At 38.5% G+C, this 69,690-nt stretch overlaps 1 protein-coding gene across 3 annotated transcripts; it reads right to left on the bottom strand.

Moving 5' to 3' along the window:
- Positions 1-22,243: 22,243 nt before the first annotated feature.
- tbx20 (T-box transcription factor 20) lies at positions 22,244-56,141 on the bottom strand. Of its 3 annotated transcripts, none has more exons than XM_039736844.1 (8): positions 55,855-56,141; positions 53,777-54,029; positions 51,196-51,360; positions 48,851-48,959; positions 45,627-45,785; positions 41,652-41,728; positions 31,290-31,408; positions 22,244-25,928 (listed from the first exon to the last, which is right to left on the bottom strand). In XM_039736844.1, exons 1-8 carry the CDS (start codon positions 55,979-55,981, stop codon positions 25,591-25,593), a joined length of 1,347 nt encoding a protein of 448 aa, XP_039592778.1. In that variant the 5' UTR covers positions 55,982-56,141; the 3' UTR covers positions 22,244-25,590. The 3 variants fall into 3 exon arrangements, with proteins under 3 accessions (XP_039592778.1, XP_039592779.1, XP_039592780.1); XM_039736845.1 differs by having other exon boundaries at positions 31,290-31,405; XM_039736846.1 differs by having other exon boundaries at positions 31,290-31,402.
- Positions 56,142-69,690: the final 13,549 nt, after the last annotated feature.

Genomic DNA, 69,690 nt, shown 5'->3' with positions numbered 1-69,690 from the left:
ACCCAGGACTCTGGAGCTGTGATGCGAACCTTCTGCACCACAGTTATTTCCATAAATGCAATACATTGGCAGAACTTTACAGTTGATTACACATTTGAGAAAAATGAGCGTGGCTGTTATCCAGTTCCTGGAGTGATGTCTTAAAATCTGTGATGTCTAAACTGTCTTTTATCAAGATTCTGACCCCCCAAAAAAACAAACTTTTTTTTATCTATCTGCCTGTGTCTTCCAACTCTTGAACCAGACAGCCTAGCTCTTATGCAGAGCTGAGTATATTTTGAGCACTTCCAGTTACTTCCTTTTGGTAGCTGACATATAGACCAACAGTGCAAATTAAGTAGAACTTGAACCTTGATGATGCCCCTGAAAAACAAAAAACAGACCAATCCATGTTTTTAGTTTTACATTTATGGTGCATATACTCAGACGCAGTAAAAATGTTTACAGTCCACATGGCATGAACTATAATTGGTTATAAGTTCAATTGTGACAGTAACGGTAGAAGTAAAGTTTTAGCAGATTTAAAGTGAACACTGCCAAGCAGACTTGTTTGAATGTGTTTAAACAAAATACAGTCTTAACATTTCTAAAATAGAGTATGATTTATTACACTATACCTGATGTATCCATGCATTTTCATGCACATTGAGTACAGAGCTTTATTATAAAAATTAACAAGCTGAAAACATGCTTTCTATATGCAGTGATCCAGTTGATTACTTGAATTGTATATGAAGGATGCATATGATTTATGCATTGCTGCCTTAAAGTGAGTTTAAGGTCAAAAATAAGTTCCTACGCATCATGTTGCAGAAACCTGACAAAATGAAGAAGATCCATTCAATATATTTGTTATTTACAAAGGAATTAATGAGTTACACGCATGTTCATGATTACCAGCATCGCTTTGTGGAACTGCCAGGTAGAATCTGGGGTAGTGAAGTGTTTATCCATTCTCTACAGAATCCCCATGTGTATTGGGTGTAAAGCAGGAACCAACTCTACCAATCCCGAAGGTCCACTATATTTAGTGTAATCATGCTATATAAAATAAAGACTGATTGGTAAAGTTAAGCATTGTTATTTGCTACTAAATGACTGGCAGTTTTTCTCATAACAGCTTTATTTTATTTTAAAAGCAACATTGTGTTGTCTACTGGCCAGTTTCCATCCATAACACATTTTAAATATAAAAATAAGATGTGCTGTCTATAGCCATTGTGTGGTCTACATCAGCATAGTGTGGTTCATCTCTCCCATTGCCCTTCTTGCCACAGTTTTAAATCCTATAACACTCATATGTGTCAGCTTCCTGGGAAGTATGTCTCTGTGTGTTTTAATTTTGTTATTTTTGTGTTCAGGATATGTGTTGAGAGGAATATAAATTGAATTTATAATAGTTCATGTAGAGTACTGACTCTTTTCAAACCTTTTATTTTTCTCATCTGTATGCAAGATCCCCCCTTTTTTTTTTTTTTTTCTTCTTCATGATGCCAATCCTTCTGCCTTGCATGTCTGAGCAATAATTTACATATGGTTAAAAACGGAGTGAAAAAAGTTTTAGAACATTTGCATAAATGTAACTGCATTGCTTTCTGCTCCAAGCAACACTGTGTATAGAACAATTGGAAAGATGCTGTTTGATACTGACTTAAATAGGAATGAAGTGTTGCCTGAGTTGGTTTGTGAGTTTGTGAAGCCTTCATACATCAAATTTAGAATGGACAGTTTGGCTATTTTTTAAAGGAAATCCTATACTTTCGGAAAACAAAATTCTTAACCCAAGAGATGTTTTGATCTGTTACCTGCAATACACTGTGACTATCCTCTCTGGATTCTCCAACTTCAGCGCTGTCATGCAAAGAGGTTTAATAGAATAACTGAAAGTTCAAAGCAAAAGAATTACTTCCTAGTGATACAGCACAACTTCTATTCATGAGGTGTGTTTTGATTTTATTTTTTTTTTCTTCCTATTTTCTTGCTTTAGGTCAGACTGGAAATGCTTTGCTCAGATTAGATGTGTGTGTATATAGAGTGTGTGTGTGTGTGTGTATGTAACCACCTAATAATCAGATTGCGATTCAGACTAAAAAAAGAATGTAATACTCTGATCTTCACCCTGCCAAATAAGTGAACCAGCCACCATGGCTCAGCATCAGAGGCTTCGCTTCAGGTGTTGGCGTCCAAGGTTTGGTTTCTGAAAGGGCGAAACAAATGTCATGTACTCTTTGTATTATTTTGGCACTGTGTCACATGCCTATGATCTGCCTCTCACAACTGATAGAACATGGCAGATGTTCGCCAAGTGGCAGACCAACCTGGTAGGTAACCACCTAATAATCAGATTGCCTTTCAGGCTTAAAAAGTGTGTGTTTTAGAATAGCTCAGTTTTTTTCTATTTTTTTTCTTTCAATTTACTGTAATGAATGAGGTTTAAATTTAAAGTTTAGGTTATCAAAATCTGGCAAAAAGGAAATATCAGAATGTTACAAATAGGTCATCTTCAGGGAACGACTAAGAAGTTACAACCTACTGATGTTCTGCAGTAATTAAAGTAACTTGAGCCTTGCCAGTTGAAGTAAACAATCTGTTGATTACGATAGGCAGAGAGGTTTTAAATAAAGATGAGTTGGAACAAACTGTTACTACACCCTCTGAAGTACTACTTAAGATAATATTTCAGTGATAATGGCAAGGAAACGGCACTTGAAAAATGAAATAAGACAGCATTATTATCATTGGAGTTCTAGTCCTTTCATTTAGAAACTGCAAAAAATAAATCTGTGTCTGTGAGTATGATGGCCTTCATAATTAAAAACAATTGGAAACTGAAAGAAACTGATGGGAAGAAATCTGGCTGACCCAAAGTCACAACCCAATAAGATGACAAGTTCCTGAGGGTCACTAGCTTCTGTGATAGGCACTAACAGCTTAACATCTGTGGGCTGGAGTCTCTTTCTACTGTGAAGAGAAGACTTTGTTCAGTTTGCATTAGTCCACAGCTGGTGTTTCAAAGCCCTATTTTGTCCTGTAAAGTTCACGCGCCCTGTCAAACCTGCAACACAGTGTCCTCATGGTATAAAATTAACACAGCCCGTGACTCAAACACCATACCTACTGTAAAATATGATGATGGCAGCATCATGCTATGGGAATGATTTCTATGTCCTGGGCCTGAGAATCTTGTCAGAGTTGAAGGAACAGTTGATGGACATAAATAACCACACAGTATTGTAGGAGAACTTGTTCCAGTCTTTTGTGAACCTACAGCCCGAGAGGCGATTCATCTGTCAACATGACAATGCCCTTAAGCATAAGGACAAAGACACTGGAATGGTTCAAAAACAGAAAGGTGAATGTTTTGGAATGGCCAAGTCAAAGTTGATCTTAACTCTATTGAGACTCTGTGGCACTATTTGAAGACTGCTACCTAGAGGATCTCTAAATGCTATCAGGAAGAATAGCTCAAACTGGTAAATACCCAAATGAATTAAGGTCATTTTTGCAGCAAAAGTGTTCTTGACAAAATACTAATGTTTAGAGCTTGAATATTCAAACACTTGAGTTTTTTCTTCTTCAGTAAAATATCTACAGCAAATGGTTTATTTTTACTTTGGAAATGTACTGTTACAGCATAGGAGTTCACATTAAAATACTTTATTAAATAAATACACAAATTCTTTGTTATTCAGAAAATTATGATGACTTTCAAGGGGATTGAATACTTTTGCATGCCTATGTATAAAAACACAATATGAAAATGGCATGTTACAAACTTATGTAAATGATGGCACCTCACTGAAAGATGTTTTTACTTCAAACCCATTGCTTTGTTTACCACTCTGTCGCATCCGATCTGAAGAATTTTTGATCATTCTTTTCTTACAGAATGGCATTAGCAGTTTTCTTCACGTGATGCAGCAACATTTCTGCAGATTTCCAATGACTTGCTCAAATCAAATTGTGATACTTCTGCCCTAGTATTCTTAATTTGTTTCAATGTAAGTGACATGACCCACTTTGCAGCTGAGCTTCAGCAGAGCAGGTTCTTGAGGAGTAGTGAGTACCTGAATTGTAGAGGACTGAGTGACGCAATGTGTTTAATATGCTGCTTCTATTAATAAACTTTAATACTGTTAGCTCTTTCTCAACTTCTGATTTTTTCCATTTTTTGGAAGGGTTGTAACAGCTGCCATTGAAGTAAAAAGTTTTCTGAAAGTTCACACTTCAGGATGCAGGTAGGACTTTCTGTAGCTGTTTTTGGAATACACACTAATACAGGTGCTGGTCAAAAAATTAGAATATCATGACAAAGTTGATTTATTTCAGTAATTCCATTCAAAAAGTGAAACTTGTATATTAGATTCATTCATTACTCACAGACTGATTGTATTTCAAATGTTTATTTCTTTTAATTTTGATGATTATAACTGACAACTAATGAAAGTCCCAAATTCAGTATCTCAGAAAACTAGAATATAAATTAAGATCAATGCAAAAAAAGGATTTTTAGAAATGTTGGCCAACTGAAAGGTATGAACATGAAAAGTATGAGCATGTACAGCACTCAATATTTAGTTGGGGCTCTTTTGGCCTGGATTACTGCAGCAATACGGCGTGGCATGGAGTCCATCAGTCTGTGGCACTGCTCAGGTGTTACGAGAGCCCATGTTGCTCTGATAGTGGCCTTCAGCTCTTCTGAATTGTTGGGACTGGCGTATTGCATCTTCCTCTTCACAATACCCCATAGATTTTCTATGGGGTTAAGGTCAGGTGAGTTTGCTGGCCAATCAAGAACAGGGATACCATGGTCCTTAAACCAGGTACTGGTAGCTTTGGCACTGTGTGCAGGTGCCAGGTCCTGTTGGAAAATGAAATCTGCATCTCCATAAAGTTCAGCAGTAGCCGGAAGCATGGAGTGCTCTAAAACTTCTTGGTAGACGGCTGCGTTGACCTTGGACCTCAGAAAACACAATGGACCAACACCAGCAGATGACATGGCACCCCAAACCATCACTGACTGTGGAAACTTTACACTGGACCTCAAGCAGCGTGGATTCTGTGTCTCTCCTCTCTTCCTCCAGACTCTGGGACCTTGATTTCCAAAGGAAATGCAAAATTTACTTTCATCAGTGAACATAACTTTGGACCACTCAGCAGCAGTCCAGTCCTTTTTGTCTTTAGCCCAGGCGAGACGCTTCTGACGCTGTCTCTTGTTCAAGAGTGGCTTGACACAAGGAATGCGACAGCTGAAACCCATGTCTTGCATACGTCTGTGCATGGTGGTTCTTGAAGCACTGACTCCAGCTGCAGTCCACTCTTTGTGAATCTCCCCCACAGTTTTGAATGGGTTTTGTTTCACAATCCTCTCCAGGGTGCGGTTATCCCTATTGCTTGTACACTTTTTTCTACCACATCTTGTCCTTCCCTTCGCCTCTCTATTAATGTGCTTGGACACAGAGCTCTGTGAACAGCCAGCCTCTTTAGCAATAACCTTTTGTGTCTTGCCCTCCTTCTGCAAGGTGTCAGTGGTCATCTTTTGGACAACTATCAAGTCAGTAGTCTTCCCATGATTGTGTAGCCTACAGAACTAGACTGAGAGACCATTTAAAGGCTTTTGCAGGTGTTTGGAGTTAATTAGCTGATTAGATTGTGGCACCAGGTGTCTTCAATATTGAACCTTTTCACAATATTCTAATTTTCCGAGATACTGAATTTGGGACTTTCATTAGTAATTAGTTATAATCATCAAAATTAAAAGAAATAAATATTTGAAATACATCAGTCTGTCTGTAATGAATGAATCTAATATACAAGTTTCACTTTTTGAATGGAATTACTGAAATAAATCAACTTTGTCATGATATTCTAATTTTATGACCGGCACCTGTAAGGGGGTCTTCAGTACTGATAATCAACAGCTGCAGAAATGAGAAATGCCTTGAAATTCATCAAAGGTATATTTTGTCAACAATTTCAGTTTTCAACAGAAAATCAATAGTTAAATTTTTTCTGATGTGGCAGAATAAGAGAGTTAAGCCATCGAATGATATAATGTTTGATTAACAGCAGGAGTTTGCTTCCCTTTTTAAGAAATTTGCTGGAGTGACAATGGTGGCCCTTCCAAGAGAAAGCAGCTTATTAAGTTCCATTATCGGCAGTAATTGGTTCCTTATTGAGAAAGTGGCTAAAATGGAAATCCTGCAGCCAGTGTAGCTGTTCAGAATTTCATTTTAAAATATCAAGTGTATATTATACTGAGGGAATTCTCTTTCCATTCTTTTTTCCCTCAGATCTGTTTAAGTTCATGATTTGCTTAAGGAGCTGGGGTCTCCCCAAACAGAAATGAAAGCAAGGCAGGGGCAGTTCCACCAGCAATGAAATAATTAAGCCTTACAGTGCTATTGTGATTATCAAAAGAAGAGACAAAACCTCGCTGGTCTTTTTACAGTTTTCTTCATCTTTTCATTTTTCTTCTTGTTCTGAGAGGCAAAAAGTACATGGCAGCCATCAGGTGGCAGCAAAGCTACAGGATTGTTTAAAACTCTACCATGTGAGTTGCTATGAAAATTGTGTTCCTAGTTATAGATCTGACTTCTTGACATACAGTATTTAACCTTTTAATACAAAGTATTCATCGTGTTAGATGAACGTGCGTAACCTAAAGTTAGTATGTAGGAGTTTTTTTTTGTTTTTTTTTTAAATTCTATTGGATTAAGCGAATTTGAGTTTGATTATTACCACAACCTCACTGGCAGTGAGTAACAATTTATTTCTGCAGCACATTTTCATCCACAGGATGTAGCTCAAACTGCTTTACAAGATGTCAAAGTAATAGCAATAAAAGAAATACAATTGAAGTAAGAAGAATAATGAATAAGTAATTTAAAAAGGTAGTACAAGCTTATACTGTATAACATATATATTAGTATTGTAATTCTTTAAAGATGAGCACCATAAGGTCAGACAGCTAGGAGGACTAATGAAAAAACTCCAGATAAACTGGACATGCAGACATTTTATGTGAGGTAGAATGCCCAGAGCGGACTGGGCGGTCTCGTGGCCTGGAACCCCTGCAGATTTTATTTTTTCTCCAGCCGTCTGGAGTTTTTTCTGTCCTCCCTGGCCATCGGACCTTACTCTTATTCTATGTTAATTAATGTTGACTTATTTTATTTTCTTACTGTGTCTTATTTTTCTATTCTTCATTATGTAAAGCACTTTGAGATACATTTTTTTGTATGAAAATGTGCTATATAAATAAATGTTGTTATTTGCAGGGTTCCAAGGCCAAAAGACCACCCAGCATCCACTGTGCCTTCTACATAACATACATGTTCTTTATTCATTCTTTGTTGTTTCTTGGCTTTGTCCCAAAGGATTCAATGCAGATGGTCTTTTGGACAGCTTGGGCACCTGCCTTTATTCAAGTGTAGGTGGCTGCACAGTGCTTTGATCTGGCGGTGGTTGTGGTTACATTAGAAACATCCTTCTTCTTTTGTGTTGGATATTCTTCCAAATTCTCTTTTTAAGAGTTCTTCACTTCATTGGCCCAAATTTGGTGGCCTTGATAAATTCTTCTCTCCTCTCTGGGTTTGTTCCAACTTAATGCGAGTGTGCTTATTGTGCAGCCTTTATTGAAAACGCCTAATCTTAATCCCTCTGATTTTAATAATCTGAGCCCTGTTTCTAAACTCTAAACTTCCTATCTTAACTTTTAGAAAAGGTAGTCGATTCACAGCTAGCTGCTTTTCTTAATAAGTATCACATTTTTGATCCAGCTCAATCTGGCTTTAGGAAACTTGAGGCACTTCTTAAGGTGACTAATGACCTTCTGATGGCTGCTGATGCGGGGGAGTGTTCTGTCCTTGTAGTTTTGGATCTTAGTGCAGCATTCGATACTGTAGACCATACACTGTCTAATAAATAAGACGATGCATTGTGTCTTAGCCTGATTCTTATGTAGCGTGAGTGAGTATGTGTCCGCACCAGCATCCTTTTGGAGTGCAACATTGATCTGTTCTTGGGCCAGTGTTCTCCTTGTTACAGTCTTTCTTTAGCTCAAATTTAAAAGAACTTAAAAGACATTTCCAATCACATTTAAACTGATAATATTCAGCTTCAATGCTCTTTTAAACCACAACGTCTCTGTTAGTTATCTGCCCTGTTCGAATGCCTGAGTGAAATAAATTAATGACTAGCTGTTAATTTTTTACAGCTCAGTTCTAAAAAAAAAAAAACCAGGTTAAATTTGAACACAGAGATCAGTCTCCGGTCATCCGCTGTTTGACTAAACTCTAAACCTTGTTTCCAGAAGCTGGGTGTTATGTTTGACAAGTCTTTAAACCTTGATGCTTATGTTAGGTCCTTATCTCACTTATGTTTTTATTATCTGAGGATTATATCAAAGCTAAGAAGAACAGTATCGAAGGCTCAAATGAAGATGTTGGTGCATGCTTTTATTTATTTCATGTCCTGAATATTCTTTATTTACATGTTTAAATAAGACATTGCTGCTACTAGATTCTTAACCAGCTCCAATAAGTGGTCTCACTTTACTCCGATTTTATCTTCGCTTTATTGTCTTCCAGTGGAATTTAGAATCCATTTTACATTTTTATTAATCCGCCACAGAGCTCTGCATGGTCAAACACCACAATATATTTCAGAATTTTGACAACATTATATGACCAATCGCCAACTTAGGTCATCTAACTTGGGCCTTCGTATTATTCCACATACTCGGCTAAAGACTCGTGGGGATCAGGCTTTTCGGACCATTGCACTGAAATGGTGGAATAGTCTTCCTTGTGCTTTATGAGCTGCTGATACAATTGATACTTTTCAACAACAGTTGAAGAGGCACCTTTTTAGGCTAGCATATGGGTAGCCCTGAAGAATGAGAATTCTATGCATGTACTGTATATAGTCTATTAGGAGTGTAAATAAAATGTAGCTACAAAGAAGCCAAATTTAAAGAGTGTGTTTTTATGAGGTTATTATTATTATTATAATAATCCACATTGGTAGCCTGGCATATGTCTGTTGGTAAGTATTCCAGAATTTTGGTGCGTTACTCAAAAGACTGCTTCTCCCCTACTTTTATATTAGCTCTGTATATCATTTGTAGCGTTTTTAAAATAAATACTAAGAGATATCAGCAACCAATGTAACAATGCTAAAGCTAGTGAGATATGCTCGGATTAACCTTTTCTGGTTAGGATTCTTGCAGCTGCATTCTGAACAAAAGCCTACCTTAGATAGTCCAGTTAAGAGTGCATTACATTGTTCTTAACTCAATTTTTCTTTTTGTAAAAACTTGATTGTTTTGTATGGATTGTAATAAAATTTAAAAAAAAAAAAAGTGCATTACATTAATCTAGTTGAGTAAAAACAAAAGTGTTGAATTAATTTCTCAGTGTATATGTAGCATGCATGTGTTTGTATATGTATGTATGGATGCATAATAAATATTCATATATATATTTTATATAGTGTATGTGTGTGTGTGTGTGTATATATATATATATATATATATATATATATAAATTTCATTTTTCATTAAAATTTAATTATTCATTAATGTATCTTTGTTGCCAATGATAAAATGTATGCTTGTGTGCTCCCAGTTCCACATCTGCTGGTTACTTCCAAGGATGTGTTTAATGATTGTTTACACAGATAGCAAAACTAGCAAGGCATCTTGAACATGGAGTTTCATTTACAAATACCATAGCTGCAGTTGTAATTAAAGTGCATAATGTTTAACTGATATGTAATTATAGATGTGCCAGATGATAGTAATGGAAATTTGCTTCTGGAAAAGTGACAGACGCATCTAAATTGTAACGCCATTTAAGACTCGTGATGATGTGGGTTCAGGCTCCACGCTCCCATTGCTGTTTGGGAACCCTTGAACCCAACACCGTCGATAACGTAACCGAGTGAGCTAGTCAGTGGAGGCAATAAACATCTGAGCAAGGGGATGGTTGAGAAAAGTGCATCAGTGCTTTTATTAAAACAGTCAAACAAAACAGTGTTCAAATAAATAGTGCAGTTCATTCAAAAGTTCATTAAATAAATAATCCATTAAAAGAACGTGGAGGTTAAAATAGAAAAAAAACAATCCTTTAAAACAAGAGGTTTAAAATGATCAGGAAGCAGTCTTAAAGCAACAGCAAATCTGGTGCTCTTCTATTTTAGCGTCTCACCTGCTTCTCCCAATTGGGCTTTGCAGCAGGCGAGACGCTCTCTGCAGCTGCCCTTATTTCACACAACCACGAGACTGGAGACCTCCCGATCCCTGGCTTCGGTCTGGCTCTCAACCCAGTCCCCAAGACTTGATGTCCACCACTGACCAGGACGCACACATTGGGGACTCCACCACCAAGCCTCCCGACTTCCGCTGCCTTTCCATGACCTCTCTGCGGCCAGTCGCCTTCCCTTGGTCACTCCCGCTACATAATCGCTCAGCGGGAGCGACATCCAACTCGCACGCCTGGGTGTAGGCCCAACACCCCAGGCCCTCGCAGCTGCCCATGAGTGCTCATTCGCTTGCTCGTCTGCTCTCTCTCTCTCTCTCCGACCTGCTTCCTCGATCGCTCCCAGTAACCTCTTTCCTTATCTCGTTCTTTTTTTTTCCTTCCTCCAAAACCGACTCGCGCTTCTTTTTAAAATGACGAGGGCCACAGCAGCTGCAGCATTAGCCACAGGAGCAATCACGGATGTGGGCAGTTCCTCACCTGTGCACTCGTTGAGAAACGCCCACATCGCCAACTGACCCGCAGCTTGCTACAACAACGCCCCCCTCATGAAGCCGCCTCGGGTGCGGTGATTATTTATTTAAAATGGCCTATGCTCAACGAGCTGTGGACCCATAACACCACACTCGTACATCTTCTTTTCACATTTTAATTTTACTTATTTTGCTCTTGCACTTTTTGTTTCTACTGTGTATTTTGTTGTGTCACACATCTTCTAATCTACAAAATGCTTTGTAAAATGGAGTGACTTACTGCTTATTAATACCTTGACTTTCTTTATGCGTGCTGAACATTTTTTTTTTTTAAATGGATATTTTCTGACAAGCACATGTAAGTACAATTGAATCCATGTTTGCTGCTTCACTACTGGCCATCTTGATAATTGGTTAAACAATTATAATATTGATGTAAAGTAAATAGTAAGCCAAGAGATAAAATGAGCGGCTACACTAATAGCTTTGACTGTGATAAAAGTCTTTATGATGTTCAGTGGAGTTAGATTTAGATTAGAATGGGACTGGATTTAGAAATTACTAAACTTATACATTTAGTTATTTCCAAGACTGCAGACAGTGGAGCCAAATTAAGACAACTAATAAATCAAAAGTTTCATTAAAGATAAAAATGTCTCCTAATTAAGAAATTAGATCGAGCAAAAATCTGCAGCCCCTGCGGCTTCACAGGAAGCAAGACTAAGATGATAGGCTAAGGCAAATCCTATTTAGAGATGTCTGCATTTGGCATGCGCCTTGACATTGGCTACCATTATTCTGTTAGTGTTATTTCATCTGAGTTAGCCAAAGCCCGCAGCACTGAGCACAAGGCTACAACAACAACAACATTTATTTATATAGCACATTTTCATACAAAGCAATGTAGCCCAAAGTGCTTTACATAATGAAGAATAGAAAAATAAGAGACACAGTAAGAAAATAAAGCAAGTCAACATTAATTAACATAGAATAAGAGTAACGTCCAATGGCCAGGGGGGACAGAAAAAACAAAAAAACTCCAGACGGCCGGAGAAAAAAAATAAAATCTGCAGGGATTCCAGGCCATGAGACCGCCCAGTCCCATCTGGGCAATCTACCTAACATAAATGAAACAGTCCTCTTTGTATTTATGGTTTTCACGGAAGGACTTGATGATGATCATCATCATCATCATGTGGACTTCTGGCTTTTAGTCCATCAATGCTGGGGCATCATGGTGCTTTGAGTAGGTTGGTGGTGGTGCAGGCCGCCACCACAGAGAAACCGGAAAAAGAAACAAGAGAGAGTAGGGGTCAGTACGGATTTTAGAGCCACCATGAATAGTTATTATAATGAATTTTAACATACAAAGTAGCAGGATTAAGATAAAGTGAAGTTATGAGAAGGCCATATTAAAGTAATGTGTTTTCAGCAGTGTTTTAAAGTGCTCCACTGTATTTGCCTGGCGAATTCCTATTGGCAGGCTATTCCAGATTTTAGGTGCATAGCAGCAGAAGGCCGCCTCACCACTTCTTTTAAGTTTAGCTTTTGGAATTGTAAGGCTAGTCCCAACCAAGGAGGGCACAATGTCAAGTCTGCAGCAAACCACCTGCACTTCAGAATAGGTAATCTATCTAAATGTGTTTGTTCCTGATGGAAGAAAAGACCATCTAGGAAAAGCTTGGTTTGCTGCTGGAAAAGCCATCGGTAAGGTCATCAAGGGTTGCTTACCCTATAATCTGTGTGTGGAACTCGATACCCCAGTGTAGGACAAGGACGGTGCTGTAAAAATGGTACAGTTGTTTGGATTAGACATAAAATTGGATGTCCTGACTGTCTGTGGTCATAAAAGATCCCTGGGCTTCCTTCAAAATGAGTAGGGTATATCCTCATGTCTTGGCTGATTTTGCCCATCATTGCCTCATCTGTCCTGGCCCTCTAATCATCCCCCATTGGTCACTATCACCCTTTCACCACCTAATAGCTAATGTGTAATGAGCGTACTGTTGTATAAATAACTGCCGTCACATCATCCAGATGGATGCTACAAATTGGTGGTGATTGAAGTGGCTCCCCACTGTCTATGTACAATGCGTTGAGTAGGTTAGCAATGTGCTCTGTAAATGTTATTATTAAATAAATATGTTTACTTACTTACAGGAAAACAAAGTGCTCAGAGAAAAGGCTTGATAGACATGAGATCGTGCAAACTCTACACACGGTAACTAGGCTGGGGTTAAACCCAGTCTCCTGGACCTGTGAAGGCAGCAGCATTAACCACCACCGCACCAACTCTAAAGCCTGTTTGCTGTTTTTCATTAAAACTCCTTTAACTTCTAGTGCTTTATTTGAGCAAGTGAGGACAAAAATCAAAATTATTTGCAGCAGCTCCTACGACTAGGTAATTTTTATTTATTTTTTTAAAATTATTTCATAATACTACTAGATACAGTGACATTATCATTTTTAAATCTTCCAATACTGATTTATACCAAATTCTTTTCCCCTTGAACTGATGGGCGGGATAGGTCTTATGACCCTGTCCTGAATTACTGTAAGTAGGTCTGATAGTGCATGGATAAATTCATTTGTTTCACCCATAGTTTTATTCAATTAATATTTTGGATTTTTTGTGTACATGTGGTCTTTATTTTTATTTTTTAAGTTGTAATTTTTGACTTTTTGTCCCACTGATTGATTCTACCTTTGTCTGCTCAAGGTCACTCTCTCATTCATTCTTCCACAGCTTCATTATAGATAAGCAAACATGGCTTTGCCAGTAAATGCTGAAAGCTGACTGTTTTTTTTTTTTTTTTCCCATGGTCACCCTTTTCTTCACAGAGGTGGCTTAATAAGGGCACTGACTTGTTCAGCTGAGCCAATAACAGGACAATTTCCAGTTTAGTCAGCTGGAAGAAAACAGATTTGGGTTGCTTGCTTATTGTTTTATTGCCAGGAAGTTTTTATATGAATATGTTCACTTTTCTTGTCTTTTTTGCCCTCTGAGGGAAGATAAGAATGATATCGGAAATGTTTGAGACGCAATGCACTTCAGAGTCTTCAGGAAACCTCTAATCTAATGACGATGGATTTTATTTAGTACATTGTTCACGTACAATTAATTATTCATGGCAGCAACATTATTAGGCTTTCATTTTGTTAAAGGGCCTCTAAGTAACTGGGAAAATTAGGTTAAGATGGTAGAAGAGGTTAGGAGACCTTATCAGAATTCAGATTTCTATCGACGTTTCAGTGTCTACATGACTTAGGGGGCATAATGAACTTAGCAGGACCCCTCTGCTTCAAGTCGGTGTGCACTGAAGTGCCAGTTCTAATTTAACATTGGACTAACATTTAGATTATTTCTTTAAAATGTGGCCATGAGAAGAATTTTAAACAAAATTTCTTGATAGTTTTATGCTTTTTTTCAGGACAGGTGCTCTTGAATCCCTAGACTTTGACCTGTGTGTCACTTCATACCATGAATCATTGGGTAGTGGAGCTGATGAGGTACTTCAATGGTGCAGATGAGGGTTAGAGGCTGAAGTTGCATTTAGCGACCTTGGTGAAGTGTGATGAATATTTCACACAAAACACTAGCAGTAAGGCTTGAAAAAGAAAAAACGCTGAAACTAGTTTACTGCTCTGGTAGTGATTGCCATAGTTGTGACTGCATTTTTTTATTTTTCCCATTCATTTCTTTGTTTCACAGACCTATTTATTTTAGTTCCTCACAAGACACTTCTTTGTAAATCACAAGTGATGGGAAATGGTCATTCAGTTTTCTATGCTCACATAGCATATTCAGCCTCCCTGGCAGAAAATCGGATAAAAGGGAAGAATCCTAAAGTTGAAATGGTGAGCTCATGCAAACTACACGCAAGCAGTACCTTAATCAAGATTTGATGGTAGGATTTGGAAGGTGGCATGCAGCTGCAGTAATCGCTATGACACTATGCCACCTTTGGAAGATTTTAGGGTGCAAAGTTTAACAATAAGTAGCAGTGAGTGTCACTAAGTAATGGTATACATTAATTTGAGCAAGTATAAGTATGTTGCATCAATGTAATAAGTTATTTTGTATGAATTGCTAGGGGGGTATTTCCATCATTTTTAGAAAGGGAGAGAGTTATATTTCTCCTGTGACTGATTATTAAATATATGTGGGGGTGCATGGGGTTTAATAGTGATGGCCTAGAGAAACAACTCCAGGTGATGATACAAATGCTTCATCTGAACTTCCACTATTTGTGGCTAATTTTAAATGGGAATTACAATAGCGCAAGTCCCCATTATGCAATATTATTATTATTATTATTATTATGGTACTTGGAACATGATAAAGAAATGGTTTATGTCTTTTGTATTTTGCAATACATATATTAGCTATTGTAATTCTGTAATATACTGGAAATTATTCAGTTTTTATTTGGCCTAACAAAGTTTCTGTCCCTATGCTTAAAAATGTTACACCTAATCAGAAAAATCAATGACTAAATTAGTCAATTTTTAGAAAAATGTTTATATAAAAAATTGTATTTATACTGATTGTTTACAAATATATATAATACAGTATATAAAATTATGGAAAGCTGTATAAATATCTTGATATTACCATTCTACTTCTATATTAAGTTATATGTTTAACTTTCAGTCCCAAAGAGAACATCCTTATAATTGTTAAGTTTCATAATCTTTTTTTTTTTCCTTTTGCAGCACAGACTTTCATGAAATGAACACAGATTTTGGCCAATCAAGCGACAGGGCCCATATGAACAATCCATTTGAAAGTGATAGGTGATTTCAGTTGATGTTTTTTCTAAGGCCTCATCCATACAACTACATTTTTGTTTAAGAAAGCAGACATTTGTCTCCATTTTTGCCTTTCATCCACACACAACCTCTGTGTTGTAATGTGGATGGGCAAAAATATAATCACCCTGTGGCTTCTTCATGCCAATTACTTGGTCCTTCCCTAATTGGATCCAGCTCATTGCAACGCCTAATTCCCTAATTGGTCACCCTTTTGTGGAAGAAAAACAGTACAACATACAAGACATAGAAGAGTTGATTTCCATAGTGCTTGTGTTGCTTACCGGTGTGCTTCTAAATTGCACTGTGTACAGTTTGAAAACTACATACATGTACAAAAGGCAAATAATTTACCAGTCACTTTAGTTTTGCCATAAATCCTGCTGCTTCTGGTGTGTGACTTCAACTAGGAATCCGCTTACTGTTTATATTTTACATTCAAAATAGTTGCTTGAACTTGTATGTTTTATTTGTTTTTCTCTTTTTCTCGTATGACATTCACTCGGATGCTCAGTGCTTGTGAGTTAAACACTAGGAAGAGCATATGTGCACAAACGGCACACACAGCAGCACACTTCTCCTGCACCTTTAGGTAAGTAAACAGAGTGCAAAAAAAGCCACTTCTCTGGCAATATATTGAAGGAGAAGGCCCTTATGTAAGAACATATTAAGGCTACATTGATTGAACAATTTCACCTCTAGATTATTATTGTAAAGAGCTGACATAATCGACCTGAAGTTAACTGGTGTTTTAACTAATTTAATGACATAAGGACATAAAAATGGAAAGTGATGTCAGGAGGTGGGAAGTATTAGTTGCTTAAGCCCCTGATCTCAGTCATTCAGCCACTGATCTTTCAGTGCCAAATATACACACAAACAGTTGTGGCAAGCCACTGGTCGTCTTGGCCGTCATGTACCATTCGTATTCCTGTTATACAACAAATCGGTACCTTTTGCAGTTTCTACTTTTTTTTATATAATTTTAATAATTACTGTGTTTTAACTTGTATTAATGGATAGCTGGAGAACATATTTTAGTTCCTCATCTCCTTTCATTGATTAATATTGATACTGATTTTGTCTAGTATTGGTCATTTTGTATTAATAGATATTTTTCAAGTACTTATTATTGGATACTACAGTACTTTTGGGTAAACTTTCAAAAATGTTTAAGAAAATTGAACAACAAACCTATATCACTAACACTCATCAATCAATGCCGTTTTCACATCGTTTGAATTGCAGGCTGCTGTGTATTGAGCCACCACAAGCCTGTTTGTGCTCAGTTTTTAACTCAATTATAAAGTGTTAAAACAATATATATATTAAATATAGTATTCTAAAATGTAATTGCATTCTGTTAATGCGGTTATTTTTGAATACAACCTCATTGTTACAAAAACCTTTAAAAATGTAATCAGAGACTTTTAGATGAAAAAAATGTGAAATGCTCCAACTTTCAAATCGGTTAAATAAACCATCAAGTGCACCTGAATGTTACACCATTAGTTCATGATTTCTTAATTGTGCTTCAATCTGTTTTAATTATTTATGAAATTATTTACTCATGAGCAAACTATTGTGTCAAGACACTGAAGTACATATAGCCCTTCAGCATTCAGGGTCATTTGGCCCCATATTTACTCCATTCACTGTTAATTATTATTAGGACTAGGGGACTTCGCCCCCTGCTCATTTCGCTCGCCAACCCGGCAGGCGCTATGTGCCGGCCACTTCGTGTCACTGCCACTCGCTCATGTGGATTTCACTTTCACCAAACAACAAATCTTAGAATTCACGTGGATACACCTCTTCATTGTGAAGAAACACTACTTTTCCCTGATGGCAACACGAATTAGGCGATCTACAAGTCTCCGACTTAAAGTTTAAATCTGAACAATAAATTCAATCTCTGTTCTGTTTGAATCCTTGTTTTGTTATATTGACTCACTGGTACAGCTAATGAATTTTACAGTCTTTTAGGTATGGATAAAGCCATATTCAGGGCACTCTGAACCTTTTCTCCATGCCATATCATTTAAGACTTGGACCTCCTTCTGTTACTCTTGCTTAGATTACAGTAGCACCCCGAGATCCTGCCTTTCGTTCTTTCCCTCTCCTTTTAAGAGAAGACCATGCATGTTTGCTACAATACAGAGATGAGAGACCTGTTTTAAACTGTTCTGCTTAGCTTCAGACCAACTTAGGGTAAAACGTAGTCATTTTAGAAGTTCCTTTGTAGCCCCGTTTGCAGTTCCCTTTCCTCAAGTTTACTCATGCCTCGTGTCCCGTTCTCTAATGCAGAAATGGTGTTCACCATAAGAACTGCACTTCCCATTCTTACCTGATGCAGGTAGTCTGTCTTTAGGTGCCTTGAAAGTGCAGCGAATGCTGGGCCTTATTAGAAGTTGTGCCTTGAAAATCATTTAGCTAATTTTGCAGAAACACTCAAGTGATCCGAAAGTCCACTACAGGTTGATGGTGTTCTCTCTTTGAATACAAGTTAAATTTATTATCTTCGGCAACACTGGAAGAAGTCCAGTTAAAGCTCTGTATGTAGTGAGGCTGCTTTTTTTAATATACTGATCTTTGTAAAAAGACTAGAATGACATTCTTTATTCCAGATGGTCAACTTGGTTATTTAGACTGAATATTGATTTGCTATGCTCCAGCATGCTTTGTTACACCATGACATTTCATTTGTTAAGGTGACCCTGATATTGGTTCACTGGGGCAACTGTCACCTGAGTGGAAATTAGCTACATCAAGGCATCAGTTATGCAGCCCCCCTATGCTTGTGTATCTGTAATTGAGCTATACAGGTCATCTGATTTTTCATTTTCCTCAGCATTGCCTGGCTATTCCTACCATCATGCTTCTTTTTAAAATATGAGCTTTGCAAATGGAATTGAGGGGGCTCTGGGCCCAGACCATCTTCTCAAGTTCTTTTTAGTTGGATCTAAGCTGCTATCATGCCAATCCTGGCCAAGAGGTGCATCTGTATTACTCAGATCCTGCATTGTTCTGCCTTTTAAAAGGTATAGGCCTGTTGCTGTATGAACTTGACTTGGTTCACAAGGGATATGCAATAATGTCCAAATATCTATCATTCTGCAATGTTCCCTGAAGTCGAATATAAAAAGAAAATTCAGAAAAAAGAACCTCTGAAATGAGTAACTGTCTCCAGAATTCCAATACAGGTCTGCACAGTTTACTTTGATCTCGCATTGGATGGCGTAATGGCAACAAGCAACTTTTACTTTGGGCCACAGATTAGGAAATGACTTGAAAACATGGTTGGGCAAGGTGTGGTGATACATGTTAGGGGTCCATAACAGTGTGCAAGTTTTATAATAAAAAGGTGAGAGTTTGGCTCTGTGGGTGCCACCGTGTCTGAGCAGGTGGGCTGAGGCTGGCTGTTCAATGTGGAGGCGAGTTGATTGCCTGAGTAGGTTTGGTGTTCCACATCAGCACTCTGCAACTGTAATTAGTTTGCCACATCCATAAGGGTATAAAGGAAGCCAGGAGAAATAGAGAGAGATCAGTGTGCAATATTGAAATAAGGGTAAGAGGGGAAAAAAAAGGAAAGTTTTATGAAGAAAAGATGAGAGTTAGAGCAAAATTGGTCAGGAGTCAGAGCAGAGAGAAACTGGTGAAGCGGTCAGAGAATCCCAGTGGTGAAGCTGTGGGAAAGGCTCCCTAGGGGTGTATTAAAACACTCCTGCTGCGCGATTGAGAGTAGGAGGGATTGGGGCACCTAGGGATCCCATCAATGCCGAGGTGATCAAGAATACTGAGCTGGGTTCAGCATGTCCCTGTAGACGCTGAGGGATGTTGGCCAGGTTGGGAGTTGAGGAGGGGCTCAAAGAGCCAGTGGATACCAAGGCAGAGGGAAGATGGAGCTGGGATTAGTGCATCCCAGTAGATGCTGAGGGATTATGGCTGGTATGGGAGTCAGGGAGAGGACCACTTTCTTCAGGGTCTCAGGCCTGTTGAGTATACCTGTGATAGATGAGTCAGAAGGGCCAAAGTGATAGAGTGACAGAGACCAAACTGGACAAGGGTTTCAAAGGTGATTCTGGCTTCTGATTTTTGTCATTCATTTATTGCTGATTTTGACTTCTTTTTACAGACCACCATTTTTGTCATAGTATATTTATTTATTTACGCAAGATCTGCACCACGCTGTCTTTTGTTGGACAATTGTTTGTTGAAAATAAAATTATTAAGCACATTTGCACCATCCTTTGCTGTGTGTGTGCATTTGCCCTCATTGCCCAGTTCATCTTGGTTTCTGGACTATTGATATCCCGGGTTCAAGGAAGTATGCCAGCTGCTGGCAATCTGGGCATCACACAAGGACTGACTGAGAATTTGGCAAATGAATATATAGTGGAACTCTACAGCTTCCTTTAAACTGCTTTTACTTTAAACTATTAATTTTTTTTATTAACTACATTTCCATTATTAGACTGCCACCATGCTGTAAATCTAGCCAATCAGTAAGTAACTTTTGTAGATGCTAATTTTGTTAACTTCTCATAATGCGGTTCTGGAAATCACCTTAATAGGGACATGTGTGTCGGGGTGAGGACATTCCTTGCACAAATTGCTGCTCTCTGCTTCATGAAGCCATTTGGACAATTTAGAGCTTTGCTCTGTGTGAAGAGAGCAGTGTGTCAGATTAACATTGACACTTTTAGAATTGGTTGTAATGTCACCTCTTTGTACAGCTGTTGTGTAAACTTTACATACTGTATCTTATAATATAATGGACAATTATCTTGGGGTGTTAGGCTTTCAATGATTTTACAACTGTTTTTTTCCTGTGGCAGATTAATTGCACAACATATCTTTACTATCTAAAAAAGAAATTTGGTGAGCAATTTTAATTTGTGGGATTTCTGAAACCATCATAGGGTTAAAATTATACATACAAGGTCACAAATGACATACAGCACACCTAATATATGTTTAGATGTCTCTTAGCACATTTCACCTCAATCGGATGTTTCTGGTAGCCATCACCAAGCTCCTGGCAGATTTATGGTTGGATTTTTGACCACTCTTCTTGGCAGAATTGGTAGGTTTTTAACCAAATGTGTTGCATTCCTGGAATGGACCTAACATTTAGCAACATCCACATCTCTGTTATCTATTCCAAAGCCAAGTTTAATGTATGCTTACAGTCCTTGTCCTGTTGGAACACCCCATTTTACCCAAGTTTCAACCTTCAAGCCAATGATGTGTGGTTATGCTGAAGTGTGGTCACTTTGTGCAATGCACCAGTTGTACTGGCAGCAAAACTGCCCAAGAGCAGGACTCTACCATGACCATGCTTAACAGCTGCCTTACCTTTTTTTCTTCTAAACATCCCCCTAGTCATTTGGGCTAATACCCTGATCTGTGTCTCTTTTCACCATAAAACTTTCTTCCAGTGGGCCTTTTTTTTTTGTCCATGTGATCAGCCGTAAACTTTAGTTGAGTATGATGGTGTCAATTTTGGAACTGGGAATTCTTTTTTTGAAATGCAGCTTCTCGGTCCATGATGATGTGACACTAATATTCCAACAGCTTTCCAGTTCTGGACCAATTTCCTTTTGACTGAGGGTAACAGTTTGGGTCTTCTACCAGACCTTGGCAGTTTGACTGCATCTCTAAATAACTTTGCACAATTGAACTGATTTTTTTTTTTTTTTAAATTTGAAGTTGTTTAGAAATGGCTTCGAGAGAAATTTCTAAGTTTGTGCAAATCTACAATCCTCTTTCTCATGTCAGCACTGAGCTTCTTGGACTTTCCTATTGTAATGTGTGTGTGTGATGGTCAATCCAATCAGTGCTTTCAAATGAGCCCCTTTATGGCAACATAGCGAAGGTGCCACTTAATCATGGTCACTTAACAGGCAGTTAAGACACCAAGTGAAAAGACATTTAGAAACTTTCAGCACCTCTTAATTAATAATCGAACTATCAAGTATGTATAATTTTGACCCTGTGATGGTCCCGGAAAACCCATAATAAATTGAAACTTGTACACTAGAGTCCTGTGTGTGTGTGTGTGTGTGTGTGTGTGTTTGTGTGTGTGTTTTGTTTTTTTTGGGGTGGGAGCAGTAATAAAGATGTCCAGTATGTTGTACAATCATTCTGCCACAGAAGAGAACAACAATAAAGCTGAAAGGTCAATATTGACTTGACATACATGTATGTTACATGGGTTTATGTGGTGTGCTTATGGAGTCTGAATGAAACCTGATTTGGACAAATCTTAAACTCGATGTTTCAAGTCTATCCGCTCATTTAGCCAACGAACATTCAATAGTGGAAGCAACTCTACACTGCACTTGTAATTTTCAAAGCAGGGGAAGCCAAATGGGAAATTAAAAAAAAAAAAAAAGCAACCCTACCTTTGTCATCCTACCTCAGCGTCCCAGTGAAGAATATACATGACATACCAATCTTATGCATGTCGATTTGGAAACTGGTGGCATATCAGGGTTGGCTGTGTATTAAGCTTCCTTTCATGGCTTAGCCCTACCCTGCCATTGTGGTATAATTGTAGTTACAGGAATGTGAATTGAAGCTCCATTATTGTCAAGCTGCCATGTCCCTGTGCCAGATTACTCTCTTGAGAAATGCTGATGTAAAACAAGGATAAGGACATTCGTCTAAAAAGACTACAAATCACACTCCCAGTCCACAGAATACACACAGTTGTATTTAGCATATGTATTTGCTGTGCATAGACAGACATTTTCAGTTAACAAATAACATTTCTTTTTAGTTAATGATTCAATGAATTGTTTCATTTTTAGAGCAGAAATAAATATATTGCACTTTTAAATAACAAAATCTTACTAAACATTACTTCATCATGTTGGATGTCATGTACAGAAAGCAAAAGCACACCCCCATCCCTCTTGCTGAACAACCTTTTGTTTAAAAAAAAACCAAAAAAACAAAACAATAAAACAACTTGGCTGAAGAAAGCCCGAATTGCCCAGTGTTTTTGAAAGTCAATAGAAGGTTAAGCCATCAGTGGCCGATGAGGTGCATCACTTATCCAGTTATTCAGCTGCTTGCCTATGTCCTCCATTTTGGTTTGCCCATTTTTAAGGGTGTTGTGAATGTTGTTGGAGTGCAGTTTTTCTTCCATCATGAACCTGTGCTGTGACTTCTCCCCTTCCACTACTTGAAAACCCTGTCCTTCATCTCAGACCTTCCTTGGAAATGGTTGATGCAGTTTCTTGTTGGCTCACATAAGTGAACTGCTCACAGAGGATGGACTGAGTGGATATGTCGGCATTCTCTTTTCACCATAGACTTGCTGGGCTTATTTGTTTCATAATGGGTTCAAATTGTTGACGAAGATTTTCCTCTCTTCGTGTATAGTGACACAGACATCCAGAAGCAGGTCCCTAGGAACTTTTCAAGTTTGAACACAGCTGACGTATAATATCAATGCTGACAATCCTCTCATCTGAAATTTGAACTGCTTTACAAGGCCTCTACTGTCTACCTTGGGTAACCTAAGAAATGCGTGAGAAGGAACTGCTCTTCCTATCCTTGTAAGACAGCACCCTTAATTTATTGAATGAAATGATATGATGCTTCTAAATTAATGTGTCTGGGGATCCTTACTGTAATTGCTATTTCAGTTGCATGATTTTGGTTTATCATGTGTAGCCATACTGAAAAAATGAAATAATAAATCCCATATTTTTGTAAATTGTGTGCAATTGTAACAAATAGCATAGTGGCATGGCCTTAATGAACTGTATATTGGGAATGCTTCCATTTAAAATTCTATGGGCAGCAGAGTTATTGCAATATAAAGTGACCCCAAATAAAGCTTGAACAGAAACTGGACAAATAGTGTCTAAGGAAGAGAGGTAACTTCTTTACAGCAGATCATTTCAAATGAACATAGTGTATGTGTATATAATGAGCATGTTCTTAAATGCCCACCACCTTTCAAAAAAAAAAAAAATCCAAGCAAGGAAAATCACCCGTCTGATCATCAAGCTGGAAGTATTCAATCATGAAAACCCTTTTCATATTCATTCATTCTGAGTTTTCTGCACTATGCCTACCTCATGAAATCCAGCTCATGAGCACATTAGCAAGTTGTCTTTTGGCCTCATTCTGTGTGTGGGATATACTCTTACTTCATGGGGCCCTAACCCAATCAAAAGCGCAGTTCCTCATTCTCCGTAACCCTTGAATATGTGCACTGATGTGGATAGTAAAGCCATTGGTGCTCACTTACTATTTTGTAATTTATAGATTCTTAAATTAGGTGTTCTGCTTTCTTTTAAAGAGCAGCAACATCGTTTTTGCTCAGGACATCTTAGCATACACCAATAAACTCTGTACTTCTGTCTGTCCATGTAGCCATTTCTGCAATCTACTTAAACTATCTCAGAGTTGTAGTGTAATAGATTTATTTATATATATAGAAGGTAGCGGTTTGAGAAAACCTAATGGATGTAATGCACATTGCATCTCACGGTGAAGCAGACTACCAGTGAACACTAACATGTCCGAGTGACAGAGAATAGAACATATCGGTGCTAGAATTGATTAGCATGGATGCATTCCTTTCAAGTAAAAGAATATGGCGCAATATGATGGAGTGGCCTGCTATATTCGTTTACAGTACTAGCAAATGATCAAAGAGATGCGTGCAGTACAAATGCTCACTGCAACTAAGCATAAAGGTGGTTGCACTGTTGGAGGTGATCAATTATTTTTACACTGGATTTGAGACACCTGGCTGCATTGAGTATAACCTAATTTGAATGTGGAGCACACTACTAGAGTTGTGCATATTGGGAATGCATGTATCAATATTTCCAAATGGTTTATACAAGTGTTCTTGGCATGAGTATTTATGCCGCATGGACAGACTATGTAAGCTACATGCAAATCTCTAAGAAGGGTATGGGATGACTTGCATCTGGTCTAGTGGAAGAGTTTGGGGTCACTAGAGAGGCAACAAATAACACGTGGGCACATAACAAAATTTTCAAGCGAAGGTGTTTGTGTGTTCCACACCACAAACATGCATGATAAATAATGAAATCATCCATAAACGTAGATTCTTACGGTCCACCACACTCGGAGGTCATCAGGAGTTCCCTACTGTACACTTTGCATGACAAGCTGCTGCTGCTGAAATTTCTTAAATCTTGAGATATAAGTCACAACCATTTTCATAAACTAGTGAAGAGTAGCTGGAGGTAGTTTCTGCTAAGTGGAGAGTGGTGGATTTAATTTAACTTTCACACTTATGTTGCTCAACCTGATGTCCCACACGCAATGCAACACCAAAGTCAACTCTGCATGCATTTCAAGGGATGTGCAGGTCTCAGTGAGTCTTCTGGCGGATTTTGAAGGTCAATTGATACCAAACTCGGGCTGTCTTTTTACAGTAGGGTGAAACAGGAAGTCAAGAGAGAAGATTTGGAGGAAATCATGTAATCTGTCCTGCCCCCGAGTCTATAAACAAGAAAGTGTAATACTTCTTGAATCTGGGTCTGTAGCTGATGAAAGGCAGGCACAAACGTCTCACAGTAACGCCACCTTTGAAGCATTCCCTCGATGATTAAGAAGCCACTTCTCAGTAGGTAGAAAGTCCTGTTTGGATTGTTGTCTAAAAGGCCAACTAGCATGCTGCTTCAGTAAGCAAGAAGGAAGAACAATTCAGATTGACCACAGAGCAACTTCCAAAGAAACTGAGCAACACCAGTTCATTCTCCCAAGTTGAATTATGGACAAGCCACAGTATACTGATTTACATTTGGGAAGTGATCAAAGTCCAGACATGTGAGACGGGAGCCATAGGTATCGATGTCTTGACTTTCATGAGAAAAGGATGCGCTCAAGGCCATGACAGTGAAATGAGGTCTACTACATCTCCTTAAGATTTGCCACAAACATGTTTTGATTCCTTCAGCCTCCTCGGTTTGTTAATGTTTAACTGCAGTGTTGAATTTGTGTCAATTGTGTATTTACAAGAACTGGACCTCTGAGCTTTACAGTCATACAAATGGCGTCATCACTGTGGAGGAATGTCGCAGTCCCTGAATAGCAGCATAAGGTCCCTGCTGGAAGTAGTGGTGGTATCGTGGAATATGGAATGATGGGAAGGTGGGCCCACTACCTTGCATCGAGCTGGTGAGAGCTGTTGGGGTGAGGGGCATGCCCAGCCGGCTATATGGAGGCAGCGAGCCCTGGATTGGGTGTGGGAGAGCATTAGCAATGGTTGTACTGTTGCCGATAGCAGACAATGACTGTGGGTGCTGAAAGCTGGAAAAACTTGAGGATGTCGTTACCCAGGAGCTCAGAGACAGATTGTCTGACGTGGTGAAAGCAGACCCTGCAATGGAGAGGTGCATTTTTGAGCAGGAAGAAAAACATTTTAGTCAAGTGCAAACCCTCACTAGGGCTAATAGATGACTACAATGCACAATGTGAGACAACAGGAACATTCAGCAAATAGTAGGGGGACCAGGGGGCTGTGATACTCACAGCAAGGAGTAAAAATAGTCTTGAAAGAATCAAACTTCACACAGTAGTAATTTCCATACTTTTGATTCTGTTTTCCTTCAAGAAGATGGACACTCACATGGTGAATGTGGAGAAGCGTCATTAGAAGGCAGAATTTAAGAGATCTGGTTGAGACTTCCTGGATTCTTGTGCTAGTCTGGGATTATCTGTACTTTAAACTGAGTTCAAGATTGCTTGTGTTTGTTAGTACCAGATTAATATGAACCAAAAGCAAATGGCAAGTGGTGTTGCCTAAATTGAGTATCTTAAGTGTCAGCCAATTTATTTCTTATTCGAAATTAGCAAAATTCAAACTAATATAAAAAGGGAATGCTCTCAAAAAATAAATTTATATTAGGAGAAATAACAAAAAGTCTTACATTGCTAGAGCAACACTTTAAATCTAAGAAATCTAGAAATAAAATAGAATGTATCGCAACCAAGAAATACTATCTATCAGGTATAAAGTTCATATTGGAAGTTTATCTTCCACGATTTTAAATCTTGGATCAAGGATGAGTGAAACGGGCTGCGCAAGCCAACAATTCCAACAAGGGCAGTCAGCACAGACTTAAATTTAAAGAACGGTCATTTCCTATGTTTAAGGTGCATTTGTTATAATAAGATACAAAGACATAACTCTACACATATAGATACTATAAATGGTAGGATTGTTATTCAACAGCTCTCTAGCTGTGCCACTTTAGAAGATAGTAGCAAACATTCAATGTAAAACATCCAGTCTACTGTCATTTTATTAAAGAGTCGCATAAAGTGTCTGATTTAAAGTATGATGTGTTAGAAGCTGTGAAACTGTCAATGAGGCTGGACGATTTCAATAATTTATTACTAGGGGGGCTCTGCCCCCTGCTCTCTTCGCTCACCAACCCCCAGGCGGGCACTACATGCTAGCCACTTTGCGGATCTGCTGCTCACGTATGGGGAAGTGGATGTACAATTTAAACAGATTGTTATTTTCATGTGAATTGTTACCTATGCATAATAGAACTAATTGTTTTACATTACAGCAATTAATTAATCATTGTAAAAGATAGTAAAATGTAATAAATTGAAAGAAAATTATGTTTCATGTTGCGTTAGAGGTATTCGTTGCATTATACGTTTTTGGTCTATTTGGCTTTGAAATTAACCTGAAAATACTTTTTAAACTTACACGTTTACTTTAAAACTTCAGTAAAAACAATTTTTTGAATTATCTCTTCATCAATATTGCATTGAATTTTGATTCCGTGTTTGGATGTACATCGTGACAACGTAACTTATAACTGCCTATGAGTTTCTTTCTCTCTAATAAATAAACTGACTTTTTCGAATATTTGTCCCTGTGATTTGTTAATTGTCATAGCAAAAGCTATTCTAAGGGGAAACTGTAATCATTTTAATACGAATGGCATATCAAGATCTATCTTTGGTGTCTAATGTTATCCACGGAAGATGTACTACATTAACTTTCTTGTCACCTGTTAAAATTTGACATGTCAGAATTGTTTGACAGCATAGTCTGTTGATACGCATTTAACCAATTTGCAGTGTAACCGATCGACAAATTTTGCGTTAATTCATTTGACTTCATCATTTCTCAGTGCTAGGATTGCCCGTGTACTCATTTCTTCTGTTGATAACCCTTTGGGATGAAATTCTTTAAAATGATTTGGACATAATAAGTGTTTTTTTATTGGGAACTTAAAGTGAGGAAAATGTAAAAATGTATAAGAGCTGAGAGTGCAGGAACTGTGTCTGACAAAAGCATTCACACGAATGAGAAGTGAGAGGACTGTGGTTGTAAATGGTTGAGAGGAGGGCAGGGCTTGAAAAAACTTCTTAGCAACAGTCTCGTCTCAAGATTTTCTTTTATAATAGAGGGATTATACAGGAAAGCTTTTCACATTTAAAGTTAAATACTTCTTCTGACTCAACAGCTGTATTGGGTCAAAATAAAACATTTTACAGTTTGTTAAATAAGTCTCATACTGTTTAAATTTGTGTGGTTTGTTAGGACAGGAATACTGTAGGAAAGGATTATTTACACATGTTGTAGTTTCATAAAATATGTAAACAGCAATGTAGAAAGAATAAAGAAATGTTAATATTACATTAATTGTGTGTTTAGCAGTACTGGGCTGGGCAATTGCTTTTTTAATGCAGGATGTTTAGTCAGTATACATATGGATTAATGGGAGAAATGCAAATGTAAAAGCAAGTACTAATATGGTGCCATGTCTATTAGATTTGTACAAACTCATATGAAATAAACCAGTGTATGCTTAGAAACAGATACAAAATAAATGATTAGAGCTTTTTTGTTAACATTATTGTATTTAACTAAGTGGTCAATGTGGTCTCACTAAGGAGTGAAAAGACCATTGACAAATTATCAGTTGTTCTATTTCAACCAATGCAACTTTCACACGATGTGACTTGCCATATCGCCTTGCTTACTAGTAATTTTCCAAAAAATATACTTCATCGGGGCACTGTATAAAGGAGAGGCTTTAGAAGCATCTTCTTTAATATCAGTTTCTGCCAGCCACCTGTAGTAGTGCCCCAAAGTTAACAAGCAACACAACTGGCCTAAGAAGGTAAAGACTGCAACCATGTAACTGCTAAAGTTGGACCACCCAATACGAAGCTAGTTGTGTGGACTTTGTTGACAGACTGTATGTTTTCAACTGTTTAACTCCCAGATATTGAGTATGTCTGGTTTCTCCACAAATAAACATAGATGAAGATGAAATAAAGCATGTAATTACCTCACTGAAACAACCTTTGTACTTACTGACATTAGCAATAGCCGATGAGTTAGTGGTCCCTTTCCTACCTAATCCTGGTCCTGTTGGGGTGCATGGGGATACCAGTGAACAGTCCTGTCAGTGGTGGAAAGCTGGACAAGCTGAATGAAAGGCAAGGTGAGTGACTAAATGTCAAAGTTCCAGAAGCGTGTAATGTAGCCCACCTTTGATGAGGTTACCAGGATGAGTATTGTGGGGTGTGCATGTAACACAAGGTTAAATGGATAAAGTATGAGGGACATTTCTTTTCCACCAAATATAACAAAACTTGTTTATATAGTGCATTTCATGAAAATGATAACACACAAACATAATTGAAGGTATCAAACAACATATTCATGATCAAACAGGCGTGAACAAGTTGAAAGAACTGTGTTGTTTCCTACAAAAAGGCCGGTCACCTTGTGAGTGTAAGATGCTTTCATCATTTCCTCGTGTGGTTCCTAGCGGGTTTTGGTTTTTGTGGAGCAGACCAGCAACCTGGTATTTTTTGTAAAAGTGCATTTTAAATTTGAGATAGTGGCTATCACCATATTCAGTTTTAATCTTGTAATTGGTTTGTATGTTATAATCTCACTGTTATGTATTATTTTCTTAAAGTCTTTCTCTTTTCTATAGTCTTCTTGGATCTTTTTTTTTTTTTTTTTGCCAATAGTAATTTCCAACAGCTCAGGCTATTTCACACCTGATCCACCATATGACATTGCAGAAAATTAACTTATTCTATGTTTGCTGAAGTATTTCTTGTTTGTAGTATGTACATTCTAGTTTATTTTTTAATATGTGTTTTATTTAAAGTGTTGCTCTAAGAGACTGATTCTTTTTCTTACTACAAGTTTATGTTTTGAGAACATTCCACAATTTGAAGCCACATATTCTGTCTACTCAAATTAAAAGCTGTGAGTTCTGTGCAGAGCCAGATTTCCAAACTGACACTTTTTAGTGATTTCAGAATGCTAACAGATGTCTCTCTACAAGACGGGTTTAAAGCCCTTATCTGGTGGACCTGCTACTGCACCTCAGGGGCATGAAGTGGCTGCCAGGAGATGTCACTAAAAGGTGACTGGTCTGCAACTTTAGAACTCCTTGGCAGGAAAAGAAATTGAGGTGCTGTAAGGGGAGCGTAACTCAGTCGTCACTTCAGGGTGAGGTTGTTAACAGTTTAGGGGGACTCTTCTCCTTCAGAATGACAGAAGACAATGAAGGAGTTTTTTTTTGCATCTGGTAAGGATATCACCAAGCTGTCAACTATGGATAGAGACCTGAGGGTAAACCAAGGGCATGGCGAGCGATTTAGGATTTCATGACATATTGTAATCTGTCATCGAGCCTGAAACACTGGGAGAATTAGAAGATAAATACTGGTCTGGCCTGTTGGCAATACACTCCTCAAAAGAAAGATTTTACATTATCCTGACAGTACCAGACATGAATAACAAATCTCTTAGGCATCGCATGCCCCACTTGTGCACACACAACTCCACTCTTTGATATCAGGCCAGTTTTGATCGACCTTTTTCTGTAACTTTTTGGATTGGGGAGAAATCTCCACATGGGCAGTTCCTGCATTGCCACCTCCATACTGCCTGCCCTTGAAAATGATAACCAATAATAAAAATGTTACAATGGTGAGCATCAGAATGGTGAAAACCACTACTGCATTTGCTTTCTGATAAGGCCATTCTTGTCCATTTGCTACCTTGGGCTTTTTTCAGATCTGCTTAGGCTGTTTAATTTATCATAAGGAGCACTGGGGGTGATCTGGGACCCAATCCTGGACAGGGTGCCAGCCCATCTCAAGGGACATTGTCTCAAATGGGACCATTTCAGAGTCATCAATAACTCTTAAGATGGACAGTATGTCTTGGGAAAATAGCAGGAAACATACAGGCATAGGGAAAACGTGCAAAGTCCACATACGACTTTAAATTCAAGACCCTGGAGTTCTAAGGCAGCAGCACCCTGCCTGGCTGTTTTTAAGCTCAAAATCATTAGTAAAACAAAAGCTGCCACTCTGTCACAGCTTTCATTTTTGTGCTTGCTCTCATTCAGAACTTAAAGCTAAGTAGCCTATCTGTTGTAAAAGCAAAAAACGTTCCATACAAGCAAGTCAAATTTTACAGAACTAAGTTCAAGTCAAATCAACCCCCACCCATAAGAAAGACAGCTAGGCCAACAAAGTAAAACGTTAATAGTAGGAAAAATAAATATAATAAGATAAAAAACGGAAGAGAATACGCTTTGTCAATTCAAATGCTTATTCTAAAATGTTACTAATTAGATCCTGCCAGGTTTTTAAAAAGTTTTATATACAGTGCTTTTCACAGAATGCTTTCATACAAGATTCCCTGATATGCACACCACACTGTCATGCCTCTTACCTCTGCTGTGTGGTAAATGACCTTCATCTCCTAAACCATCCTCTTCTCCAGCATAGGTCCGTATTGGTGAGCGGGCATAGGAGTGCTTGTGGATCAAATTCTCTACACTTTCCCTACCACAGAAACCAAAAACAAAGTAGGGTGAATCTCTTTGAAAGCAAATACAGCCCCATTCCACCCCTTAATGCAGATGTCATTGATTTTTTCTTTTTATAGTGCTTTTAATCGTGTGCACTCCCCCTACACTTAGCATACAAACCAGCTGCAGTCCTAAAGCCATAATTCCCTCATACACAGATCTGTATCTGTGTACACAAACTAAATGAAATAATTTTAACGTCGATGCAGATGATCACACTCATCTTAAGAGCCATCTGAACACCTGCAAGCAAACACAAAAAGACACTTTTGAAGAGCAGCAGAAGCACAAACACACAGTTTGTACCAACTGCTTTATTATGATAGGTTTACCATGTTCTGAGACTTATGCGGGGGCCCTTAGGTGTAAAAAAAACCTTTACTAACAAACTCAGTGATTAACCACGGCACTCACTCAGCCTGACAGGTCGAACACAGGCTGCGAAATGAGGCGGGTAACCCAGGATAGCAAGCAGCCTCACTTGGAATCACTGCACTCCTTGTGGCGCTTGCAGTTTTATTTTCTCCCCATACACTAATAAAAATTAGGGTCACATTTTAACTTTGAGACGGACACATCTGAACACAATTTCAACATTTTCAGGCATGATGACTTTCCTGTATTTGCCCGTATCTCACATCACTCTAAATCAGATCAGATTTGCCACTCTTCTTACAATCCCAAAATCTTAGTTCTCTATAAAATTTTTGACAAATTCAGTTCACGTGATCTTCTGCTTTACTGAATATGCCTTCTGTTTTTTACTAAGAATGAACCTATTAATTCTCTTTATGAAAGACAGCAATATTAAAGTTGTAGAAAATTCAAAGTCAACAAATATTGATCAAAGCATTTATCAGTGTTTTGAACCAATTCTAGTCTGCTGCAATGTTAAATGTACTGTAGAAAAGTTTCAATTAAAAGTGGTTAGAAATAAAAAATCAAAAATACTTCTTTGAAATCCTTTTTAAGATTCTGGACTATTTTTGAGTAATTGAAAAACTTGTCAAATATTCACTGAAAACACCTGGTATGTCTCCTCTGCCATACTCCATCCACATTTAGCCTCCAGTGCTTCACAGATGTTTAGAGGTGTACGTATGTTAAAGGGATACTCATTTAGGTTTTCTTATTTATAGGCTTAGATTATCGGATGTATGGCTATTGACATTGACCTCAGTCAATGAGAAACTGTGTTGCAAGGCTAACCTGTCCAACTTTTACTTTAAGGAGAGGCGGAGCAATCTCATATCTTGCAATGTAAAGTTCAGCCTGCAGAGGGAGACAAAGACCACAAGCTGCAAGCTGATTGGCACTCGCTCATTTCCAGCGGTTTATTTAGTCAGTGTGGCCAGACCTGCCACCACACATCCGAGTGTCTCCAGCAGTCTGGACAAATAGTGTAGAAAAGTGCATTTACATGTAGTGAAAGAGCAAAGAGAGTTAGAAAGAAAAACAAAACAAACAAACAAGAACAGAATAATAATAATACAGCTGACCAGTACAACACACATTGAGATTAAATGGTTAAAATTAAGTGTATCAGCAGCAACATTAAACATTTAACAAAGGTTAAAGTATATATTTTCATTGAGATGAAAAGAAGGTAAATGGCACAACATTTCTGCTTAAAGCCTTCATCAGGAAAGAGCAGGTGGCATATAGGAGAAAAAGGAGAGAATAAAGCCAAGGCAGATAAAAGGAGAAAAGGTGCGTAAAAGCTCTTGAAGGGAGACAATGAAGGGAGAGTTCAAAAAGTTAGTTTGACCTTACCACACCTACACGAACTCCATTAGGCATGTAATGTTTTCAAACAATTGAGTTCTTCTGTTCATAAGAACTACTTGCTACAATGGGAAACAATGGGTCAAAGTTACTCTTTTTTTTTTACACAACTTTGAAGGACTGGAGATCGGTAATATAGGCATGTGGAGTGTCGTTTTATGCTATTTCAAGGTTGCTGATTACGAAGATGATATTTAGAACAGAATAGAACTTTATTATTTGTCAACGGGGGGAAACTTGACTTTTTACAGAGACTCTTTAAATAAATAATTACATAAATAGATAGCTAAATAAATAAATATATATATATATATATATATACATACATACACACTATAGTCTGAACACACGCCAGAATGACAAAAAGGAAGATTTAAGAAGAAAGAAAACATCTTAAATATTTATGTATCAATTATTTATGATATTTGATTCTTTACCGGTGCTCCTAGCCCTCTAAGTGCCACTCCCAGAAGGTTAAAAATCACAACTTTCAAACATAAGCCTGTGAGGTATCGTTTTAGACTGTTTCAATGTCAGTGATTATGAATATGACAGTATTTTTGATTTATGATCTTTAATTAAAAATCTAGCCCTTCATTGACTTCAATCAGAGGGTAAAAAATAAGGAATTTCAATTATTTAGACTATTTAGATTCAAACTGAAGCACATATTTTAAAATTTCAAATATTTGAGGCAGCTCTTCTTCTTTATTATGTACTTCTGCCTCGTGAAGTAAATCATTACACCAAATTATGGCAGCTTACACTAATTCAGACTTTTAACTACTCGTTATCTTTTAGCACAATACTGTGATTAAGGAAATATAAAATATTCTAAAACAACTTCATACAGCTTTCCAATATTTTGAGACTAAAGAGTCCAATAGGGGTAAAGGGAATAAACAAAGTATTCATGTATGCTAACTTACAAAGTTTAAGGAAGGGAAACAGGATTAAGAAACACTTCAGGTAAGATGTATTTGTGTTTTCTTTTCCTTCAAATTATATAATTTAATATTTTCTTGTTTCTCTGAACTGGTCTGCACTATGCAGCCCCATATGCAGCAAGCTGCGATGTTCTGACACCTTTCTCTCATAACCACTATTAAATTCTTCAACAATCTGTGGTACAGTAGCTCTTCTTTGGTATTGTACAAGATGGGTTTGCTCCCCACACACATTAATGAGCCTTGGGTGCCCATGACTCTGTCATTGGTTCACTGGTTGTCCTTCCTTGAACCACTTTTGGTAGGTACTAACCACTGCACAAAACTTGCTATTTTGGAGATGCACTGACCCACTCATCTAGCCTTTACAATTTGGCCCTTCTCAGAGTCATTCAGATCCTTATGCTTGCACAGTTTTCTAGCTTCTAACACATCATCTTCAAGAACCAGCAGTTTATTTGCTGCCTATCATATTCCACCCCTTGACTTGTGCCATTATAAAGAGATAATGTATGTTATTCACTTTATCTGTTAATGGTTTTAATGTTGTGGCTGATCAGTGTATTGTCTTTTCAATGAACCCTGTTCACTACTAGTTTCTGCCTAGCATGTGACAATGACAGGATGGGCTTTGCCTCCTGCTTTATAATAAGCAGGTTCTGATATAAATGAATGGATGAATTGTTCATATGAATCTGCTATCAATTCAGATTCAAAATTGTACATGAAACCTGACAAAATAATACTCACTAAGAAAAATTTAACAAGCAAAAGTAAAATGTGTCCAGGAACCCAGTATTTACTGTATACGGTGCCCTTTTCAACGCCCTTTCACCTCCTCTTCAGAAGTCTGTGAAAAAGTTCTCCATTTTTTTCATAACAAAATTAAAGATCTAAATCATTGAACTAACATAAATCCAGTATCCAGTTATATCTTTCCCACTCCATCCACCTCCTTTTCTAAATTTTAACCAGTCACATCTTCATTTGTTAGTGACCTGCTTTGTTTAATGAGGTAGACTACCTGTGTACTGGACCCCATCCCCACCATATTTTTAAGTCCTGTCTTCATACCATAATCTCGACTGTTACAACAATAATAAATACATCCTTTGGCTTTGTGCCAGCCACTTTTAAAATTGCTTCTGTAACCTCAATGTTAACAAAGTCTGGTCTTGATGCTGACAAGCTTAATTTTCAGCCCATCTCTCACTCACCTTTACTGTCAAAAGTTCTTGACTGCGTTATAGCCCCACAACTCACCAATTACTTGACTTCTAATAATTTCATGGAATCCTTTCAGTATGGTTTCACAGCACAACACAGCACAGCTGTAAAACTGTCCTCCTTTGGTGTAACCAATGATTTACTTATGGCAGCAGACTCTGGGCAAACCAGCATATTATTTCTGTTAGACCTCAGTGTAGCATTTGACACTGTCAGACATGACATTCTACTGTCCAGAATGGAGAACACGCTGGGTATCTCTGGCACTGCCCTCCAGTGGTTCAAGTCCTATCTGACTGACAAGCAAAAGTTTGTTAGCCTTGGCAACAACAGATCCAGCTCAGCGCCAGTCACACAAGGAGTTCCTCAGGGCTCTGTCCTCGGCCCTCTTCTCTTCTGTACTTATATGCTTCCTCTTGGCCATTTCATTCGTAGCTATAGACTGGGTTATCATTTTTATGCAGATGACACTCAACTCTATTTCAGTGTTAAAAGCTTTCTCAGTTCACAAGTTACCTCTGCGAAACCTGAATGGAGCAGAACTCTATAAAATTAAATTGCAATAAAACTGAACTCCTGAAAATTGGTACTAAAGGTCTCACCAGACCTTCTAAAGAAAGAAATCTTGGTGTCATTGTTGATTCCTCCCTTTCTTATTCCACACACATAAACCGCATTAAGGAATTTTCTTACTTTCACCTCCATCACATGTCTTGTGTTCACTCATTCCTCTCCTTTTCTGACGCTGTCCATGTTTTTATCACATCCCGTATTGATTATTGTCACTCCCTACTGGCAGGTGCCCCTAATAATCTTATATCACAGCTCCAGTTGGTTTAAAATTCTGCTGCAAGAGTCCTTTCACAAACCAGCAACAGTGAGCACATCACACCCATCCTGCTTCGCTGTCACTGCTTCCCTGTATCTTACAGGATCGAGTATAAGATTCTATTAATAACCTACAAAGCTTTAAATGGCCCTGCACCAGACTCCATCAGTGACCTTCTCCATCACTATTTTCCTGTTCTCCCACTAAAGTTCTCTGATTCTGGCAATCTTGTTGTGCCTCACACTAACATGCACTCTATGGATGACAGGGCCTTTAGCTCTATAGCACCCACACTTTGGAATAAGATCGGCTGACTCCATTCATTCTTTTAAAAAACAACTTAAAACTCATCTGTTCAGGAAGGCTTTTAACTTAACCTGACATTCTGCCCCTTCTTTCAGTTTACCTCTCTGTCCAGATGCTCCAGATAATTTATGTATGTGTTACATCATGCATGATGTTATTTGTTCAGGCTTTCTTTTAGTACTGAATTTAGTATTTTACTCTATTTTTTTTTCTTCTCTATATTCTGTTTATTGCTTTGCATATCCCGTATTTATCCATTCCAGTGTTCTTTGCAGTAAATATTTCAATTGAATGTTACATATACTCTGCTGTTATTTCCGTGACGCGCCTTGAGCATGGTAAAGGTGCTCTATAAATAAAACATATTATTATTATTATTATTATTAACCATTTGAAGACCCAATACAAATCCGACAACAAATTAAATTTCAAGCTAGAGATAAATGTCTGACAGATAATGACGGTATGACTAAAAATAGCAAATAGCCTGGTATCAAATCCAAACAAAACTCATCCACAGGATCTGTGCAGCCATGTCTGTCTTAAGTGAAGGACGCATACAGTAAGAATAAATTTAACTGAAAAGAAATGAATGTCTGTTGGGGTCGTCTGTCAGTACAGGGTGCTTGAGTTAGCATTAGGATGGCAGGACCACCTATGAATAAGAGAAGTCAACAGGAAGTCCCACCAAGCACAGGAACAGATGGGGCCACCGCATGACATTCACCACACCCCTGGTGCATTAGCCACGTCTTGGCCTGGAGAGCAGCACGCTAGTAAATCCTGACCAGCGATGGCTTTTGTATTATTAAGCCCATCTATTCCGATTACTCACCTTATTGGGTTAGGAAAGTGCAATTTCTGTCAGCATCTAATAGAAATATGTGTGTTTTTATCTGTGATCAGCTGAGAACCAGCCTTGCAGGGAACAGATAGGAGCTGTTTTCAATCAGTTAGGAGAAGCAATCGAATTACGCTCCGTTTTCAGACAGTAACTGACTCCAGACTAATTTGGTTTCTTCAGCTCTCCCAAAGATCAATTGATTGGCTTTAATTCTATCCTAATAGTCATTACTGCTCTGTTGGACATTCTTATCAGATGTTGTCTTTCTGAGCAATGGCTCAATATGGTGGATGGGGGACAGGTGTAATTATCCCTGTGCTCCTCCTCCTTCAAACCAAAGGAGTCAAAACCAAAATCCAGGTGTCTGCTGCTAGTTTAACCTGCTTGACTGGCCATTAAATGAAAGGAGATGCAAATCTGAAAAGATATACCTCTCGTTAAATGAAAGGCTATCCATTGAGCAAGCTTAATGTTAATGAAGACCAGCCGGTGCTAACTGTCAATATGAGGAACAAATATTGAACCCCACTCTATTCATAGCTCCTTGCAGCCTTAATGCCACTTTGTCTGAGTAGAAGCTTAAAAAGTTTATCAACTGCCCATCTGTGTGGTCATTCAAGCAGAGGTGGCTTCAGGATATCTTTAAATAAGCTTTATTAAAGCCCCAGTGTAAAATTAATAAGTCACATTTTAACCAGCTGCTTGGCCTGAAAAAGTGCCACCTTCACTGCCCCACAATATTACATGATACTGGATTTTCTGTGCTTGGTTCCTGGCTTGCCTCCAACACCATAGCAGGTAGTAAATCAGTTTTGTAAGAATGAACATAATTGTTTTCAACCACTTGTTTTATAGCTTAAATCTTGAACTAACAGTGGAGTTTTCTGCTGTATAAGCAGCTGAAAAATATTAAAGCGCTCAAAAGTAAAAGCCAATTTGAGGGGCACTTCCAAAGCAGCACTCTGCCAGCTGATTACATAACCAGCCAATGCACTTCAAACTTGTGGAATGCCAGGTGCTGCTCGGAGAGGAGCTCTCAGAGAAACTGGAACTTGAGACAGAATTCAGGAGGCGCAGGCATATCTACTCTTATAAATACAGCCTCTTCAGTCGGCGTCAGCACAGCGCTTCAAAGCATTGGCACGTTATCAGAGTCGCCTGTGCGAGGACGCCTCTCACAGCAAGCAAATGATTTCTTTTATCGCTTGGCGGACTGAATCAAGTCTTACATAAAAACAAAGCCGGGAAATTTGGGAGCTAGAGTCACAGAACCAATCTCGGCTACACCCTGCCAGTTGTCTCAGATAATGTGCAGGTTTGGTTTCATCAGGCAATAACACAAAACATACAAGAAGAGCAAATAAGGTGTTTAACAGGTAAAAAAGTGAAAGAAAGATTTTTTTCAATATTTCAGTTTTACAAACAGCAATTTAGCAGAATGCTTGTTTTGGATTGGGTATGAAGCTAAGGACATTTTAACTCCAAGCTAACAAATAGGACTGATGGGCATCCTCTTGTTTGCCAGACTTACTGTGTTTTTGTATTCTTGTGCCTTTCTGTGTAGTTGCCCACTATCACATAAGGTAGGCAGTGTGGCATAGTGGACTACAGACCCTGAGGTTGCAGTTTCAAATCCTGCTACTGACACTGTGTGACCATGAGCAAATCACTTCACCTGCCTGTGCTGAAACTGGAAAATCAATAGTAATGTAACCAATTGTATCTCAAATGTTGGATGACATCTTGGACAAAGTAGTACTAAACCAAAACACAATGGAGAGTGCAGAATTCTATAATGCTGCCTGTCTGAGGTTACTGTTAAGACAGAAGAGAGACCTGAAAGTGAGCATACCATCAGGGCAGAAAATGTGGAGAAGTCATGGGCATAAACATCAGCCATCAGTCACTACAGAGGAGTTGACTGACTAGTAACAGATTACTGGGGGTAAAGGGAATTACTGGGACTACACGGACAGAACCCTAAAAACAGAGGGTCGCACACTAGAATTCACAGAATGATAAACATTCGCCAACCATTGGCTCAGTACTTTTCCAGATGTGCTTATTCTAGCAACCAGAAACCAACCCTAACCCACAGCCAGTTTAGAGCTGTCAAACAACCTAGCCTGTGTGTGTTTGGGATGTGGAAAGAAAATAGTAACCTGAGAAAATCTCACATGAACATGAGAAGAACATGCAATCTTTACCCAGACAGCACCCAAGCAAAGGATTAAAGGTGGCTCAATGTATCCGTGAATCAACAACAGACAGTTGTGGCGGATGGCCGGGGCCCATGCCTGGCTGGGACGCCCCTTCTGTACCTGGCCCGGGGTAACTGCCATGGGCTGCACAGTACCTCCCCCACAATGCTGGGTGGCAGACCCCCTGGGTGACAGTGGTGCCTCAGATACCTGCAGGGCTCCCTGAGAGATGAAGTTCTCCACAGCCCTGCTGGGATCCGGGGTGACCGCCACACCGCCACAGCCGGGAGTGCAACCGGAAATGGGTGATCAAGCACCTGGAGCACTTCCGAGTGGACTATAAATGAGCCAGCAGCCATGAATCCGTGAGCCAGAGTCGGGAGGAAGAGGGACAAAGCTGCCTGGGAGGAGTGGAGGATCTCGGAGAGAGAGACAAAGGAGTTTATTTTGTGTGGTTTGTGCTTAGTGCTGGGACTGTGTTGTGCCTGAGGGACATGGGGAAGATGTGGCCCCCAGGTGAAGAAAAATAAAAAGTTTATTTATTTCACATGTGCCTCCGGTGTCAGTCTGTGTCGGGTCGGCGCTTTTATCACACAGTCAACTGAGCAACCTTAGCCAGGGTGCTGGTTGTCCCAGACAGACTAAGTTAAAACACCAGTCACTGTTGATGTCATGAATGGAGCAGAGCAGATGTGCGGGTAAGTGGTCCTTGTGTATAAGATGGGGGTGATTAATGTTATTTTAAAATTTGCCCAGGATTCGCAGGACTTTTACATCTTGAAAGCAGAACCCATTAGAATGGAGTCCTCTTCTTCATCACTTTGATATAGACCACTGCTGCCCCAATGACACTGTAATCTGAAATTGTTTTGGTCCTATTTATGTCTTTGAAACCTGAGCTAATTGGTCATGTTTAGCTAAAACGGCCCTCTAGTTTATTTTGTAATTATTCCAGCATTGGTGAAAACACCATGAGACCTTTTGTCCCTGCTTCTGAGGTAATGAAGCGCCTCCTTAGTTTATTTAGATGCTCTCCACTTCAGTTCAACGCATGTGCTTCCCGCTGTCTAACACATTTGTCCCTTCTGATGTGGTGGATGATTACTTTATTGGTTTCTGTGTCTGACTTCTCTTAATGCTTCTTATTTGATGATGAATTGTTGTTGCTGCTATTTTCTTCAAGGCAGAACTTGTGAGCAAATATCCCAGTGCACAGGTGGAATATGGTGCAAAAAATAAACTTAATTCCAGTCAGCTAAAGTAGCCATGAAATTGAAAACTGGCTAGTAGTGGTCTGCATGTCCTCAATGACCACTCAGTGTGATAACATTTGAAATCAATTGTAATACTAGAACTAGTCAGTCAGTGTGACCCCCCACTGACATGCCAGTGTGACAAGGTGCCACTGGTCTTCAGACTGTCTTGTCAGTTAAGTGTGCAAGCCTTGTGCCAGTGAGAGAATACAACATACAGAACATTGATGACATATTTTACATAAGAATCTGGTAACCTGAGAGATAGTCAAGTGAAGAAAGTTCATTAACACATGCAGACAAGGACACTGTCAGGTGCACGTCTTTAATAGCAACAAGGAACTTGAGAAACTAAAAAAAGAATCTGAATTAGTAAATGCCTCAGCTTATGGTCAATAGGTTCCTAACACCCAGCCATGGTAATGAGAATATATAGCTATATGAGTAAAGTAGAATGCAAGTCACAAGAAGACTCAAATTGTGTACAGAAAGTGAGATTCTAGTATCACAGGGCCAAATGGGCTTTGAATTCAAAAAGTGACCAGTTACATTTCAGCATAATGCTGATTCTTAACGACGCAGAGCAGAAAAGAATCTGGTGTCATATAATCAGAGCAGCAGTGGAACGGAGCTCTTCCTGCGGTACAAAGACATCACATGGCATCAAGGGAACATTAAGTGCGTGCAAGATCACATCAAACTGGTGTCGTATTGTCATAGTGAATGCAGTTTCAAGGTGCAACGGATACTACTTCCAAACTTTGACTATAAAGGCAAAGAACAACAGCACAGTGATCCCAACAATTCAAAAAAGCATGAAGCTCCCAGTACCTCTCAATGTCTGTCAGCCTTGAGGAATCCCGAAAGCCTTTTGCGAATGGATTGCTGTCAATTTTCAGCTTGGTGATCTGAAACAAAAGAAGAAAAAAACATAGAAGCACATCCATAATGCAGAAAGGAGCAACATTAGTTATTCACCCATCATGAGTTATCATCTGCTCAACTAAAGACACAAAGTCATCTACCCTAATTTGAAACAGAAAGGTTAAGTGAGACTGACAAAGATAAAAAATCAGTACCTACCAGTGCAGAAGTTCACCTTGAATAAAACAGATGGAAAACATGAAAGAAGATCATCAAAACAAAGCTTAACTTTACATTTATAGATCTTTTAGCGATTCTTGTTCTAATTTGTCTTTACTCTAGGACACTTAGGGTAACGTACGGTTTAATCTTTATGCTCAGAACGCATACACACACGTATCATGGCTGCCATGCGTTCCCAGCGTTCCTCTGAGCACATCCTCAGAAATTAACGCAATCCATGTGCGAATTGCAATGCCAGCAAAAAGTCATGGTGGCGCAGTGTCAGCAAATTGGAACATGATGTCAGTGTCTCTGTTTACTATCAATATGTGATAGAAAGCTGTTTTGCAGATCGATGTGCATGCTTCGATGTTTGATGAATGGTTCGATGTGGTGAAGCAAAATACAGACATACAAATGCATTTGTGGTGCTTTTATATTCAAGTGTCGCATATTCCCCAAAGAAATGACACAATACATTTTAAAAGTCTCATATACCGTCTTCTGTGACATCTTTTTTTTTTTTTTGCACCTTCACAACAGCATCAGAATGTACAGCAGCGCATTTGAACCACGGAGAAAAAAATTAAGAACACGGTGAAAAGGTCTATTTTGTGATTAAAGTGGAAATTACGGCTTTAATCTCGAAATGTCCACTTTAACCTCGTAGTTTATTTTATCATTAAAGTAGACCGTCATACACGTCATCTTAAAACGGACCCAGTTGTTAATCACTAAGTTGTTCTGGGGCTTCCTACTGAACTGACAGCAGCGGCAAGCAGCAATCGCCACACAGAACACATTAAATTCATGATATTCCAGCTCTCTGCACATTTAGAATCCTTAGATTTATACTTGATATCACTTTCATGACGAAATTCATTAAAGTATGTTTGTTACATTTTACAGATAAGTCGTTAACTTCATTTAAATAATGAATACAATTAATAATTACACATGTGGGGGCAGCACAGTGGCAGGGCAATAGTCACATCCCTGGTGTTCCCTGCCTGGAGTTTGCATGTTTTCCTAGTGGGTTTCCACCGTGTGCTCCTTCCAAAGACATGAAGGTTTGGGGATTTGGTGACGCTAAAATGACACTAGTGTATGTGTATGCTTGTTGTTCACCTTGTGATGAGCTGAAGCCCAGGGATTGTTTCTTTCTCACGCCTAATGCTTGCTGGATTGATGGAAGTAATCATTAAACATCATTTTCAGAGATATTGTGGCAATGTGTCCTCAGAATGTAATGGATGTTTCAGGCAATTCACAACACAGTGAAGCTGAACGTTTTCTCACCGTGATGATATCTCACGCTGCCACCTGGTGGAATCTTCCAGATTTACGTAAAGTAGGCACGCAAGTATTAAGCAGTACAATACTTGCGTAGTAGAAGCGTCCGCTGGAGCATGCGTTGTGTTGCGTAAAGTATAAACCTGGCCTAATATTTTCTTTCCAGAGTTTTATATCATAACCAGCTTCCAATGCGTGATGTAAAGATGCTGAACACCCAGAAATTCAACCATCTATCCATCCATCTCAAAGAGAAGTGCTGGCAGGATCCTAATAGTGCATATTATGATTTTCTTTTTTTAGAAAATTCATTCTGTAGTTTTTTTCCTGTTTTCTCACTTGTCTCAAAGTGTAATTTAAGAAAATTCTGCTTCTCTTTAGTGCATTCATGAATGGGATAATGTGGCTATTTTGATATGTAGTTTTAGTGAAGTCACCATGGCGCCATTGGGCTTTTCTGAGAGGCACCACTCTTTTACAAGCTTATATGTATATTATGTCACTACATCAACAGTATTTAAGATAGTGGCATGCATCAACCCATGTCCAAATTTTTGACCTTCCAAATAAAGACTGTGATAGCAAGAGTTACATCAATTCAAAAAGAAAACCACACAAGATAAAGCTGAGTTTGTAAAGGACTTGGTTTTAAATATTGACAATTTTTGATGGTGTATTTATTTTAGAAAAGGGGATCTTCTGACTTCAAATAACAGACAATGACTCTTCTTTTATCTTGTCGCTTCAAGAACTGATATTCATATGCACTGATCTAACCCTACACAGGTTGTTTGTCTCAAAATGACCATAACAGGTTCTAAGTAACATGGGTGGCATCTTCAGTAGAGATGCTCCTAAGTCAGTATAATTATTTTTATAAGGACTGATGATAGAGACATCTTAGGTACAACAAACAATGCTCTGTCTTGCTGGTTCTTACTGTGTGGAAGAGTGGGTAACAGGATTAGGAAACTGAGACTGAGTAAATGATGCTTGCTAGAAGACTCAGCTGGATTATAAAAAATCAATCTAATCCAATCCATGTCAAATGCATCCTGGAGGACTTTCATATTATCTGTTTGTTGAATGAATCGGAGACCCACACATTATTCACTCAGATTCCTAAAATCCAATTCTGAATCATCAGCAACAAAGAGTGCACTTTCACTAACCATAAAAACATGACGACCATTCCCACTGCAGTTTCTCCGGGAGAGTCCAGAGCCCTAGACTCCAAGGACTCACACAGGATTGTCAAGATGGCTGTGTTCTGAAGGCCCTGCCTCTTTTGTCACCTGGAAAACTTCACTGATTGCATCTTAGCAATCATACAGAAGCTTCGGCAATATGAGTCATGTAGCATCATGTAAAAAAGTAAGTACACAACCTTTGGAAATTGTTTACTTTTACAAAATATTTAAACATAAATATCTAGGGTCTGGTGCTCTCTTTGCTGTTGATGTGTATGGTGTCATCATGCCAAGACTAAAAAAGCTCTATAAGACTCTCAAAACGAAGGTTGTGGATAGTTATTGGTCTGGCAACTAATTTAAAAAGAGTTCAAAATTATTTGAAGTCAATCATTCCAATGTAAGGACAATCATCCTAGATTTCAAGGACTGGCTGGCATAGCAAATTCTGCCCAAGAGATAACCGTATGATACTAGAAGAAGAGAATGTGAGGTCATCTGACCAAAAGCTGAAATCGAACCAGAAATGGTCCTTTCAACATGTTAAACGTTTCAGAGAATCAATGTCAGAGACTGGTAGGCAGTCATGCAAAATGTTTACAAGAAGACATTTCTATCTTAGGGGGGGATTTCAGCATCTGGGGCCAAGGGTGTACTTACTTTTTCCCCAGGAGATCATTAGATCTGTTAATAATTTTGTTGAATAAATTATTGAAAAGGCACATTTACCTTGTGTTTTTATAAAAGTACATCACCTGTAGGCACTGTTTGCATGAAGATCTAATGTTTACCTGTTCAAATATGTGAGAAAAGTCAACAATTTCCATACAGTATGCTTAATTTTTCACATGACTGTACATGAGCACTGAACGTGATCCTGAAGTCTGAGAAAGGAAACTTGAAAAGACTACTCTTCATGGTCCAGATATGCAAAAATACTTTACTCCTGTTGCAGTGCACTGCATTGTTTTATATTTAAATATAATTAATTGTTTTTTTGGTTTTAGAAGAAATTACTTTCACAGTAGTGTGCCTTATAATAAAAAATGTATCAATGGTGGGTTCTATTCTCTGTCCCTGAAAAAGAGAAACAATTGGCCCCTCCGAGCTCAGAATAAGTGGGACATAGGCTTCTAGATGATTCTGTGATGCTGCTTATTCCTGTAATTGTTTGAGCTGGGTAAATATCTGTTTATTTAATAAAAATCTGAAAATATTGCAAAGGATGCTTTCTCACCAGCTGGTTCTGGTAGGCAGTGACAGCAGTGAACACCGTCTCAGTGAAGATGAATGTGCGGAATTCCTCCGACTTGAGGTTAAGCAGAGAAGCTGTGTGATCCTTCTTTTTGATGATATGAACTCGAGGCTGGTATTTGTGCATGGAATTTAAGATAATCTGAAGAAAGGAGAAAAGAATAAAGAAATAACATATGCAGGACAATTTTACAGGTCAAATACCATTTGTTAGAGGAAGGCTGGCTTGAAATGGAGCCCATTAAAAGCACAATAGAAAACATAAAGGTCACCTTCCAGGAAAAATGTCTCTTGCACAAGCTGCATTTAGATACCAGATAACGACAAACAGTGAACCTGGCACCATTCCACTAGCGGGCACTATAAATACGGACAGAAAAGAGCAATTCAGTGCTGCCAAGCAACCCAGGAGGAATGGACCTCCAGTAAAAAAAGCTCCCACTGCAGCCTCAAGGTCAATGCTAACCTGAGCACTATGAAGGAGCAGAATGTGCAAAGCAACTGCAAAATAATTATCAGAAATAGCACCTGCCAACCTGTTCCACATTGTTTTGTTTTTAATACACAATCTGTAACTTGTTTTTCATTTTTTAATTATACTAAGCAACTTCAATTAGTCCGCTCTATAAAAGCCTTTGCTGATGCCATAAATTGCTCACCTTTTATGTTGTGTATAATGCGATTTACCTTAAATTTATATTTCATAATATTTAGTGAACAATAACAATAAATTATTTTCCAGAATACTTTTTAGGCCAAGCAACTAAACCATGTTTTAACATAGATCTTCACTTATTGGTGACTATTCATAACTTATATTGAGTGCCATCAGTAAGAAAATATTTATAGAGCACTTCATGATAAGCACCGCTCCTGTTTTATAATGTACCTCTTTTGATGGGCCCAGTTTGCTTCTAGGGATAATCTCTATAAATCAGTTTCATATAGAGCCTTTTTTAACGAGTATCATTATTAAATCTATTGTTCTATTGTACTTCTTGAAACTAATGGCATTCCTCAATGTAATTGCTTCATATTCTGTTTTTAGTGATCGCTTTAGAACAGTTTAGCAAGCTCTGTTTTATATGGAGTTGTCATGATTAAGCATTTTTGGTGGGTATCAACAATTGGTCACATTCTGTATGGCACCATAGCTCTCAAATGCCATTAGTTAATATTGGCCTTTAAATGCACACCTTTTGATGGGTGGAGTGGTGGCTCTGAGGCTAGGGATCTGCACTGGCAATTGGAAGGTTGCCGGCTCGAATCCTGTAAATGCCAAAAGGGACTCTGCTCTGTTGAGCCCACGAGCAAGGCCCTTAACCCAAAATTGCTCCATCCTGGGTATGAAATTAATCTGCATGTAGGCCCTCCAACCTGCAGGGAAACACTTGGGGGTTGGTGGCAGAATTGACACTCCAGCCACCATAAAAACCTCACACTGTTCCACTCCATCTGAACTAGTGTGGTGCTGAGGTGTCACCCATTGCATGACTACACTCGGTTCCTAATCAGGATCCTGAGTTGGTTTGTCGTGTGGTGGGTACAGCAATGTGCTGTATCAGCGCCTGCTCCTTTACTCTCTCTCTTTTGATGAGCATCAAGAATTACTCTGGTAACAATTATGTATACTGCTTTTTGAGGTTAAGTACCATCAAGTCAATGACCATAACCACCTTTATTATTTTACGAGCAAACCATTAAGCCATGCTATTAATCATTAATTTACGCAGTGCTTTCTGTAGCCTTTCTGTAAAGATAACAGTAATATTATTTCAGTTTTCTTGAGTCTTGATTGTTTTTCACATTACTTAATATTCTTCAAACTTTAGTACAGTAATACAATTGAATATTTGTTTAAGGGGATCAATATCACTCAGTCAATGAAACAAAAAACATTAACAAATCATTCATTTCATAAAGCATGTTTGACAATGGACACCATCATTCACTTTTCCTGTACAGTTTATGTTGTAGACAACACCTTCAAGTTGAAAATGGACTGAAATTCTCTGTAACGGTTTTCACCATCTGGTCCTAAATCAGGCAATTCTCAACAAAAAATGTATATCTTAATTTCTGCCCGACCCTACAGTTTGTTGATTCATGGTTACTCCTATCAGGTTCAAAATACAATATCTTCCTGATAACAAAATGTGGGGTCACATTAGGGATGACGGGAATGTCTCACAGTACTAGTAGTTTTCTGAATAACACAGTGTCAAAATGACAGGGGTGTGAAAGGTTGATATCCAGAAACAAAGGAGCTTTGCAAGATGTGGAGGTAAATGATGGAATGGAGTTTTAATTAAGGTTGTGGACCTCATTCGTGTAAACCATGAAACAAAATGATCAAAAAATTTGAGGATCACCATCATGGTGAAAGAGGTGTGGTGGCATGGAGGTGTGGGATGGCATTGGCCAGCAGGTACAGGAGACAATGTGCAGAGATGGGAATACAGCAAGTGTCACTGATATGGAATTCATTTTTAGCAGCAGCTCCCAGCCAAGTAAGTGGCCACACCTTGTTCAACAAGAGCAGGATTTACTTATCTCTGTGGCTTTCTTCAGACAGTTGAGATAAAACAGCAATACCATCAGTGTGCTGATAGCTAATGGTAAAAGCACGTCACTCACTACACCACTACTCATTCTTTTTAAGATCAAAACCTCCAAACTATTCAGCTTGCTAGTAAAACCTGTGAAACAGACAAAGGATCCAATGTTTAATTGAGAAAGTAAAGGAGGCTTTTTCCTGTGTAATTGCCTCTTATATACATTTGTAATAACAATGAAGTAGGCATTAATGCAAGACAAGAACTGTGCATTTTTTTTATTTGTATTCTAATTTAATTCTTTGCATTTTCCCAACACAGAATCATCTTAAGTGCAATGAAAATTATTCTAGTCTGATAGAACTGTTCACTGTTAACCTCCTTGGTTTGTGAATATAATGCCAATTTATTCTTTAACGTGATAAGATATATGCATGTTTATTAGAAGACATCACCCAAACTCTGTCACAACAGGCCATTTACAGAGGCCAGTTAACACAACACAAGTCTCTTTGGGGCGTAGAAGGAATCCAGAGGATTCTTAAAAATGCCACGTGAAACTCTGGGGCCAACCCTTACAGAAAAGTCACAGTCACAAAGGAAAATACAGTAAATCTCATCAAAGTGAAAATTAGTTCCCTGCCATACTTACATGGCCATGCTGGTCGAGTTCATTATTGGTCAATTTAACCTTCTCAAAGGAAACCATTTGCTTCAGCAACTGCTCCCCTGTGAATGGTGAGTCCGGATGAACATATAGCCTACAGTAAAACAACAAGAATAGAAAAATAACACATCAAAGGTAATGGATACAACTTTATCTAACTGGATGTGAATTAAATTGACAGCCTGCAGTCCACTTATTTAGTAAGACACAAAATTGTGCCATGAAGCCTTAAAGTCTAATTTGCACAATGGCTGCAGTCTGTTAAGAGTGTGAAAAACTGGGATAGCTCCTCTCATTCTCAAGCCATCTATAAGGTTTCTTCCACTTTTGGGTCACATGGTGATCATCACTTGTGATGGAGGGCAAGGAAGGGCTGGCTTCCCAAAAGGGTTGAATGGACACTTCTCCTGTCAAGAGGCCTATATAATGGATGGAGACTGTAAGTGGATGGATGTCCCAACTGGGATGAATGATGTTTCTTTTTCCTGGTGGAACAGTGAAGAGGAAGGCAGGGGCAAGCCACCTATCAGGGCTGTATGTGACAACATCCTTTAAATGGATCACCCATGTATTCACCCACAAGGCAACTTGCAAATTGTAGTCCTGTTGGGCAACACTGTTGGGTTCTATGTGTGCCACTAATGGGAGCTCCCAAGAGTAGACATCTCTATTTTCAGGGGCTTCCACTTGACCGAAAAGTGCTTTCTCTGTGCAATGTCATAGCACTGGAAGTATTTCTGGATCCAGAATAAAAGGAGCCGCCTCACCTCACTCTTGGAGTCAGAGTCAGGACAGAAAGGAGGACAAAAGCTCACTCAGGGAACTCTGGAGGAAGGATGACAGGCAAAAGGTATGTGTATTGTGTGTCTAGTGTGAAGAAGCCTGCATAGGTAATACATCAAACACAAAGTTTAATTTTAATTGTGACTTTTGCATTTTTTTGATTGTGTCAAGGATTTGGATCTCTGAGACCACCTCCTAGCAACCACACTCTAATGACAGGCTTGTCCGCAACACTCTAGGCTGGCACATTATCAGTTAAGCCTCTGAAAACAGAATTTATACTTGTTGTTTTACACTTTCTGAATGCACACACATGCTAAATGCACACACTGAGAAGCAGCAGCACATGAAGAGGCTTTGTAAAATGCAATATAACACTATGCCAATGTGTTCAACAATCCATTCTACTTTTTGGTGGTAACAGATACAGAGAGCCACAGACCACAATAAAAGTAATGGAAGCAAGGTACATGGATACACCAATTAATCGCTAGTATCAAAGTATAAATACTTCACCCTCCATCCATTTCTCAACTAAAGCCTATCCTGGAAAGTTGAATGCAAGGTAAGAACCAACTGTGGAAGGGAAGCTAGTGAGTCACAGGGAACAGTTATACAAGCACCCCTACACTCTAAAAGTAGAGGTGCTAAAGGGGAACCATTTTTGTTTCCCAAACCACCCATCCACATAAAGGCTGCAGAAAGAACCTTGAATTATTTAAATCTGTAACAGGTTCCATACAGTAAACAGCCATGAATAGATAGTGGTGTCATGATTTTATGTTAAGTAACACAGACTAATATCAGGTTATCTTAATATTTTAGTGTCCTGCTTTTTCTACATAAAAGTAAGTTTTTCAAAGCAAGGACAACCAACTTCATATGCAAAGAACCCTTCCCAGAATGAAATAGTGCTTTGTCAAGCAAAGGTTCCATGAAGAACCACACAATCCAGCAAAGAACCATAAAGTGCCATTAAAGAACCAGTGTTTGTAAGCATGTATTTATCATTTGGAGCCAGTTTATTACTAGTTATAACCCTACACTGCACATCTTTTAGATGTCATACTCTTTAGTCTCTACTTTATTGCCTGGAGAAAAAAAGGCAGACAAGGGGAGAACAAGCAGATGCCATCTGGACTGAGATAGCAGTGTAGGACACTAAAGCTGTTCTAGGCATTGTACCATTGTGCTTCCACTAAATTCTGCTCCCACAAATACACAAATCATACAGGTCACTCCTGAAAAACAATCTGAAAAATGTTTGAAAACACAAGTCAAATAAGAAAATCTAAATCTGCACATCCATAAGCATGGATTTAAGCAACACACGTGTGTCAAAGAAACAAACATTTGCATTGCTTACATTACAACTATCTACCTTGCACACTAAAGGAAATGCAGAATATTAATATAAAATGAATTTGCTAAATGACCTGTCAGTATTGGTATACATTTGTAATGATCTCAAAGGACATTTGATGAAATTCAACATGCCAATCCTATTCTTACATTTTTTCATCAACTCAAACAACATTTGTACAGACCTGGCAGGGAGTGGAGGATCAGCCTTTCCAGCCACTAGCCATGATGATCTGTGATAGGCATAACGGTAGCGTTTGTTGTCCACTGGCACGATGTCCATCAGCACAATATATTTAGCCTCAGGATCCACTCCAGAGAACGAAACTCGGATAGTTGGAAACATCCGCCTGTAAAAAGGGAGAAAGTGGAAGTCAGAGAGCAAACCTATCTTTCCTACAAGTAGGACTCGGTTAGACTAAACATTGGGATGATCTATCCATGCACCAGTTTTACTCTGGCCAGGATCATAAGCAGCTAACCCCTGTCCGGGCAGTAATAAAACACTAGACAGGAATCAGCCCTCTCCTTATTATCTTAAATAACTACATAATACTAAGAGAGGGAAAAACTCATCAGGAATTCAAGATGAGATTTAAACAAGTATGGTAAATAATCTTCATTTTAAAAAAAATAACCAATTTTTAATTTCATTTTCTTCAGAAACTGGTGAGAAAATACACCATGCACATATGGATAAGTGCTCATCGAGAAGCTTTTAGCCTAAAGCTTCTGACAGACACATGTGGACCAGCATTAATGGATTTCACAGAGAGTTCCTCTGAAATCTAACATGCCTGCTTGATTGGGTCTCCATTTTGAATCACCTTTGTGGACAGCAGTAGCAGAAACCTAACTTCTACATTTCTAGGTGATCCGAGTCTACAACAGTTTGTCCCATTCTTTCTGGCTGCATTCATGAACCTGGTGCCTTCTTATTGTCACGCTTTTTTTACAGTTGTAGTCAGCTTCACAGTTCAGACTCCTGACAAGAAAGCAGAGATAGCCATCTGCTGGAAATGTCCAAGCTGGTGCAATAACATGGTATATTTTGAGTGGACCTTGTTTAAAAATCTGATGTGGTGATGTCCTATAAGGAGACCCACTACTACACAATCTGTACTAATACCCTCAAAGAGAAAGTAATAATAATAATAATAATAATAATAATAAACAGGAAAACTACATTAGCAATCATCTGTGTGTCTATGGTTACGATGAAGTGGACACCACCTGGTTTATATAACAGTGATAAGAATATCTGTTGAAACAGTCAAACAAGTTCATTTCTGTATGATGCTTAATGTAAGACATTTCTATGTACAGTAGCACTTTCACTTAGTACCGAACTCAGTTACAAATTAAGGGTTAGTGTGTTTATTATATAAATAAGAAAGAGTTTACACAGTTTGTGCGAATTTGAAAAAAAAAAACCTACGGACTAAAAGCAGAAACTCAGAGAAGTTTTTTTTAAAAGATGTCGGAATGAGGAGTTCGTTTGTTGTTATCTAAGCATTCTTGATGAACTGTAGGGTTTCATCTCGTTGATTAAAATTATTTGCAATACTGCAATACGGAAAATAAATCTCCGATACTGACTGGTGCAAGATAAACGGGTTTCGAAAATGATTTTTTTTTAAACAAAGCGTAAGCTTTTTCTGTAAATCCGTTAAAGGCTATTAATGATTTAATGCTTTAGAGAACGAAAGTGTATAAAATTTAAAATTCTAGAATAAGAGACCGGAAGTAGGATACTGATAATACATGGAACACAATTGTGGTTAAACGATGAAAGGAAAGGGGAAAAATCACGTTTCACTTTCTATAACAAGACAGAATCCACGGCGCCTGCTATATACTATACAGAATTATGTTACTCATTTCGAACAGGTGCACTCAGATATAACATAAAATAAATCAAGTTAAGTTACGCATATTTCAATTGAGGGAAAAACGTCTCCTTTAAAATAAGAATTTATCATTACACGGAACATGAAATAAGTTTAGCCAAACTTAAAAAAAAACAAGCTCTGTTAAGGATGTGGCTATGACTCCCATATTTCTGACAGACAGTAATCCCAATTTGGCACAAGTCGCTATACGTTTTCAGTTAAGGCGCCACAATAACTGCTTTTTAGCACAAGCAATCCATCCAACCATTATCAGGTTTCAGTAAATTGTTGCTTGAGGCTCCTTCGTTTATTAACGCACAAAACTGTCTTTTAACATTTAAAAATCGAATGTCACGTTATTTCGCTACAATCTTTAATAAAACGACCTATCCACTCTTTGAGCGTTTTAATTATCTGTTGTACTTCAGGATATGCTGGCTAAATACTCGATATATTCTAAACTACTTTCTGACCGGGATGTCGCCCGAATTCCGCTTTATACGGCTCGTCGAGGATCCATTAAGGTTTTGGGCTCCTCGTTCTGAATTGCTGCTCGTTCATTTTAGGCTGATTTGCCTGGGGAATCACGAACTGCAATTCAATAATAATTCCTTACTATTCCGTGAAAATCACCGGGATGTAAAAAGTGTAGGCTGCGTTGTAAATGCGTGTATTAAGTATGTAGATGTTCTTTCACAGTAAATGCAGACTCTAAGTAAACACGGCAAATTGGAGCTCTAATCAGCAATTCATCACAGAAAGTAAAACAATCAAAACAGTTTAATAAGCTCCGATACCCATAATCACCAAAAGACATCAGGCTGACAGCGTCCACCTTTCATCACTCCGACTCACTCAATCGCTTGCTATCTACCTGCCGGATTTGGTGATGATCATCTCTGTCCCCAGGTCGTGAAACTTGTCCCATAGCTCCTTGGTCTCCAGGCTGCACGAGATCTTGGCCATCTCTTCACTTGGGACGCTGGGAGTGGTGGGGATGAGGGGCTCCGTGCATATCGTGGGTGGATTGCTGCTGAAGTCTCCGTGAGGATCCAGGCTGCTCAGGTCGCTCAAGGATGCTGGCGGAGCAGGCGGCTGACCGCAGGAAGACTTCTCCACGAATTGCTCTGAAGGACACCAAGCGCATACACTGCAATAACCGTTTAAAATAATTTCTCAATTTTTGTTAGTTGTGTTGTGCAAATCTTTAACTTGCTCATGTCTTTAACGGTCCCCACGTTGATTATTTCAACTAACAAAAATACTAATCACATCTTGCTTCTCTGTGCTTAGAGGACAGAAGTTTAATTGTGAAAGTCACATATACAGGTGTAATTTTCGATATAAAAAATAAATAACTAAAAAGATTAATCCTCATTCCCAATAATTATTTTCAATACAACAACCTTTGGGGAAAAGATTAAAAAATCCAATAAACCCCAAGTGCAGTATAAAAATCACCTGAAAACAATATTCATTCAAACGATTCCACATAATAAACGTTTAAGTGACAATTTACAAAATAAAATATATATTTTTTTGTATTCTTAAAAGCTGAAATGTTGTTTGGCGAATAAAACCGATGAGAGTGGGCTAATCATTATCGTCATCATCATCATCGTCGTCTGGCTAAAAACTGTATACAGTATATTACATATAGTCGAAAAGAACTTCAGCATATTGGAAATAAAACTTGCAGTATTCAATTCGTTTCCCGCACTGTAAAAGAGTGCTAAACAGTTTAAACTGTCAAATTCAACTGTTCTTAAACCAGTAACAGTAAGAATTGACACGCCATAATAGTGTTGGAAATCGTAGTGAAGATTAATGTGCCTATATAACTTTGATCAACCATACTATTTAATGTATATTTGTAGGACATTTAAAACTAGAGAAAAATGTAGCACCTTAAAATACGATATCTTATTGTTAACAAAAATAAAATAATTCCGCGAAATGACACGTATCTTATTGCATAAAATTTTATTTCTCCTCTGCAATATACAAAAAAAGTCATTTTCTATAAATATCTGAGTATAAGCCATTTAGCTTAGGGAAAATTCCTGTTTTGTTTTCAGTATTTTCATAAAAATAATAACTGCTTGCTAAATCATAAATGTATACTTTGTGTTTCTTTCTCTTCGATTAGTTTAAGAATCAGCAATTATCCTAACATAATACTAAAAATATAGTTTTGAACTGAGATCGTATTTTTAAAATCTTGCATTTTCCTAATGGCTTTATCCTTTATTAGTTTTTTCACTTTTTAATAGATTACGAAAACTAAAGCTCGAATTCATTTTACAAATCGAGGAATGACAATGTTTCCGTTGTCATTAAAATGGTATTGTATTTCAGTATTGTAATAATAAGTTTAATAAATTTAGCCGAAATAAATGAAAATATACCCACAATATCTTGATCATTATAGTATTTACAACATCGTTATTATTGTTGTTACTATTATTTGCCAGGAAACGGTGCTATTTTGACATGATGTTTGCTATTAGTCTTTGATAAAATAACTTATTTTCCTTAATGCGTATTATTAAAATCTATCATTTATAAATAATACTAAATATGGTTTGCCTTGAGAATGTTACCGTTTTAATGACTGTTCATTTTTCATACCTCGTTACGTATTGATTTAAAATATATATTTTTGTAAAGTTACCTTTGATTTAAAATAAAACAAACAAAAAAAAAAAAAACAACAGAAAATAAGTCTGCTGTATTATGTTGTCAGTTCATCCGCTAAAGAAATTTGTAGAGTTCCAGATTTCCCGCATTACTAAATGAAGTTTTTAATTGGACATATACTTTCTCCTGATCCCTTTGACTGTTTATTTGGACTTTTACTTCCTTTCTTCGTGCCCACTTTTTCTCTGGACATTTAGGGTCGTCTAAGCCCATCTGCCGTCCAGTTTTCCCCGACGGGTACGTCGCACTCACCCAAGGGCTTGATTGTGCTCTCCTCGCTCTCTTTATCTCTTGTCCTGTCGGTCGACATGAGGGCTGCAATAGAAAACGCGTTGGCCCTGGAGGACAGCTGTGGTTTCGGGGACGAGGTGTACTCCATGGTGCAAAGTTGTCATCAAAAGTTGGAAACTGTTTTCGTCCGTCTAGTGACACTGTAGAAGAACGCCTTTAAGGAAGAGTACAGCTGGCAGCCCTTCTACGCTGGGTCACTCCTGCGCTGGTTTGGAAAAGCTCTTCTCACTTCTCAGAAGGCAGAAGGGCAGTTCCCTTATTGCACTCTCATTAATTTAGTACACCCCCTTTCACTCCTATCAATCGGCAGCCAATCACTGCTTCAGAACTCCGTCATCGCGCAAGTCTACTAAAACACGCATGCGTAGACCGAGGCTTAGCAGCCGGACTAAACGGACTTTCATGGAGAAACAACTGTGCATACCTGTGCAATAATTTGAAACCTCAGTGAGGTTAATTTCAATTCTGGCCTGTTTGCATTACGGAAACAAGTGTTTTAGCTGCGAGCATTTTATAGCATATGAAATATGTTTGCATTCAAATCGGTTTTAATACACTTGTAAATACAAATAACTCTAGATGACTTTTTCGGTAACAAAAATGCACAGAAATTTCCACATCTTGGTATTCTAAAAAATGCATCTAAAAACAGAGCATTTATTTTTATCTATCTATCTATCTATCTATCTATCTATCTATCTATCTATCTATCTATCTATCTATCTATCTATCTATCATTTAACTCGCTTGTGTATGGACAGACAGGCAGGTGCCCTCAAGTTACTTGTCAGGCATCAAGCCAAGAGGCGGAGCGCTAGAGCTCCATTCTTCAAAATATGACAACGTCTCAAACAGTATACCTGTATATTGGAGATCGTTGTTGTGTGTTTTACAAACAGATGAAAAAAAAAATGTAAACAAATGTATCATCATTATTATTGGCTTAAAAACGTATGTCAGAAGAACTCTTACACGTCCACTGCTAAAACTGCCATTCTCTAGTCGCGGTACTTTGAGCCGGTGTCTCGGACATTACCACACACTGCCATACCACACCATTTTCCAATGGTGTATGACAACCATGCTAGCATACAGAGAATTATTTAACTGTTTAAATTCATTTTGATTTTTTTCTTAAAGCTTTTTTTTCTTTATTCCTATTATAATGAGGGGCTATAAACGTGTGTCTTCAAACGGAAAAATATATTTTATTTTCATTCATGCAGAAAGAAAGTAGAAAGCAAGGTTAAAGACGTGGCGTTTCGGCAGTATTATCTGGTCCCATTCTATGTTTTCTCTGTTGGAATACCCTTTTTATAGCTTGTATCTGTTCGTGATATGACAAATTTTAACAGCAACATAGCAGTGTCATGAATTGGTGTACGGGGACCGTTTAAAATAAGTCAGTGGTTGATCTAAAATGGTTATAAGCCTCCTTTCTTTGCTGAAACAACAAATCCCAAGAACTCGGTTTTACTTTTATTTTCTGCAAAGAAATGAGTTTCGTCCTGACGCTTTCTTGATTAATCATCTGACACAGGAGCTAAGCAGTTTTCGCTTCTGAAAATGATCAACTATGCTGTAGTTGTTTTGATTAAAGAGAAAAAAACATAAACAATTTTATTTTTCAATTTATCTCATTATCTGATGTTATATAATGTGCTAAGAAAGCATACTACCAAAATACTATAGCAATCAGAAATAGGACTATCGTGTCTGTTTACAATATTTATTGTATTGTTCGCAGTTTTATCCGTTTAAGATTTAAAAACATTTTACAAAGTAGTTTGTTGCTCTCCACATACCTACACTGAAATAAAATAATTTTAAAATGTTTTATTTATTTTTATGTAATATTGTTTTAATTTTACATGCAACACGTTAATTTGTTTACAATCTCTTCAGTCTCAAGGCTACCTTGTTTTAATTTACTGCTTTTTACTGCGTCGATAAATTCTGCTTTAAAAATTAATGATTTACTTGACATGGTACATACTTTGTTCAAATTTTAATTATTAAATGAATAATTCGATGAATTGCTAGTATACAAAATGTATATTTTACCTGTGTATTCACACGAACCTAACAAGAACAACTGAACGACTTTATTTAATCCATCTAAATAACTGTATGCCTGACACTTGCTGATGCTAACTCTGAAATATTTATTTATTAAGGCTCCTACAATATGTTCGAAGAAAGAAAGAAAGAAAGAAAGAAAGAAAGAAAGAAAGAAAGAAAAATTAGCAAACACATGCGGTGTTATTCCATCATTTAAATTTTTCTCTCTCAATTTATTTAATGGTAAAGAGATTATACTTAAATTAAATTCCACGTAAAATCATATCAAAATGTGTTTAATCCGTCTTTTTAGATTTACTGCATTTTTTTCAATAAATTTCATTCTCGATCGGGTTTAATTTACATTTTGTGCATGTACTTTGAATCTTTCGCAAGTTGTACAAATTAAATTTTAAAAATGACCTGTATAATAATAAAAAAAAAATCAGATGTTTATTGTGCTATTTAAAATCAAATTTATATTTATCGTTTGGTACATTACCAAAAGGCGTATGGAATTTTTAAAAAATCACTCTAACTTCAATAAAGAATGTATAAATGATCTGAACTCAACCAGATGAATAGACATTAACATATATAGCATGGGTGAAATTCAAAAATAACTGTGCACCCATACATTATATTTTCACAGAATATTTCCATGTTAAACACTTCCTACGACGCTTTACAGCTACGCAACAACAGAGTAATTAATTCGTCCATTTTTAATCGAAACCGATGAATCCAATTGAGGCTCTGGCGAACAGTAACCGTGCTGTATGTGAGTAAACATGGAGATGTATTTAGTTACAGATAGGCTACAGTCGGTTTAAATGAATTGCTCAGTGTCATTCGATGAAAAGGCGATGAGGACTGAACCGGCAGCCCTGGGGTTGACAGTCCAACGCCTTACCCTTCGCAAATGTAGACAACGCTGACTGTCAGCTTCAATTCTTGGGTAAAATGACCGTGAATCCCTGTATTGAGTTTGTAAATGAAAAAATCCCGTTTTTTCTAGACCTTATAAAAACACCATTAACACATATCAATGCATGACTTAATGAAATAAAAACATTGTAACAAATTCTATTGCCATACATGTTCTCCCAAACAAGACATCTTTCCTTTTTGTGATTTGTCCCCGTCTCAGGACGGTGCTTGCTGCCATTAGTCCCCCCAAAAAACAGTGACATGCGTTTAGGCTCTTGGTGCGGGGGCTCATTCGTGTGGTTTTGCTCTCTCTCAGGCTCTTAATTAAGAGTTTTCTCTTCTGATCTCATTTCAGTGTAATTACTGCCCAACTTCAATCGCTAAACGTTTTATTTGTTTATAATCATACTCGTGATGGCTGGAAACGCACTGCAATGCTCTTCTTCGTCTTTGTCTGGCAAACTGTTATCAAAAATTGCTGACTCTAAGACTCGTCTTCTTACTTCTCAAAGTCACCTAGGTGGCCGCCTACTCTAAGCAAAAGCAGAAAGGCTACTGTGCTCTAAACCCATTAGGTGACTGACTGTAAAATGCAAATCCAATGGTAGATGTATAATAAGGCACTGGGGTTTGGCAAATCAGATTACAGTTCAATTGCCAGCGGATAATGTGCTAAAAGCTTTCCCACTTAGTGTAACTCCTTACTGAAAATTATTCACACATTGAGGCTACAGTCCTCCCAGTCGGAGTATACGCGCCCATTCTTAAAGGAGCAGATGCCAGTCAATAATCCACAAGAGGCAACTGAGGTCTTGTGGCTGACGGTGGGGTCATAAAAATAGATTTTGTAAATAAATATAGTAGTTATCTACTAACATGAAAGCGGGTCCCCGGCAGTTTTTTGTGAGTGGCACTGACGATGCATTATGAAACATATTTGACATATACTAATGACTCTGGCTGTATCAGCGACACACGGGCACAGCCAACAAACCCGACATTTAAATACGACGACTGTGGGATGTGAACCCTTTACCGGAAAAACACGAGATTGAGCGTGGGGCTCTAACCTTTAGGCAATTATGGCGAATTCCCTCATCGTTACTGTAGACCACGGCCATCGATCGATACTACTGTGTTAGATCATTCTGATTAGGGGCGCTATTGGTACCTGTGAAGAATGAGTAACATGCATAATGCATTCTTACATGGAGAACACAAGAGAGTTGGAACTTGGGGCAGAGTAGGAATGAGCCTGTTTTGCTTGCACAACACCAAGAAAGAAAATACCGCCCGGACATATTTATACCGCAATTAAAATATCGGTATTCAAGTCCATGTTCGGAATGCTGCCACAGAGAAGAGGGAGCCCTTTTATTAATAGTAGTGCATAGTAGTAGCATTATTGTTATTGTTATTAATACATAATGTGTGCCAGAGGGTTGAAGTGTGTAAAAATTAGTATGAGATGGAGTTAAAAAAAGTGAAACTAGTGGCGCAATATATTCTTCCATCCGGGAGTTTTCTTCTCTGATTCGCATTTAATCACAATGCCTAAAGAATTGAAATATTAATTTTCAATATTTAAAGTTCATTTTCTATTTAGTTTTCAGTCTATGACCTGTTTCACCAGCGGCTGTAAACGTTCAACGGAATAGCTTGTTTGAAGAATATTTTTTGTTGAACAACACGTTATTCTATAATAATAATCATAATAATAATAATAATAATAATAATAATAATAATAATAATAATAATGCCCGAGTTTAAAAAAATGCTCACCAAATATAGGTTTCCATCAGAACCTCATTCTCTGAGTGTCTTGAACTGCATAGTCACCTGTGCAATTCTAAAGGCATCCCGCAATTTGTAAACTATTTTGACTGCTTTTTCAAATGTTTTAATGGACGGGAACATACTGGATATTTGTTTTTCCAGTTCCTATAACCATCTATCGTCTACAATATAGAAGTATTTATTAATACACTAAACGATCGCGCGAATGTGGCGCGGGGCTTGGCGTTGCCTGTCGAACGCATGGTATTAAATACGAATCCCACAGTTCGTATGGACGTTCTCACTGTGCATGCCTGGATTTCTCAACAGATACTGCAGTTATTCTTTTGAGATCGGAAATGTTTATCTGCAAATTTTACATTTTAGTAATGTTTTAATATAAATTCCTTTACCGTTTACACTGAAAAAGCGGATAGTCGCTTGTTGCATACATAAGAGACGAGCTCTTCCAAAATGAGTAGTGGACTAAGTGTGTTATGCAGTTTTAAAATTTAGGATGCTAATGGAATAGTCGCTAATAAATTAAAATGGAATTAAATGGAATTGGCAACATATTTGTTACGTTTAGCTTATCTATGAAGAAAATGACCACAAATTCATTGTTTCCAAAGCCTTGTTATATTAATTGCGCCGTTACATTTGTTTGTATCTCCATATATGATTCCAGAAGTGAAATAAATTAGCAAAAATATACATGCAAACCCCAAAACATATACTAACGTTGTTATCAAAAAATAAAATAAAATAAAGAAATGGACCGCACTATTTGGAATGCACATAAGAAACTGTAAACAATACAACATTTTCTTTAGAGTCGCAGTGGGTCGGGGCCCTTTCAAACAGCACCAGGCTCAAGTCCATCTTGGAGCTCTCTGTGGCACACACGAGGCCCAGTTTAGAATCTCTAGTTAAACTGAAAAGATTATTTGGGGGAATTCACATTTACATTTAAAATTACTTGTTTGGCTGACGTCTTTATCCACGGCGACTTAACGGCATTTATGATACAATTGGTTAAAATTCTTTTTAGCTTTCCAATTGGAGTACAGGCAAGTCAAGTGACTTGTTCAGGGTCGCACGGTGCCAGTAGTGTGAATGGGAGCATAGCCTAAGTACCCGGATGAAAACCTACTACTACAAGGGGAGACTGTGCAAGATCAACTCGGGCAACTATAGGGCGCGGGATTCCAATCTGGCTCGCGGAGGCAGTGGCGTTAACCGCTGTGTCGTTCTGCTAATTTACGTTAATTTTACAAATAGGAATATAACAGATCTGAACAATATATTCTCCACCCAGACTTGTTTACTCATCTTTTATGTACTGAGTTGTTCCAATTGGGCGTATGAACACGTCTACAAAATTACAAGTACAAGACAGTAAATATAAAACACCCAGCAACATAGAGGGAAAGAGAAGAGAGAGAGAGAGAGAGAGAGAGAGAGAGAGAGAGAGACGTATCGAAATTTAGCAGTTCTTGCTCTACTGTGTGACTAGAATGACACGTATAAAGCACATAATGCGGTTTTTCAAAACTTGAGGCATTTATAATGAAAATTTCAGACGAAAATGTGTGTTTGGGAATTCAAAACTAAAATGATTAACAACTCTAAAAGCAGAAGCAGAAGTGGCATTGTGCTCTAATTTAATGCAGAACTAATCTGTTTTAAGAATCTTGAGCGATAATCACGGAAGACATGAAAGCTGTTGCATTTGTTGAAATTGTACTTTGCAATACACCTGTGCAAACCATGATCGAATACTCTGCTGAGGTGTACATTTCAGAGCGGAAAAAAACACGTTAGTAGGACACGTGATTCTTGCTCCTGTCTTCACGCATCTCCACTCCGACAATGTCCTAATGCGACAGAGCCAGGCCACCTGCAGAGTCAGAAGTAAACTCCCGGAATTCAGCAGTCGTCCGTTGTTTAGCTCACTGCGGTTGAGAATACAGTCTACGATGGACTGGCACTCCGTCAAGCCGTCAATCGTTGCTTTCTGCTTTGAGCAAAGGTGCTTGAAAGTGGCACCTGCTGTTCGAGACCCTGAATAAGCGAGTCATCAGATATATAGGTCAATGAATGGATTTCATGATTCTTTTAAATTATACACAGAAAGCTATTTTATTGCATCATCTTTTAGATCATTCCGTGATAGAACAGTATTTCGAAAGCACTTTGCGAACAATAGTGGAGATGCAGCGGGTGCTTTAAGAATTTTAAACAATTTTGAGTCCAGCTCTCTCGAGATGCAAGTGTTCCTATTACTTTGACAAACGAGAAGAGGCGCCTTATAAATTGCCTGTTTCAGTCGGTTTCATATTGCAAATACAAAATCTTCGTAATCAATGGTTGCAGATGAGACTCGCATGCTGAAGACTGAGTATTTAATTTTTTTCGAAGTAATGTATTCCTTAATATATGCAATCATAGTTATTTTCTGAACTCACTCAGTCCAGCTGGCATGTTACATAATGAGGCAACACCTATTTAGAGCGACATATGCAGAAAGTCAGGTAAGAATCGAACATCAGAGTCCCGGTGTAAGTGCTGGTAGTAACAACAGTCCTACTTGTCCAACAAATGATAAAATAAAAAGAAATCACCTGCACGGCATTGTTCAGTGGCCCATTTCATCGAAATTTTTGAATCCATTACAAATTGCAAATAGACGTTTATGCAAATATACAGCAACTGTTTGTTTTTCAAGAATGTGAATTCAAATAATGCAAACCCATGCTTGCGATATTTAGCAACAATGCCCTTCTTTTTGGAGGGGAAGATTAATCGAAAATATATTGACTAAAGAAACAAATGCTTAACGCCTTAAATAATAAATACAAAAATTAGGACTTTAAAAATGAAATAAAACGAAATTTCAGTTTTGCTTAAAATATCATTTGTATACAAATGTTATGTGCTCTAAAAACCATTGCCAGTGTAAACTATTAAGTGTTTCTGAAAACGCAAGCAGCACTTCGGGTCACTTGTTTCTGATGCTTTCTTTGTGAGGGGCGCAGCAGTTATTTCTGACTCTTTCATGCCCTTTGAGTTGAAGGTGAAATGGAGAAACGGAGATTTTTTTCAATCTTTTCTTTTCTTGTTGTTTGGCGCCAGCAGGATTTACCTCGTCAGTCCCAATAGAAAGTCCTCTCTCAGAGCCATTTATGACTTAAAACTGGAACAAGGAGGAGGAAGCTGACGGGAACTTTAGAGCGTAAAAAAGAGAGTCGAACAAACTGAAGTTATAGCTTATTGGTAACGTTTAGCGTTATGGGACATTACCAGCGCATCTTATCGCCATTCTGTACCAGACAGACACAGCATGTGTGACACAGTTTATTGTTCATCAAATAATAATACAATACTACGCTTTGATTCACAGATATAGTATACAAGATGTACCATTTCTAAATACTTTGCACTGGAAAAGTATATAGAATATGATTTATTTCATAGAGTGCAGTTCGTAGTAATTTTAAGGCATTTCATAAAGCAGATAGTGGCCGTAAGGCAGTTTACCACAACCGATAAAACTGAGAATTGTACGCATATCCAGTGAAGATTAGACTAATATATTTGTTTTATTTTAGTTCTTTGTGTAATAATTAATTGAAAATATTAATAATAATCGGAAATGACCCACAGAATATAGGCGTTACTTGCCGAGGGTCGCACTGGAATAGGGGCAGCACTCGAGGCTAAGGTATATCGATTCCACTCATATTTCGGTATTTTAATTCACTGCCATCCGTACACTTTGTTGATTTCCTTTCAAACTCGAGAATTTCAGAGGTAAAGACTTTAATAGTTCTATTAGGTGCCTGAGAGACGCGGAATGCTTTGTGCTATGCCTGGCAGCCCTCCCCAGGATGGGTGCGAGGAGAGGCGCTCTGATTAAATTGAATGTCGGCCTAATGAAATGGCTCTTGTTCTTGCGGCTGCCGCCTGATCTCTCCTCCAAGACCGACTTTATCAAATTAGAAGCTGCACACAAGTCGCAGGGGGCTCGTAGGCCCCCATTAGCGCCGGGGAGGGGATTTATTTAACATGCAGCCCAAATTGACTGTTCTGTACCAATAAAACATGTTTAACTATTCACTCGCCGTTGCTTTTAAAGAGAAATCCAGCACTTTATGTACGGCTCTACGTCTTTAGCTTCGTTTGGAGCAAATTTTACAATATAATAACGAAAATGACACTTGCGTTTTATGTGAGGATTGGCTGCATCTCCTGGGGTGCCTTCATGGTGACAATGCTTACGATTTTTATTTTCGAGTTTTTGATAACGTGAGCTTTTCTTATAGTTATTTTAAAAAATACAGAAGTTTTGTGGTCGCGTATAGTTAAATCATACTTGTCATGGCTCAGGAGAGCAGTGGCGTGATGCACATTGGTTAGCACACGCAAGTAAGAACTTCACTGAACTGTGTGCATATGATAATAATGTCCCAATAAACATATAATGCACTTACTCCTCATTATATTGCCAAGTCAATGAAAATGAAAGCTAGCACTATGCAGAGGAAGCAAAAGAAAAATGTACTGGTTGATAGGACTGACATTTATAGCGCCCTGCACACTGCAACTGCGTGTCTTGGGATGTGAGACACAAACAAAAGCAAGGTGAGAGCTTGCAACTTTGAGTTGGTTTGGATACTGAAGTGGGCTGCATGGCCCCCAGTGCGGGCTACACTTGCTCCTCATACCTTTAAGACATGGGGTTCAAGTAGAACTGTCCATTATGGAGTCTGCACATTCCCCCATGTCCTCATGGGCGTTTAACGGAGTACTCTATAGTTTTTTTCTCCTTGATTAATTGATGATATTCAGTCCCAGCATGACTTAGAGTGTACAGTACCCTAAACTGGACAGATACCTTGGTCCAGGGCTCATTCTTCCCTAATGCTGCCAGGACATCTCCTGACTATTTTCGACCCTTATGACAGACCCTGAAAATGGATGGTTGTGTATTGCACTTCCAATGTATGATTACGGTAACATACTGTACTGCATTAGTGCTGCTAAACTTGTTAAACCCAGTCACAGGTAATGCACAAACCACTGTGTTTCTTCATGCCGTTCCCAAGCCCGGATAAATGGGGAGGGTTACATCAGGAAGGGCATCTGGTGTAAAATTTTGCCAGATATGTGGACAATACAAATTTCCACACCATATCGGTAGAGGCCCTGGTTAACAACGGTTGCCACCAGTACTGTTAGCCAACAGGAAGCTGGCAGAAATTGGGATACTGTTGGTCAAAGAAGGAGAAGAAGAGGGTGAAGACGTGTCCAGAGGCAGAAGGACAGGAGGAAGAGGAGGAAGGTAAAGAGAGTGGAACTGAGGGTAGGAACTTTGAATGTTGGCAGTATGACTGGTAAGGGAAGAAAGTTAGCAGATATGATGAAGAGAAGGAAGGTAGATATATTGGCCGTGCAAGACACTAAATGGAAGGGGGATAAGCCCAGGATGATTGGATATGGATTCAAATTGTTCTATCATGGTGTGGATGGGAGGAGAAATGGGGTAGGGGTTATTCTGAAGGAACAGTATATCAAGAGTGTTTTGGAGGTGAAGAGAGTGTCAGAATACTGTAATGATTATGAAGCTGGATATTGGAGGTGAGATGATGAATGTTGTCAGTGTATATTCCCCACAAGTTGTGTGTATGATGAAGGATAAAGAAGATTCTTGGAGTGAGTTGGATGAAGTGCTGGACAGTGTACTCAACGGACAGAAAGTGGTGATTGGAGCAGATTTCAATTGACAAGTTGGTGAAGGAAAGAGAGGAGATGAGCAGGTAATGGGTAGGTATTGTGTCAAGGAGAGGAATGAAGAAGGTCAAATAATAGTGGATTTTGCAAAAATGACGGACATGGCTGTGGTGAGTATGTATTTTAAGAAGGGGGGAGCATAGGGTGACGTACAAGAGTGGAGGATATGCACACAGGTAGATTATATCCTATGCAGAAGAGTTAATCTGAAGGACATTGAAGACTGCAAAGTGGTGGCAGGGGAAACTGTAGTTAGGCAGCATGGGATGGTGGTTTGTAGGATGATGCTGGAGATCAAGAAGAGGAGGAGAGTGAGGGCAGAGCCAAGGATCAAATGGTAGAAGTTGAAAAAGGAAGACTGCAAGGTTGAATTTAAGGAGAAGGTAAGACAGGCACTGGGTGGTAGTGAAGAGTTACCAGACAACTGGGAAACTATAGCAGAAGTAGTAAGGGTGACAGCAAGAAGGGTGCTTGGTGTGACATCATGGACAGAGAAAGGAGGAAAAGGAAACCTGGTGGTGGAATGGGGAAGTATAGGAGTGTATACAGAGGAAGAAGATGGCGAAGAATAAGTGGGATAGTCAGAGAGATGCAGAAAGTAGACAAGAGTACAAGGAGATAAGGTGCAAGGTGAAGAGGCAGGTGGAGTAGGCTAAAGAAAAGGCGTATGATGAGTTGTATGATAGGTTGAACACTAAGGAGGGAGAAAAGGACCTGTACTGATTGGCTAGAAAGTAGGAACCGAGCTGGGAAAGATGTGCAGCAGGCTAGGGTGATAAAGGATAAAGATGAAAACAAACTCACAAGTGAGGAGGGTGTGATGAGCAGATGGAAAGAGTACTTTGAGAGGCAAATGAATGAAGAAAATGAGAGAGAGAAAAGGTTGGATGATGTGGAGATAGTGAATCAGGAAGTGCAACAGATTAGCAAGGAGGAAGTAAGGACAGCTATGAAAAAGATGAAGAAAGGAAAGGCAGCTGGTCCAGACCACATACCTGTGGAAGCATGGTGGTGTTTAGGAGAGATGGCAGTGGAGTTTTTAACCAGATTGTTTAATGGAATCTTGGAAAGTGAGAGGATGCCTGAGGAGTGGAGAAGAAGGGTACTGGTATCAATTTTTAAGAATAAGGGGGACGTGCAGAACTATAGTAACTACAGGGGGATAAAATTGATGAGCAACAGCATGAAGTTATGGGAAAGAGTAGTGAAAGATAAGTTAAGAAGTGAGGGGATGATTATTTATTTATTTTTATTTTATTAATCCCAAAGAAAATTACTTGGTTTTTCCACATACTCCTTGGGGTCAGGGCAAAGGGTCAGCCAATGCACAGCCCCCCTGGAGCAATTGAAGGTTAAGCACCTTGTTCAAGGGCCCAGCAGAGTAGGATCTCTTTTGGCAGTGATGGGGATTCGAACTGGCAACCTTTGGAATACCAGCGCAGATCCTTAGCCCCAGAGCCACCACTCTGTATGGCTTCATGCCAGGAAAGAGCACCACAGATGCGATGTTTGCTCTGAGGGTGTTAATGGAGAAGTATAGAGAAGGCCAGAAGGAGTTGTATTGCTTCTTTGTGGACCTGGAGAAAGCATTTGACAGGGTCCCTCGAGATGAGTTGGGGTATTGTATGAGGAAATCGGGAGAGGCAGAGAAGTACGTAAGAGTTGTACAGGATACGTACGAGGGAAGTGTGACAGTGGTGAGGTCTGTGGTAGGAGTGACGGATGCATTCAATGTGGAGGTGGGATTACATCAGGGATCAGCTCTGAGCCATTCCTTATTTGCAATGGTGATGGACAGGTTGATAGATGAGATTAGACAGGAGTCCCCGTGGACTATGATGTTTGCTAATGACACTGTGATCTGTAGCGAGAGTAAGGAGCAGGTTGAGGAGACCCTGGAGAGGTGGTGATATGGCTCTAGAGAGGTCAGTAGGCACAAGACAGAATACATGTGTGTAAATAAGAGGGAGGTCAGTGGAATTATGAGGAACAGAGAGTAGAGTTGGTGAAACTGGATGAGTTTAAATACTTGGGATTAACACTATAGAGTAATGGGGATAGTGGTAGAGAGGTGAAAAAGAGAGTTCAGGCAGGGTGGAATGGGTGAAGAAAAGTGTCCGGAGTAATTTGTAACAGACGGTATCAGCAAGGGTGAAAGGGAAGGTCTATAGGACAGTAGTGAGTCCAGTTTTGTTATATGGGTTGCAGATGGTGGCACTTACTAGAAAGCAGGAGACAGAGCTGGAGGTGGTAGAGTTAAAGATGCTAAGATTTGCATTGAATGGGACGAGGATGGACAGGATTAGAAATGAGTACATTAGAGGATCAGCTTAGGTTGGACAGTTGGGAGACAAAGTCAGAGAGGCAAGATTTTGTTGGCTTGGGCATGTGCAGAGGAGAGATGCTGGATATATTGGGTCAAGGATGTTAAGAATGGAGCTACCAGGCAAGAGGAAAAGAGAAAGGCCTAAGAGAAGGTTTATGAATGTGATGAGAGAGGACATGCAGATGGTGGGTGTAACAGAGCAAGATGCAGAGAACAGGAAGATATGGTGCAAGATGATGTGTTGTGGCAACCCCTAACGGGAGCAGCCAAAAGAAGAAGAGCTGCTAAATTTGTTGTTGATGTGAATAATATGCAAATGATTTGCATATTGAACAGGTCACTCTACATTGCAGAGTCTACAGTATAATAACATAGGTAATAATCCATCTTTAAAGAAGATGCACTTAAAATTATTTTGTGAGAGGTCTGCATTCTTTGAATTCAGCACAAAGAAATGACAAATGTTGAAATAACATAAGGAATGCATATGGATTCCCATTTTTGGTGCCAGCAAAAGGCAAGTCATAGAATGATATACCTTCCATTTGACACTTTTTAGGAGCTGCTTGTATTGGAAGTACTACATAAGAATCAGTTCATGACGATGCCTGTGAGAGGTTTTAACATTGAAGATCATGTTAGAACTCCGGTGCACGTTTAATATCATCTTCAGTACACAATACAGAGATCATTTTGATTCTTATTCAGTATTTATATACACAACTGTGTATAATAACTGTGTAATGTATAGGAAGGGAGTTAACTTGAGGCCTAATATTGAATAGACAGTCACAGACTCACGGGCTGGGGAATAGAATTTTAAATCAAAGTTCACTACTGTAGCTCATACATCCTACTCAGTCAGTGTATTTACATGTGCAGAATAAAATGAATAAACCAGTGAAGGCAGA

Source organism: Polypterus senegalus, chromosome 15, assembly GCF_016835505.1.
Source record: "Polypterus senegalus isolate Bchr_013 chromosome 15, ASM1683550v1, whole genome shotgun sequence".
NCBI classification, from domain to species: domain Eukaryota; kingdom Metazoa; phylum Chordata; class Cladistia; order Polypteriformes; family Polypteridae; genus Polypterus; species Polypterus senegalus.
The sequence above is the reverse complement of the archived record's forward strand: the minus strand, read 5'-3'. Positions and strand labels throughout refer to the sequence as shown.

Coding starts and splice junctions, on each gene's coding strand:
- tbx20 (XM_039736844.1), bottom strand. CDS start 55,981: ATGGAGTACACCTCGTCCCCGAAACCACAGCTGTCCTCCAGGGCCAAC. Junction 41,729..45,626: donor CTGCCTACCAGAACCAGCTG/GTGAGAAAGCAT, acceptor CTTTTGTTTCAG/ATCACCAAGCTGAAAATTGA. Junction 25,929..31,289: donor TCATTTACCACACAGCAGAG/GTAAGAGGCATG, acceptor TCTCCATTGCAG/GGTCTGCTTTCACCACGTCA.